Consider the following 62444-nt stretch of genomic DNA (forward strand, 5'->3'; position numbering starts at 1 on the left):
TAAAATCCAGTTGTTTCCACGCGCACGCGCAAAGCACGTGTGTGTAATAAAATTAATATTATATAATTTATTTAATTATTTAACAAAAATTATGAAAAAAATAATTTAGTAAAAAATGAAATATTTGTGTTTAAAAATGTACTATAGCATCATGATAACTCTATGGATATATTTATTCTATCAAATCAACAATAATTAAATGTTTTTTATTAAATTAATTAATTATAACTAATTAATATTTTATTATTTAATAAACAATCTTTGAGTACGAGTACAACTTAGTTAATAGGACTTGTATGACAACATTTATACCCGAAATTTCAAGAAATCAAAAAAACATTCTTAATCCAAATAGGATTCCTTATGCAGAATATTTCTTAAAATTTTACGTTATATTTAGTTATGAGAAAGTATTAAGGAAAGAAAAAAAATAATAAGAAAAATGATTTTTTTTTATTAGGTTGTATTATAAAAAATGTAAAAAAAAAATCAAATATAATTAAAATTAATTAAAATTTTATATATTTTCAAATTATTTAGTTTTTACATTTTCTTCTTAATGCATGAAGATGAAACTTCCTTTTTCTTCTTTATCAAAAAATTAGGGTACAATATTGTACTGAATTTCCCCCCTAATCCAACTTATCTAAATAAAGTCGTTCATCCAAAAACCATTCTAAATATAAGAATTATAAGGTGTTTGGTAAAACTTAATATTTATTACTTAATAACTTGTGTTGATTTTAAGTTAATTATATTTTAGTTATTAACTTAAAATTTATTATTTAAATTTTATTTTAAATATTAAAGTTATTTAATAAAATTAACATAAATTTTATTTTAAATCATCAAATTGACATATTTATCTCCATAAATATAATTAAGACAAAGGAGGTTGAGTAATAATGGAAATCGTTAAATGGCAAATGAAATCGTAGAGGTAATTAGAACAAACGAAATAAAAAAGTAAAATGAAATGTGAATTTAAGAATAAATTAATCGTTTTTACTTATTACTTAAAGTTGTTTTTAATTTTAAGTCATATCATTAACTTATTATAGCAAATATACTTAATTTATTTAATGACTTAAATTAAAATATTAATTCACTTTTTAAGTTATTAAGTTATAAAGTTGGTTTACAAAACACGCACTTAGTAAAACTTTTTCCACCTACATATGTTTTGAATCATAGACATAATTAATCTTTTGTTTGTATGAACTATTTTATGTCCTGAGTGTGAATGGGTTTACAAGATACATTCCTAATTTGCCCAAGTTTTGAAAAATGCTTTCTCTTATCATCCTATGTTATCTAATTGAATTCAACTCAATAAAGCCTTTATCTCAAATGTTCCTGAATTGCAAGGATAGTTAGACATGAGCAAAAAGACAAAGAGGGATATAAGAGAGTGTTGATATTTTGATATACATCAATAATATTAAGTTATATCTAAAAACATAAAACAATAGTAAATATGAAGATTTGTTCAATCAAGCATCTAAAGTCTTTGATATGCAAGAAGAGAGTTTAACTAACATCATATTTCTTTTCAAAATACAAGTCTAGACCCTCCATTTTGTCCTTTTAGCACATGTAATGCTAGTTACTACACTGCGTTTCCCTTTTACCTTGTGATCGTTCCTTGGTAACCCATTGATACTCATACAACTTCTTTTTCTAAGCCATCTTCGAGAACCATTTTGTAAAGGGGCTCATTAGGACCCTCACTATAAACTTGGCTACTCTTCACGCCTAGTTTAGGTCACATATACGCACCCTAACTCATTCAAACATAACTGACACTTTTGGACATACTTAAATCCACTTAGGCACACCTAAGCATCTTTTACACAAACTCACTTAGTCACACTTCAGATCATTCCAATCCACTTAGTTGCACTTTAACTTAGTCCACTTGGTTGCATTGTAGGTACACTTCAAATTAGTTAATTTAGATACATATTCATTTTAACTTGAATTTTGATAAGGTAATTTTTATTTTATTTATTATTATTATTTTGGTAAATTAATTTTTCGAAATGTTTCAATATAATTTTTTTAATGAATAATTTTTTGGTAAGTTATTATTATTATTATTATTTGTTTATTTACTTTATGTTTTTATTTTTATTTTATTTTCATTTCTTTTTTTAATGTCTATTTTATTTTATTTTATATATGTAAAAACAAATGGAGAAGCATGGGAACCGGTGGGCTGCATGGAAAAGAGGCTGGATTTTTTAAAAACGTAGGGTGAAGAAAAGGATGCTTGGAAAAAAAGGTTAGTGAGGAGTTTCAAGGAGTTTTGCATGGGAAAAGCAAAGAAGGGAAGTCTTGGAGAGGAAGGAAGAGGGGCAGAAAAAGGGGAACCGATTGGTTATTCATGGAAGAAAAAAAACATAGATGGGGCTATTTTAGAGAAGATTGAGATTAGAGTAAGGAGGAGAAAAAAATGCAGGGGGATTTCTCTAGGATACAATGGGAAGAAGACGTTAAGAAGAAAAAAAAACATAGAGCAAGAACTGCTTCTCCCGCAACATCTCAGTGATAAGAAAGAGAGACTCTTAGGGTTTGTGAAGAGGGCAGTAGAGAAGAGAATTGCATATTCCTGGGAGGATTGGGTTGGAACACTTCGGAGAGGCATCTTGAAGATGCCTTCAGTCGATACGGAAAAATTCTCGAGTCCCTGTCAGGCTTCCTGGTGGTAGTGCAGCACTTGAATCATTCTTTAATTATCTTTCCATTCCTTCTAGATGAAGGATTCAGTGTTTGCTATTAAAGTTCTATTTTGTGAGACTACACGAGATTCTGTTCAAACAAAGTAGATTTTTTTGGATTGCAATTTGAAGTGGCAGAGGATAGTTATATTTCTGTCTTGGCTGCAATGAGTATGATGATGTGCTGCAGTTTACAGGATGGTCTTATTGGAGGCCGGATTTGAATTTCAAATTTGTGAAAAGGGTTCCTGATTGCATATTTTCTTCTTATGGCCTACTATATCTGAGCCTGCTAGTTTCAACCAAGATTGAGTTCTGGCTCAGTTGTCCCTACAAAAGATGTCCGGACAGGATGTCCGGACACACCCTCCGATGGTTTTGTTAGCCATGGCTTTAGAGATTAAGCTGTCGGCCTTTTTCTGGGATCGTAAGCTTACCTTCCTCCTTGTGTGAAGGCCCTTTTATATAGTGTCAGAAGCTCTGCTTCCCTCTTTAATGGTGGGAAGACTTTTTGGCTCGTCATGATGCCCTCAAGGTGGTGGCAGGGCCATCATCACCCTACAGGCGGCTGTCAGAGATCGTGGGAGGCGACTTGCCATCGATCCTGTCCTTTCGCTCTACAGGCGGCGGAACGTGGGCTGTGGCAGGCTGTCGGGGATGACTCAGCAAGGCTTGCTCGCTACAGTCAATGATCCGGACAATATGTCCGAATAGGATATATTATCGTCCGGGCATAATGCTTGCGAGTGTCGTGTGCTCCTCCCTGGGGGACCCGGATAGAGGTATGCGCCACGTGTCCTCTTGGGGGGTACGGCCAGGGTCGATCCGGGTAGAGGTGCGCGCCACGTGTCATCGGGGGAGGAGTCCCTACAATGCCCCCCTTTTAACCTGTCGATTTTGCCCGAGCAGAATAGGCGGGTTAAAAATGATTGTTTTTGAAACTTAGGTTTACTTTTTGCACTCATTGGGCCACGTGGTGCACGGAGACGAAAAGGAAGAAGGGTATTTATGATGAGCCGCTGTCCTTGGGAATTCCCAGGCAGCGTGTCTTTTCAATAACGGCACGGCTGGGTGTTTAGAATACCGAGGGGCTATCTCTCTTTAAATAATAGACTGAGCCCCCTACACCTGCATTTTTTCCTTCTGCATTTTTGCTGGTAGTGCTTTCTCTTCGCCTTTCTACGTATTTTCTTCTGCAAGTGAAGCTCTAGGGTTTCTGCTAGCGACATTCATGTCGTGAGGGTGACTGCATTGCAGACTTCATCTTCGTTTTGCCAGTTTTCACTAGGTACGTTCTCTATTCCTGCCTTCTCCTCATTATGTTTGTTTTGTGGTTGTTTTTGGCTTGTTGGGCAAGTTATTTGTGACTGGGGGTCGGTATGGGTGTTTAGGGCTTTTTCGGGGGGTTTTGGTTTCGTTTTGGGTGCGTTAGGGTTCCTGTTGCCCCCCTGCACCTTTTGCAAATTACCGATCCTGCTTTGAGGAAGCGCCAAGGATTAGGATGAGGATGCTGGTTATGTTAGGTTTTCTAGGCGTTTTTGCTGTTAGGGTTGTGGGGCCGGGTCCTTGTTTTTTACTGTTGGCATCCCACCATGCAGGTTCCGTTTCGGCCCCACTCTTAAAAATGCCTGCGAAAAAGGACGTTACTTCGTCTAGCGCGGCCGGGCAGAGCAGCAAGGATGCGTCCGGGGTGGTCTATGCGGAAAGGTCTGTTGACAAGCTGAACGTGAAGCAGTTCTATGAACGCTTCTGCATTTCGAATGGCGTGTCCGTTTAGCTTGTGGACGGAGAGGCCGTATCCACCGAGAAATCTGCGGACAACGCTATCTACTTCACCAAGGAGCAATTCAATGCGGGGCTTCGGTTCCCTCTCCCTTCCTTGTTCAAAGAGTTTCTTTACTTCACCCAGATCCCTCCGGCCTACATCCATCCCAACATAGTCCGGGTGCTGATAGGGTGCAGCATTCTGACCATGCTGTTTAACCTGGACTTTTCGCTGCTGGAGGTCCTTTTCATCTATTCCATCAAGAAGGGGAAAACTGACCTCTTCAGCCTGGCTGCCTCTATGCCTTCCCTCCAATTGGTGACCCATCTTCTGGATTCGACAAAGGGGGGAGCCAAGGGGTATGTATTAGTCAAGGGTGTCTGGGCTGGGCTGTTGGAGCATCCGGAGAGACCGTTTTCCCTAAACCGTTCGCTGGTGCTCCCGGGTAGGGCAGCTTGTGGGGTTTGTCCGGCGTTTGCCTGTTGTTCTCTTATTTTAGGGTTATCAGATGGCTAACATCTTTGGTTGTTGATAATGCAGGTACGGACAAGAGGGGTCGCATAGTCGAGTGGGTGGAAAAAGCGCCCTTCGATCGCTTGAACAAGTTATTCGAGATCACTGTAGCTAAGAGGCATCATCAGACGCTGCTTACTGCACGAAACTTGTTGGCAGTTGTCCGAGAGCCCCAATTGTACGTCACCAACATTCTCCCTAGGCGGTTGCCAAAACAGGTAGTGCCTAGGGAGCATTTTGTACTGAAAGACTTGCCCTTTTACGAGAGGACTCGCAAGGCTGACGCAAAGGCATGCCAAGAGTGCCTTGACCAGCGAGAGGAGAAAAGGCAGGAGGGGACGCTAAGGAAAGCACCTGGTGAGAAAGGACGTTACTCTTTTCCAGCGGCTCGTCCCCCAGCCAGGAAGGAAAAGAAGAAGAAGAAGAAGATGAAGAAGACACTTTCGCAGGTGCTTCGGATTGCGGCCCCCAATCTTGAGGCTTCGTCTTCATCTTGTAGGTCCGGACCTAGCCGACCGGACCATACTATTCCAGAGTCTGAGGAGGCTAAGGAACCTGAGGTTACTTCCAGTTCCCTTCAGCTTGTAGTCTTCCACCAGGGGCCTAGCTCTCCCCAGCCTGACTCGGAGTCTGCTGGCCTGCAAGTCGCGGACAAGCCAGAGAAGATGAGGAGCCCAAGTGAGCTTAGGGAGAGGTTGATGCAAAGACATGGCAAAAGGCTGCATGTCCCCATCGACCTTGGGCCTCCCCCAGCTAAGAAAGTTCGCTTGGATCGGGGTGGGGAGGACCCGGCGTCGAAGGTTCCGGCTCTAGCTACGACCCGTCCGGATGGGGATGGTGCGAACGCAAGTACCCCGGCTCCTCCGGATGCCACAGGGTCTAGCACGACGGCTATGGTTCAGGCCGATGCTCCGGGGTGTAGCTCCCCTGCTGTGGTGAGGACCCCTATGCCAGAGGGGGTTTCGGAGGCACCGAACAGTGAGGAGGCTCCGATCGAGAGGAGCAGTTATACTGTAGCAGTTCCTCCAAGTTGGGAGGAACTGATGGATATGCTGAAGGGGGTGCCTTGCTTCACAGACGCAGAAGCGCGACATCCTCTTGATATTTCTGAGTCCGTTGTGCCTTCCGTTCAGCACCTGCAGGAATGGACGATGCTAGAGGCTGCAGAAGTGGTAAGTATTTCTTTGTTGTTTTTCTCTTGTTTCTTTAACAGTTACCACTTTTCCATGTAATTTTGTCTGTTGTTTTGTTGTTGCTTTGCCCAAGCTATATCTGGTATCCGCTACATGATGCGCTCATGCGAGCAGCTTTCCAACGAGTGGCAGAGGTCATGCATGCCTTTATCTCCCAGCATCTGGGTGGCGTCGAGGGGCTGCGCACCCAGCTGGAGAAGGTTGAAGCCGAACTGGCCTCTGCGCAGAAAGCAGTGTCGGATGGGTCAGAGCAGCTGTGCCGGATTGAGAGGGAGAGGGAGGTTATCCGAGCTGAGGTTGACAGTCTAAAGAAAGAAAAAGAAGCCTTGGAGGGCCAAGTCAATGAAGCTAGGCAGGAGAACCTATGGTTGAAAAGAGAGGCGGAAGAACTCCGGGCTAGCCTCTCCGCCCAAAAGAAGGAGTTAGAGGACTTACGGGCGAGTCTGGCGGCTCAAAAGGAGGAGACGGAGGCTAGATTCACCGCTCAGAAGAAGGAGATGGAGGAGGAATACCAGCAGCAGGCGGACGAGATGTATTTCTTTGGCTACCGCTGTTGTATGAAGAAGCACGGAATTATGCATGATACTCCTTCTTTCCCTTCTGATGAGGAGGATGAGGCACCTGGGGGTCCGTCTAGCTGAGATTTCCTTTTGTGCAGATTTTATAACTTTCCTTTGTTTTGATGCGTATAGGGCAGCTTTTTTTGTAAAGACATTTTGTTCTTGATTTTCCAAATACATTACATTTCTTTGTCTCTTTTACTTACTCTTTATTTCCTTTCATTGATAATACTGCTTAAGATTGGATACATTCCATGGGTGAAGCAGCGGGGTTCCGTCTAGCTTCTATAGATGATAGGCTCCACTTTCACTTGTCTTGGATACTATGTAAAGGCCTTCCCAATTGGCTTGAAACTTTCCTGCTCCTGTCTCAGCAGTGTTTTCGAAAACCTTCCTAAGGACCAGCGTTCCACTTTTGAAGCTTCTGGGCCTTGCCTTGCGATTATAGTGAACGGCTGCCCTTTGTTGATAGTCTGTCATCCCGATGGATGCTGTCTCTCTTACTTCGTCCGCCCAGTCCAAATTTCTTCCTAATTTCACATTTGCATCATCCTGTCATCCTGCCTCGGTTCGGATAGTGGGTAGCCCTATTTCTGTAGGAATGACTGCGTCCATACCATATGCGAGGGCGAAGGGAGTGTTTCCTGTCGGCCATCCGGGTGTGGTTCGATAAGCCCACAGGACGCCGGGTAGCTCCTCCACCCACTTCCCTTTGGCTTGCTCGAGCCTTTTCTTTAAGGCAGTTATTAGGGTCTTGTTTGTGGCCTCTGCTTGCCCGTTGCTTTGAGGATAACGCGGTGTGGAGTATAAATTCCGGATGTTCAGCTTTGAACAAAATTTTCGAAAGGTGATGCTATCAAACTGTGGGTCGTTGTCAGCTATAATGGTTTGAGGGATTCCAAAGCGGCAGATGATGTTCTTCCATACGAACTTGGTGAGATCTTTGTCCTTGATGCTAGCGTATGCTTCAGCTTCCACCCATTTACTGAAGTAATCCGTGGCGACGAGTAGGAATTTCTTCTAGGCAGCTGCGGCTGGTAGGGGTCCTCCTATGTCCATGCCCCACTGCGCGAAGGGCTAGGGGCCAGAAATTGGTTTTAACGTCTCTGACGGCACATGCAGTATAAGGGCATGCCTTTGACACTTATCACATTTTTTGACATAGGCTGCCGCATCTTTTTTTTTATCGTGGGCCAATAATACCCTTGCGAGTGGGCCCGGTGCGCTAGAGATCGTCCTCCGGAATGGTTTCCACACACCTCCTCATGTAACTCAGCCAACACATACAGGGCTTCTAAGTGGTCTAGGCACCTGAGGTAAGGGTCTGTAAAGGACCGCTTGTACAGGTCTCCCCGATCAGGGTGAAACGGGCGGCTTGTACCAGGGTCTTATGTGCCTGCTTGGGCTCTTCGGGCAAAGTGCCTGTCCGGAGATACTCTATGATGGCTTCTGTCCAGTCTTGGCCGTCTGCTTAGTTTGCCTCAATGGTATTGCAAGTGAAGGCTTCCGCGACGGAGGGGTTGGTTTGCACATGTATAGGCAATAATATGGCTTCTTTGATGGAGAGGGAAGCGGCTATGCTTGCCAGGGCGTCGACACGTCCATTTTCAGTTCGTTTAATTTTTTCGATCGTCCATTCGGTGAACCGTTGTAAGGTGTCTCTTACTTTAGTCAGATATCGCGCCATGCGCTCATCCTTAGCTTCGTATTCTTTCTGGACATGTCTTACCACGAGTTGGGAATCACTATAGACCCGGAGCCTGGAGACAGACAGAGCCAGGGCGAGGTCCAACCCGGATAGGATGGCCTCATACTCGGCTTCATTGTTAGACGCGGGGAATCTTAGTCGGATATTTTGCTCCAGCTATTCTCCTATTGGGGATTGCAGCAGGAGCCCTACTCCGGATCCTAATGACCGGGAGGCTCCATCAACCTGTAAAGTCCATCATTCTTCCCCGCGTGGTTCTCTGTGTTGGGTAGGCCTTTGGGAGTATTCCAACACAAAGTCAGCCATTACCTGCCCTTTCATGGACAACCTGGGTTGGAATTTAATTCCATACTCGCTCAACTCTATGGCCCATTGAAGCATTCTCCCGATCAGGTCCGGCTTGTGTAGGATGTTGTGAAGGGGTTGGTCGGTCAGTACGACCATCAGATGGGTTTGGAAGTAAGGGCGGAGCTTCTGGGTGGCACTTCGAAGGGCTAAGGCCGTTAGCTCCATCTTTGAATACCTTGTTTCTACGTCTGCCAATGCTCTGCTGACGTAGTAAATAGGTTTCTGCTCCTTATGCGAGGGGTAGCGTAATAGAACAACACTAATTGCCCACTTCGATACAGCCAGATACATATACAATTTTTCTCCGGGGAGGGGGCTGCTTAGAATGGGCGGTTGCATGAGGTAGTGTTTGATTTTTTCAAAAGCGCTCTGGCAACTATCCGTCCACCCGTTCGCGCCGGCCTTTCGTATTGCGAGGAAGAAGGGTCGCAATTCATCAATGAAGCGGGCTATAAAGCGTTCTAGCGCGACGAGCTTGCTTGTGAGGCGCTGTAATCCCTTTTTGCTCTTGGGGGGTGGTGTTCCCATGACTGCCTTAACCTGATCCGGGCTAACCTCTATCCCCATTTGGCTGACCATAAATCCCAGGAATTTTCCAGCACTTACGCCAAAAGCGCACTTGGACGGATTCAATTTCATGTCGTAATTCCTTAAGAGGTGGAAGACTTCTTGCAAGTGGAGGGCATGCTCCTCTCGGGTTTTGCTTTTAACCACGATATCATCGATGTATACTTCCACTGTGTGGCCGATTAGAGGTTTGAAGATTTTCGTCATCAGTCTCTGATAGGTGGCGCCAGCGTTTTTGAGTCTGAATGGCATGACTTTGTAGTAATAAAGTCCATGCGGCGTTATAAAGGCTGTCTTTTCTTCGCCGACCGGGGCCATGGGGATTTGGTGGTATCCGGAGAAGGCATCCAAGAAGGAGAGCATTCCTTGTCCGGTGGTGGAGTCTACAATTTGGTTTATCCGTGGCAGAGGGAAACCGTCTTTTGGGCATGCATTATTGAGGTTGGTGTAATCGACGCACACCCGCCACTTGCCTTCCTTTTTGGGAACCACTACCACATTTGCTAACTAGTCCGGATATTCCACCTCTCTAATGAATCCGTCCTCCAGCAACTTGTTAATCTCATCCCTGATAATCTTTTGCCTGTCTGGGTGGAAATGTCTGATCCTCTGTCGGACGGGTCTTGCTGTTGGTAAGACGTTAAGCCTATGAGAGGCGATGGAGGGGTGAATTCCCTTCATATTAGAATGCGCCCATGCAAAAACGTCATGGCTTTGTTGGAGGGCATCTTGGATGCTTTTGGCCTCTTCCGGTGTCAAGAGGGAACTAACATGCGTGAGGTAAGTACTTTCTTCCGAAATCTGGATCGTCTGCAAGGGATCCGCTGCCGGTAGATCTTTGTCCGCCGGACTCAGTAATTGCTATTGGTCAAGTGCGTGGGTGGGCTCAGGAAGGGATCTATCCTCCTGGCTGGTCCCTACTTCTCACGCTATCTGATAGCATTGGCGAGCGGCTAACTGGTTTCCGTATAGGCCGATTTGCCCGTCTTCAGTGAGAAAGCTTACCATTTGATGGTACGTAGAAGGGATGGCTTTCATGTAATGTAGCCATGTGCGCCCCAAGATAGCATTGAAGGGCGATAAATCTTGTACCACTGAAATTTGTACGTTGAGGGTGACTGGGCCCACTTGGACCGGCAGCACAATATCTCCCAAGGAGGTAGTCGTCGCTCCGTTGAAGCCGGACAAGATTCGCCCAGGGTTTTCGAGGCTGGATAGATCGCGTCCCATGTGGCTGATTACCGACGCTTGCAAAAGATCGGCTGAGCTGCCTGGGTCAATCAGGATGCGTCTCACGTCGAAGTCCCCCATCCCCAGGGATAGGATGAGGGCATCGCGGTGAGGCTGTAATATCCTTGTGGGGTCTACTAGGGGGAAAATGATTGTCCCATCTATGGGCCGGGGGCCCCCACCAGCTATCCCAGGTCGTATGGAGTTGACGTGCTCACATACCGATGTTGCCCACAACAGCCTCTGTCTCTTTCGTTTAGAGTCATACTCCTCATCCAGTGGTCCTCCGTGAATATAGTTTATTACGGCTTTGGGGGCAGCTGGGATCCTGGGGGTTCCTAAGTTGTGATTTCGGGAAGTGTCTCTAACTCTGGCGTCTGAGCGGAGATATTGCTTCAAATGTCTCGCCTTTATGAGCTTTTCCACCAAATAATGGAGGCTCCTGCACGCCTCCGTAGTGTGGTCGTGCTCCTTATGGTAAGCACACTTCTTACTATGATCCCTTTGGGCCGGGTCCGCTCTGAGGGGTCCGGGCCACCTGAAGTCGGACAGGTCTTGGATCATAGGGAGGAGCTTCTCGTAGGATATGGAGAGGGGTGTGAGGGGTGGCCGTTCCAGACGACTTTGCTCCTCCTGCCTTCGATCGGACGGCCTTGGCCGGTCCGGAGGTTTGGCACTTCTTTCCGCACCACTTCTGGATGTTTGACCGACGACTAAGATTTGTTGGGTGGCTGCTCGTACGTTGTCCTCTAGCATTGAGTATTTGCTCACGTGCCGGAACAAGTCGTCCATCGTCGTAGGAGGCTTCTTAGCAAGCGATTCGAAGAATGGGGTACTTGGACAGATGCTTTGCTTGAAGATCTGAAGGACAGCATCCATGCTGTAAGCCTCTACTTGTAACACGACCTGACCAAACCGCTTCACGAACTCTCTTAAAGATTCATTCTCCTGCATTTTTATGTTTTGGAGAGTGTTGATGTTCTGTTTATGCCTAGCGAAGCATAAGTACTGTCCCACAAAAGCTTCCGACAGGTCCCTAAAATTATCAACAGAGTTAGGGGGTAGGCGGTGAAACCATGAGAGAGTCTGCCCTTGTAGGCTGGCGGGGAATACTTTGCACAGCAACGCGTCGTTTCCTATATCGAGAGTCATGAGTTGTCGATAATGCATGATATGATCGAAGGGGTCACTGGACCCATCGTACGTGGAAAATTTAGGCACTAGAAATCCCCTTGGGGGGTCGTAATGAATAATATGCGAACAAAAAGGCGTGGAGAGCATGTCGTCTAGCCTTTTGCTGATGGAGCCAGTGGGTGGCTCGTTTGGGGGGTTTCTCCCAGCTTGTCGCACTGCTGGGTGTGGGAGGACGTTCTGCACCATGGGCGTGACCAGGGGGTCAAGGTGCGTTCCCCAGGTTGTGGCTACTGGCGACCTTGTCTTCCCGGGTCCCTGTGGGCCTAACCTCGCGTGCATCGCTTCTGACAACTGGGGTCTTTTGTCGCATTGTCTCTTTGATGAGAGACGAGTAGAGTCTGAGCTTTCCTCCTAGGGAGCTTGGTGCATGGGCGTGTGTCGTTCTTGTGGTCTAACATTGCCCGTCTCGGGGATGACTCCCGCAGTCCCAAGGTATATTGACTCGGGGTCAGGCCTTGAGTTCGCTCCCTGGCCTCTTGAGCGCTGACCACGAGGAGGCCTCGTCGATGAAGCCTGGATGCGTAACACAGCGTTCTCTTCTCTCAGTCTCGCTGTTTCCTAGAGGAGAGTTTACATCTGTCGCTCACTTTCTAACTGTCTTCTTTCGATGGCTTCACACCATTCGAAATAATCTTCATCTCCCCTAGCCGACGAGCGGCTTCTGGAAGGTGTGGACATCTTTGCCGTCGACTGAATCAGAGCATTCCTACAGATGGCGCCAATGTTGATGCCTTGCATCCCAGGGATCCACGTTGCTGCCAAGTGGACGCACGTTTTCAACCAAGATTGAGTTCTGGCTCAGTTGTCCCTACAAAAAATGTCTGGACAGGATGTCCGGACACACCCTCCGATGGTTTTGTTAGCCATGGCTCTAGAGATTAAGTTGTCGGCCTTTTTCTGGGATCGTAAGTTTACCTTCCTCCTTGTGTGAAGGCCCTTTTATATAGCGTCAGAAGCTCTGCTTCCCTCTTTAATGGTGGGAAGACTTTTTGGCTCGTCATGATGCCCTCATGGTGATGGCAGGGCTATAATCACCCTGCAGGTGGCTGTCAGAGATTGTGGGAGGCGACTTGCCATCGCTCCTGTCCTTTCGCTCTGCAGGTGACGGAACGTAGGTTGTGGCAGACTGTTGGGGATGACTCAGCAAGGCTTGCTCGCTACAGTCAATGATCCGGACAATATATCCGGATAGGATATATTATTGTCCGGGCATAATGCTTGCGAGTGTCGTGTGCTCCTCCCTGGGGGACACGGATAGAGGTGTGCGCCACATGTCCTCTTGGGGGGGTACGGCCAGGGTCGATCCGGGTAGAGGTGCGCGCCACGTGTCATTGGGGGAGGGGTCCCTACACCTTTGACTTCACAATATGTTTGGTGTTGGCGTAGGTCATGATGGAAAGAGATACTGGTCGTCCTCGCGGGTTTGGATTTATAACCTTTGCAGATCACCGAGCTATGGAAGATGCAAAAAGGGAGATGGAGGCCGAGATGGAGAGATGGACAGTCCGGAATTTAGAGAGGAAAATTGGGGTTGATGTTAGAAAAATAAAATCACCGTGTGAGAGAGGTGGAAGATTAGCGTTTTGGAGAGGAAAAGAAAAGTATCTGCATGGCGAAGCAGAGGATGTCTTCTAGTTGTTATTGAAGTTACCGCTTCAATCATTGAAATTCGGCAACAAGATCCCTTTTTCAGAGTTGACGCAAATGATGATCTTTTGCTCTCGGAAGAAATGCTGGGCAATTTATCATGGGAGGCTTTCTCAATCTCCGTCTGAAGAAATGGCTAAGAGAATTGATAACACGTAGTTTTGCTATTGTGCCTACTATGATTGTAGCCCTTGTTTTCAACAGATCTGAAGCTTCACTGGATGTTTTAAATGAATGGCTTAATGTGCTTCAGTCAATGCAGATTCCTCTTGCACTTATTCCCCTTCTTACTTTAGTGTCCAAGGAACAGGTTATGGGCGTCTTCAAGGTCGGACCACTTTTAGAGAGAGTGGCGTGGACTGTGGCTGCCCTTGTAATAGTGATCAATGGGTATCTTCTGCTGGATTTCTTCATGGCTGAAGTTGATGGAGTGCTATTTGGTTTTCTGGTCTGTGCTGGCACAGCTCTATACGTAGCTTTTATTTTTTATCTTGTATACATGGCGGCTTCTATTTGGTTCAGCTTAGTAACCTCCAAGAGGTTTGCTTTCATTGGGATTTGAGGGACTTCAAAAAATATCATAATCATTCTGTCAACTGTCTGACAAATTTCAAAGTGGGTTATTCTCCCAATGGAAGCAATTTTTCTACAAGAAGCCTCTTTCTAACTTTTGTGCATGGGTGATGTAAGCGTACAAATTTATGAAAAAGATGAATCTTTTTAAAATGCATTTCTCCGCATGCTGGAGGCACCAAGATAAAGGTATTTCTCTGCTCCAATTCTTAAAGGGAGATTGGATGAGGCATTGGAATTCTTCTTCCAATTGCTGAAGAAGGGGTTTCCACCAGATTTTGTGAAAAACATCCACATGTTTTGATGAATTTGGAGGGCAACCATACCATGCAAAGAAGATGACAACAAGCTGCCACTTTGAGGACGTCTCGGGATTTTCTATTAGAACATACAGCATATAAAGCATCAGATTGGAAGGATTAAGAGCGTTCTAACAGCAGCCCCTCTTACACAATGGAAGGTAAGTTCTCTTTTTTAAATTCTTGTTTTAGTTTAATTTAATTTGTTCTATTAGTTTAGGTCCATTTATGATTTTTCATCATTAATTTAATCGATCCTTGGTGTTATATTTCATGCTTTGATTTGGTTTGATCTCATTCTTTTAGTTTAATTATTTCTTATATTTTTGGTAAATTAGCTTCTAGGTGATGCAGTTTTTTTTTTTCATTTTAGTTAGTTTAGAATTTTTCATTATAGTGCATTGTACTTCTGATTCTGTAAATTGAAATCTGACAACTTAGAAACCCTTTAAATTTTTCTAACTATTCTATGACATTCTAGACTCCTCGAACTTGATTTTAGAATCTTTCTTGGGTCAAATATGGTTCTCCAATTAGGAGATATAAATCAATTTTTCAGAAGGTTTAGTTTTCACTCTATTTTTGACATTCAATATTGTTTTACAAAATTAAATTATTAAACGATCTCTTTAATTTCTTTGAACATTTTTATTTTAATCTAGACTTCTTAAATTTAATTTTTGATGTAAAAAATATTAATAAATAATTTATAAAATAAAAGATGTAATTTTTTATTCTTGCACCCACTGCATGAGTGCTCTCTAGAGTAGAGATATGTTTAGTTATTTTTAAATATGTTGTGGATGAGATATTTCTCTAAGATTATTTTAATATAAAATAAACACATTAAGATAGTTTTTTTGAATTTTCGTATGATTTTAGAACATTTATAAGTTAATTGTAAAAATCAATTGTTGAATACCTTTAAAAGATGCTCTGTTCTGGACCTATTATCATCATCATGAAATCTGGTACTAAATGAGGGTTGGTTAATTAATTTGGTCACTTAAATGATAAACTAGACATATAGGATATGTTCTCTAAAAAATTTCTTGGTAAAACTTAACCTCTAGGTATTTGTTTTATATTTATTTTTGTACAGTCTTCTATTCTAATCGTTTGCTGACTTTTTTTCTATGAAGTAACTCATTTGTGAATAAATTTGTTATTGATTGGAATATAATCGATTAATTTGGCCTATTGGATGTTTATCTAGAGATGTTAAAGATGTTACCTAATTTTTATTTTGGTGAGATAACCTTTCTTGAGATTCATTAAGAAATATATCCCCGTTTGATATTGACTTTGGATGCCTTGAGATTCATTTGATTTCCTTTGATAAAATGCATGTTGAGTAATATAATACTTGAACTAACTTTGGTGTTTTAGGATAGCATTTAAGTTATAGATCTAGGTATGCATATTATCCTTTCTTTATGATAGTGGTTTGAATCCTTGTTTGGCATGTTATATTTAGTAGAGTTTTTTAGATCACCTTAACTTATCTAGGTATTCATAATCAATTTATTAATTGTCATATTTCTCTCAACTAAGCTAAAAGAGACCTTGTTAGGACTTAGAGATGTGCTACCTCTTTGGAGGTACCTTCCTGATAGGTAACCTAATCCTCGAACCCAAACCCAGGTTTTTCGTAGACAGCTTTTAAAAAAAAATCAAGAGTCCTTTTAGGAGTTTTGTTCTTACTTGTTTTCCCTTTTAAAAATAAATAAAAGTAAGTGGCGACTCCAACTTTTTACAAAAAAAAAAATTAGTTTTTCACTTTAATCAAAAGCAAGTCTCGCCAATCAAGTGGGAACACATAGTTCTAAAATGCGGGTCCACAACAAGTGCCCTCATCATATGACCATTTCAACATAAGAAACAAGAACCGTCCCATCAACTTCTACCATCAATACTCTCAGTTACTTTATCATAACATTAAGAATGGGTTAAAGCCTTATTAGAGAAAGGAGGCTGCATGAGAATGTGTATTTCCAAACCATATGCAGGTAGCATACTAGACATAAATCACAGAGCAGGATAAGTACTTTCCATAATATGTCCCACAAGCTTAGATTGAACCCCATTTGTGAAACTAGAGAGAACCATGATCTTAAATGTAAACCACATCAAGACACAATTGAATTAAATTCAATTAGGTTGTTCCTGTAATTGGAACTCTGCATTGTTTAACACACAAATAGACTCATAAAGAGTATAAACCTCATTACCTCGAGTCGATTCTTGAAAACCCTAGACCAAAGCAACATAACAAATAGACACATCGTTCCAACACATTTGAAACCAAATTTTAAATTTTTGATATATTGTTTCCAGTAATACTAAAACATGATGTAATAACTTGACCAATAGGCATTTTGGTATCAAATTACGGACACTACTTATAAGATTCTCAACTCTCAGTTTACAGAACTCAATGAGTACTGTTCCATAGATGCTTTAAATTTAAGCATAAATTGCAAAATAAAGTAGGTTTCTAGCAAGGGAAGTACTCGATTAATGTGAAGAGAAGGAGAAATTGAACAAGTTGTGGGTCTGAGTTGCAGACAAACCCATAGACAAAGGAGTAAAGAAAGAAGCAATGTCGATCTGCCCATGATTCATCTTCATTATGATCCAAAATTCCTTTCCCATCTTCCACTCTCTGGTTGTACGCCTCATCATAGGAAACAAACGACTGAGACTTAGTAAATTGGGAGAGGAAGCATGCTAGTTGTAGGTGTGAGAAGTTGTGGGAGAGACATGGACAAAGATGGGGGAGAGAGAGAGAATCGGAGAGGTTAGGGTTTTTTTGGATTTGAGTTTCAAAAGGGAGCAGAACAGATGGAAAATCTTTTGTTTGGATTTCAGTGTTTAGTGGAGAAGGTGAACAAGGCAAAATGTTTCAAGTTTTTTTGGTTTTTTTTATTATTATTATTTTTAATATGTGAAGGTTGACTTGCAAGGAAAGAGAGGGCATATTAGGCATTAAATACCACCTCAACCCGAAGTGCATGAAACCCAAAATATTTTGGGTTTAACATTGTAAATTTAAAAATGGTAAAAATGGGTTATGATTTTCATAATATTTAGATATTAGCAACCCAAAACATAACTTTCCCTAATATATACCTCATAATGGAAAGTTAATTTCCATTTGGATAATTTCTTGTTTTCTATTTTTTAAAATCACAAAACAGTATAATAAAATCTTGATAAATTTATATTACATAAATTGATAACCTTAGTTAAATAATGTTTTTTGTCAATCCCAACTAGGGACTAACTTGCTAAATTAATAATTTGAAAAATTTATGCGAATACATTGTAGAACAATCTAAATAGTTTCATCATATAGGACCAGCTTGCTATGTAACTAAATCCATGTGGTCTATCTAGGAGCCCTTCCTAAAATGTGTTTAGTGTTGCTTATTTCTTTTTGAAATGGATGTCAACTTGGATCTCTTCTTTAATTTCTCGTAATGCTGAAAAAAGTTTCTGGTGTGGCATTATCCAATTACAACAAAGTTCTCGTGGGTTCTCCAATTGCAACAAAAAGTTATTGAATGTATATTTAAATAAAACAATATTAGATACATATTTTGAAAAAAATACTTTGAATAAATAAAAAAATACCTTAACAAATTAATAATTTATTAATTAGTCAATAGTTTAATAAATTATTAATTACTTCATAAATTAATATTTATTAATTTATCAATTAATTATTATTTGTTTAATTAATAGATTTTCCTTGGTCCAAAACTATTAATTTATCAAAATTGAATTGTAGTAACTTTTATATGAGATAGAATCATTCTAGGAGGCTTTACATTGATAAAGTAATGGTTTTAAAATTTATTTAAAAAAATTGAATTATTTTTTTCTCTCACATTTTTTTTCCCTTTCCCTCGTTTGCTTTGCTTGAAACTTTCCATGGTCCATAATGAAAATGAGAAATAGCATGACAAAAAAAAAAACTATGATCTTGTCAGTAAAAGGCATTTGGTAATGTTAATTATTTTAGAGGATGGGTTCATATGGCGGGACCGATGAAAGTTAAAAAGAGTACAAGATTGGGAATTCAGAGCACAGAGCCTTGCAGCTTCGGTTGGAAGCTTTGCTATTCCATGGCCGCCTGATCACAGAAGGATTGTGAAACTTGTGTTAACTTGTCAGGATTAAGGTACGTAAGGTGAAACGGGTTGTATAACCTTCTAGTTTGACAACGAACTCTGGGCCTCAACAGCAATGCAGTGCACATAGTCATCCCTACAACCAACAAAAATCCGGCCACCAATCATCACTGGTGAAGAGAATATGTCTCCCTGGAGCTTCAACCTTGCAAATTCTGTTGGTCTATGCACCCGCCCTGTGGTATCCCAGCTGATTTTAAGCAAGTGGATGCTTCCAGAGCTGGCACAAATGCAGACCAACCTGGAAAATAAAGTTGAGACGTTTAGAGAATAATTAGCTGCTTAAAGTTGAGACATATATATATATATATATTTTGAGTTTCATTACCTGTCTGAAGAAAGGGAGGAATCAGATACCAGTTTCAGGTTCTCATCAACATAAGCAGCTGCAGTAATCGGATCCCCAACACTGCATTCCCAGAGTAGATCTCCACCTTCCTGGAGTTAAAAGAGTACTTCAGTAGTGACCAAGGGGCAATGGAAATTATCAAAAGAAGATTATTTTTTAGGGATTCCTGTCCGAGGTGTTTAGTGATATATTTCAACCAGAAAATGACTCTTTGTCATTATCTTCATATCATCATCTTGTCCTCCCGCTCTCCCTCCCTTCAGAATAGAGAGAGAGAGAGAGAGAGAGAGAGAGAGAGAGAGAGAAGGTTCTTTGACCAACTCCCATCCTCTTTGCAATTTAACACACCAAAAATAATGGTTCTTTCCCCTCTTCCTCCTACTCCCCCAAGTTTTCCCATAATTATGAGAGAACACGGGGAGGATTTTTTTTTTTACTTTCTGGTAAAACTATCATCACTTTGTCAGGTGCCCCAAGCTTATAACCAGGACACAAGCCAATGGTGCAACAATATAGAACATGTTTTATGGATGAGTAGCATGCAGAGATACAATATAATGAGTTGCATACAAGAAATTCCATGGGCCAAAATCTTACCCTTAAATTTTCCTAGATCCGATTTAATTTGATTCCATTAATCCACATCAGGAGTTATACAATAAGTAAATTAACGACCTTCAAGGGAATAAGTCCTCTACTTATTTCGAGTTAATGAAATGATAATATTCAAGCCTTTATATTATGTTTATGGGAAAAGAACTTTAAAGATATACAAGAAAAGTTAGCATGTCAGACTGTTAGAATCTGTTCAGTTAAAAATTTGGGTAACCAGGCCTGCTAGGAAAGATTGCGATATGAGTGATGATATCCCTCCAACCAGATTGACTGGCTTAATGAAACTTGCAATTTTCTTTTCAAAATGCATATCTGAAACCAGATGACACAGGCATATGGTATACATGGACTTTGGTTTGGCAGGCATATAAATCAAAGTCCTAGCAGAGAGACAATCCAATAAAAGCCTATTCAGAGAGATTAAGCCCTGCACAATGGTTCTAGCAGAAATTTAGATTCTAGGAAGCTTCATTGTTAACTTGTAAAATGTATGACATTGTTTTTCTATTTTTCCCACATCATGTACTGTAAGTTTTTTTAGTACAAGGAAAAATAATAAAAAAATATGCATATATGTTCAAAATATATTGGAAGTATGAAGTATAAAATAATATATAACCAATTGCATGAAATATGGTAGCATTTAAAAAGATAAACTATATCATACCAAATGAAAATCTTGAATACTAGAGCGTTGAGAAGTTCAATTCAACAAAATATGAATTTAATGTATAGGTTCACTACAAAAACAAACTTTTCAAATTTTTAGATTTGATTTTTTTTTCCATTTTCTAACTATGCATATGTATTGCTAATGTGTTTGTGTGTCGTCTCCAAAGTTCCAATCTTTTATGTTCGTCAATATTTCTTCCCCACAGAAAAAAATTCAAAAAAAAGGGGAAAAATTAATATATTAAGTAAAAGTTTTTATTTACCAATCACCATCATTTTCAAAATTTCAAACAATTTCAATAATAATTCCCTAATATTCATTATAAGAATAAATTTACTTAATTTCCACTATGGTCTTTGACAACAAAAATGAAGCTTTTCCTATAAAGATTATTTTACCCCTCCCTCCTTTTGATGATTGATTTATAACCTCTTTATATGTTTTAAAAATTAATATAATAATTCTTATAACAAAAAATAAAAGAATGAAAAATTGAAGTAGATTTTCTTCAAAATTATGAAAAATAGTTGAAGGTGTCATGTATCTTTTTAGTATTTTTGTATTATGTATTGATACATATCATGTATTGTATATTAAATAAGATACGAATTGCAACACAAATCAATTTTTATAAAAAATAAAGTATTGTATCATGTATCATAGGTTTTTTGACAACTATACTCAGAAGTGATCCAACAAGTAAAACCAATGTGGGTTATGACTGAAATAGTAGCAAAAAGGAAGCAAAATGGATTACCTAAAGAAATTCACACATAATGAAAACTGGATCTTACCAGTTCAAATGAATAAACACTTCCATTTCTTGAACATATGAGCGCCTGCATAGGAATAAATGAAACAAAACAGTTATAATATCAGTCAATAGAGAAGTTAGTCCACAACAACAGTCTATTTCAGTTTTTTATTACATGGGCAATGAAAATTGACTGATATGCATGTGTCAAATGTATACCATGTTGAGTAATAAGCATCCATTCCTATCTTCATATAATGTATAGATACTCTATCATGTAATATAAGGTACTATTTTATATATCAAAAAAGCTGGAACAGATAAAAGAAAAATATGCAAAAAAGATACAATACATAGCAAGTACAATTCATTTACATGACAAAGCAGGTGTAAAATACTCATTACTCCACATGACATGGACATTTATGTCTTAGATAGGCTATATTTTTTATGCATTGAAGTGATTAATGAAGTGCAAGAACGATGTTATGACATCATAAAAGCCATGAATTTTGCAATTGAATTTAAAAGAACAGGTAAATAAACTTTTATGATTGCACAATTACAAATACATACTTGTATTCTACAGTTTAGATATATTAATGTTTGACGTGTTAGTAGTTCTTTTATGTTCTGAATTCACTAGTACTTCTCTACTTTCCAGATTCTGACTTCCTTTAATGGAAATTTTCCATGCCATTTTCAGTATCAAAATAAAGATGTGATAATTAAAGGTTTTTCAATATAGAGCCCAAGTAGAGGTGGAAGATTCTTTTATGATTATAAATGAAAATTAAAGAGTTTTAGCTACATTATTGTAACCTTAAAAAATACTTTTTAAACATTGATATAATAATTTTCTTAAATGAAATTAAAGTTAACTTTCCTTAAAACTACCAAGAGACATCTAAATATGCAAGCATCTTGTATATTATGTATAATAATGTTGTGAAAGGTTAATGGTAGCCTTGAGATGTTTTGCCCAAATGAGGCAAGGTATAGGCTTTGAGGCGGAATGAGATGTAAGGCCCAACTTAAATGAATAGATAATAATGTAATTCTAAAAAATTCTGAAAAATACAAATATAATAACATGAAAATTAATATTAAGAAAGCCATAAAATTCATAATAATAAAATTAATTATTTTTTATTATGAAGTTTATAGGAGTTGTACTTCTTTGATTGAAATCCATATCATTAATCAAAATATCGCTTCTTTCTAAAAATATTATTTTCTTACAATAGATATCTTCAAAACAAAGGTGGAAGTTCTTTGCCCTTTGATGCCTGCATTGAGTTTATGGGCGATAGGATTTTAGGGCTTTCAAAGGAAGAAAATGGAAGAATGAAAAGATTTTAGGGCTTGAGAAACCTCTCAAATGACACTTTGATCCTTCCATATTAAGTATGTGTAGAGCAATGATGAAAATATAGGTTTTAATAGATATATCGATAACTTGATTTTATAGATATATTGAGAAATATTGGTGGGTGGATATTTTGACACAAAATATTAGTAGAGCAAAATTTGATCAAAATTCATGAAAATATTGAACAATTTACAAAAAAAAAATATGATAAGTAATAATACATACATTTCAATTGAGATATGAAGAAATTGATATATGAATAATATAATTTATGACATTTTATAGTAATAATAGGTGATATTTGAAAATGCATTTAATATTAAAAGGATAATTTGTTGGCTTTGAAAATAACTTTAATACTAAAATGATAATTTATCTACTTTATAATATATGTTTAATTATTATATTTGTATTTAATTCATGATTTTTGTGCTTTAAATAACAAATTAAATGGACTTTGAAAATAAATAATTAAAATTAATGTCTTTATTAAAACTTTATTTTAATATTTAATTTTTTAAAGCATATATAAAATTTAAGTGTGAAAATAAAATATATAAAATGTAGGTCTAAATATCAAGTAAAGGCATGTTTGCCTAGTGGTGCAAGGGCTGGTTTTTTAACCTAGAATACTAGGTTCGAACCACCGTAGCATTTTGCTCATTTGACCCACTTTTGTAGCTTTGACCTATGCTTTAACTGACCGAAATATTGGGAAAATCTCAATAAATCGGTGAAAATCAATAGAATTGCAATAAAACCACGATAAATGGAAATAAATCCAGAAATATCGATTAACGTATATAACTTTTATGATTTGGTGTCAGGATCCACCAATAACCGAAAAATCGAGGATATTAATGAAAGTAAACATCATCCAAAAAAATGGGGAGTGTTGTTCTTTAACAATTTTAGATGCCAAGATGTTGGATTTTGAATATAATGGGGCATAGTGTGAAAAACACAAAAGATTGAGAGGCTAAGTGTATTTAACCTTATTTTTCATTATCAATAGTTTTTAATTTAGTTTATCTTTCTTTCTCTAAAAATTTAGCTCTCTCTCATAGCTTCATCATATAATCTTCAGCACTAATGTTACTATCACCAGTAAGATCATCTAAGGAATATAATCATATTAGTTATTGTGGAGAAAAACTATATTTTCATTCATATCTTAAAAGTATGCAACCCTGCAATAATATACAACAACAAAAAGAAGGAATAAGGAAAGAATTGGAAACTATCCTATTAAACATCCCTACAAATTAGGGATTATATACACAAATATACACAAATATACCCAAATATATTTTATAGCTATCATATACAGTTGTGAAAGATATACAATTGTGTATACAACCGTAATAATCTTCACATACAATTGTGTACATGGCGATAACAAGCTGTAATAACTTCAACACTCCCTCTCAAGTTGGTGAATAGATATCATCCATTCCCAACTTGATAATTGTTGAATATAATGTATTTATAGTGTATAACCTTTCCTTGTTAATATAGGACACATGTATGGTAGTTAGGACTCTTAGCCTTGTAGGACTCTTAGCCTTGTATATATATATATATTTCTCAATTGTAAGTAGATCATTACATTAATGAGAATCAAGGTCTTTCTTCTTTCTCTCTCTCTCAACGTGGTATCAGAGCCAAGGAAGAAAACCTAATTCTTTCCTGTTTCCCGTGTCATCAACTCCGGGAAACCTTTCGGTGACCGTGTTTCATTCCGGTCACCTTCCCCATCTCCCAATACTTTCCGAACATTCGGATCGTCGACAGAAACCACTCACCGCCGGCGAACTTTTCCGGCAAACTTTCCGGCGACGTATTTTTCCGACACCGACCATACCAGAAGGAGCGCCTGGAGGAGAACTCCAACTTTTGTGAAGGCACCAGCACCAAAAGAGCCTCCACGCGCCGCCCACGCGCAATTTTCCGGCCGGCGGCTGCATCTCACGCGCCGGCGCGTGAGGGCGCGTGAGGCCTTTTCCGGCGACGCGCCTCCTCCTCCAACTTCGCCTGACGCCGACCAACCTCCCTACCTCCCTGGTTCTCCCATCCGAGCCTTGCACATACCTCTTTTGGGGATTTTTGTCTCCGTCGGCCCTCCAAACAGTCTTTCCGGCGAAGCTCCGACTACTTTTTCTCCTTGGGAAGTGTTCTTCTACCTTTCTGGTGGTACCACGCCGCGATCTGAGGCCGTCTCCCTTTTTCGGTGGTGCCACGCCGCAATCTGAAGCCGTATTAGGGCTCTCTTCGATCCAAACATACTTCATTCTCCAGATAAGTAGATATGACTACTAAAAATTCCATTTTTTCCGCTGTTATATCTGGCTCTCCTATGATTACTTCGGAGAAATTGGTTGGCAGTGACAATTATCTTTCCTGGTCTGCCTCTGTTGAACTTTGGTTTATGGGTCAAGGATATGAGGATCACTTGATTACACAGGAGGCAGATATCCCTGAGGTTGACCGCGTACAGTGGAGGAAGATAGATGCACAGTTATGTAGTGTATTATGGCAATCGGTTGATCCCAAGATTCTTCTTCATCTTCGGGCCTACAAAACTTGTTTTAAATTTTGGACTCAGGCCAAAGGATTATATACGAATGATATCCAGCGTCTATATAAGGTGGCTTCTGCTATTGTCCATCTCAGCCAACAGGACTTGGATCTATCTACTTATATTGGCTAGATTGCCTCTCTTAAGGAGGAGTTCTTGACTGTGATGCCTCTTACTCCTGATGTTGGGGCTCAACAAACACAGCTTGACCAGTTCTTCATGGTTCTTACTCTTATTGGCCTCCGTCCGGATCTTGAGCCTGTCCGCGATCAGATTCTTGGTAGTTCATCAGTTCCGTCCTTGGATGATGTGTTTGCTCGCCTCCTCCGTATCTCCTCCACTCAGACTTTGCCATCTGATAGTACTTCAGATTCTTCTGTGTTAGTTTCTCAAACTAGCTCTCGAGGAGGCCGCAGTGGTACCCGAGGTAGAGGTCAACGTCCTCATTGCACCTATTGCAATAAACTTGGCCACACTCGCGATCGTTGCTATCAGTTACATGGACGACCTCCTCGCACTGCCCATGTGGCCCAGTCCTCTGATTCTCCGCTGCCTCAGCCTCCGAGCTCTTCCGCATCTCAGGCTTCTGTTGCCTCTGTTGCCCAGCCTGGTAATGCCTCTGCCTGCCTTACCCACACATCTTCTCTTGGACCCTGGATTCTAGATTCTGGAGCTTCTGATCACTTATCTGGTAATAAGGATCTTTTCTCCTCTATTACTACTACCTCTGCTTTACCTACTGTTACCTTAGCTAATGGTTCTCAAACTGTGGCTAAAGGTATTGGTTTGGCCCTTCCTCTACCTTCTCTACCTCTCACTTCTGTCCTTTATACTCCTGAATGTCCTTTTAATCTTATTTCCATCAGCAAAATCACTCGTACTCTTAATTGCTCTATTACCTTTTCTGATAAATTTGTGACCTTGCAGGACCGGAGTACGGGGAAGACGATTGGCATAGGACGTGAGTCTCAAGGCCTCTATCACCTCACCTCGGATTCATCTCCTGCAGTTTGCATTTCCACTGATGCTCCTCTCCTCATTCACAATCGTCTGGGCCACCCTAGTCTCTCCAAGTTCCAAAGATGGTCCCTCGTTTTTCCACTTTATCGTCACTTCCGTGTGAGTCATGTCAGCTTGGGAAACATACTCGTGTCTCGTTCCCAAAGCGTTTGAATAATCGGGCAAAGTCTCCTTTTGAGCTTGTCCACACTGATGTTTGGGGTCCTTGTCGGACTGCGTCTACTTTAGGATTTCAGTATTTTGTCACTTTCATTGATGACTATTCTCGATGTACTTGGTTATTTTTAATGAAAAATCGAGCTGAGTTATTCTCTATTTTCCAGAAATTTTATGCTGAAATCCAAACCCAGTTCAATATTTCTATTCGTGTGTTACGCAGTGACAATGCCAGGGAATATTTTTCAGCACCATTTACTTCGTTTATGTCCCATCATGGGATTCTTCATCAGTCTTCTTGTGCTCATACTCCTCAACAAAATGGGGTAGCTGAACGCAAGAATCGACATCTTGTTGAGACAGCTCGTACTCTCCTCCTCCACAGTAATGTTCCTTTTCGTTTTTGGGGGGACGCTGTTCTTACCGCTTGTTATTTGATTAATCGTATGCCCTCCTCTGTCTTACATGATCAGATTCCTCACTCCCTTCTCTTCCCTGACCAACCACTTTATTTCCTTCCTCCTCGTGTCTTTGGTTGTACTTGCTTTGTTCATATTCTCACTCCTGGACAGGACAAGCTTTCCGCCAAAGCCATGAAGTGTCTCTTCTTGGGATACTCCAGACTTCAGAAGGGTTATCGTTGTTATTCCCTTGAGACTCATCGATACTTTATCTTCGCTGATGTCACCTTCTTTGAGGACTCACCATTCTTTTCCACCACTTCTGAGTCTCTTCCTGTTTCTGAAGTCTTGCCTATTCCCATTGTCTCCCTACCTGATGCTATGCCTCCTCGACCACTTCAGGTTTATCATCGTCGCCCTCGTGTCGTTGCTCCTCTCCCTTTTGCTGAGGCACCTGCTGACTCACTTCCTATCCCTTCGGCTTCACCTACCTCGGCTGTGCCTTCTCCTAATGACTTACCCATTGCTGTTCGGAAAGGTACTCGCTCTACTCGTAATCCTCATCCTATTTACAATTTTTTGAGTTATCATCGATTATCTTCACCCTATTCTGCTTTTGTTTCTGCTATATCCTCTGTTTCTCTTCCAAAGAGCACCCATGAAGCTCTTTCCCATCCAGGCTGGCGACAGGCAATGGTGGATGAAATGGCTGCTCTGCACTCTAATGGCACTTGGGATCTTGTTGTTTTACCCTCGGGTAAATCTACCATTGGCTGTCGTTGGGTCTACGCAGTTAAGGTTGGTCCTGATGGTCAGGTTGATCGCCTTAAGGCCCGCTTAGTTGCTAAAGGCTATACTCAGGTTTATGGTTCTGATTATGGTGACACATTCTCTCCTGTTGCCAAGATTGCTTCTGTCCGTCTGCTTCTCTCCATGGCTGCCATGTGTTCTTGGCCTCTTTATCAATTGGATATTAAAAATGCCTTCCTTCATAGTGATCTTGCCGAGGAGGTTTATATGGAGCAACCTCCTGGTTTTGTTGCTCAGGGGAGTCTGGTTTAGTATGCAGGTTACGCCGTTCTCTATATGGCTTGAAACAATCTCCTCGAGCATGGTTTGGCCGTTTTAGTTCTGTTGTTCAAGAGTTTGGCATGCTTCGCAGTACAGCAGACCATTCAGTTTTCTATCATCATAACTCTTTGGGGCAGTGTATTTATCTGGTTGTTTATGTGGACGACATCGTCATTACAGGCAGTGATCAGGATGGTATTCAGAAACTAAAGCAACACCTTTTTACCCACTTTCAGACCAAAGACTTGGGGAAACTCAAGTATTTCTTGGGAATTGAGATAGCTCAATCCAGTTCTGCTGTGGTCCTTTCCCAAAGGAAGTATGCTTTAGACATCCTGGAAGAAACCGGTATGTTAGACTGTAAACCGGTAGACACACCTATGGATCCGAATGTCAAACTTGTACCAGGACAGGGGGAGCCTTTAGGAGACCCCGGGAGATATCGACGGCTTGTAGGTAAATTGAACTATCTCACCATTACTCGTCCAGACATTTCTTTTCCTGTGAGTGTTGTTAGTCAATTCCTACAGTCACCATGTGATAGCCATTGGGATGCTGTAATCCGCATTCTTCGATATATCAAAAGTACACCAGGCCAAGGTGTGTTGTACGAGAACAGAGGTCATACTCAGGTTGTTGGTTACACAGATGCAGATTGGGCTGGCTCACCCACAGATAGACGTTCCACTTCAGGGTACTATGTTTTTATTGGAGGTAATCTAATATCTTGGAAGAGTAAGAAACAAGATGTAGTGGCCAGATCTAGCGCTGAAGCCGAGTATCGAGCTATGGCTTTGGCAACATGTGAACTCATATGGTTGAGACATCTTCTTCGAGAGTTGAGATTTGGAAAGGATGAACAGATGAAACTCATATGTGATAACCAGGCCGCATTACATATTGCATCCAATCCAGTCTTTCATGAAAGGACCAAACATATTGAAGTTGACTGTCATTTCATTAGAGAGAAGATCGCATCAGGATGTGTTGCTACAAGTTTTGTTAATTCAAATGATCAACTAGCTGACATCTTCACTAAATCTCTCAGAGGTCCTAGGATTAAATATATTTGTAACAAGCTTGGTGCATATGACGTATATGCTCCAGCTTGAGGGGGAGTGTTGAATATAATGTATTTATAGTGTATAACCTTTCCTTGTTAATATAGGACACATGTATGGTAGTTAGGACTCTTAGCCTTGTAGGACTCTTAGCCTTGTATATATATATATATTTCTCAATTGTAAGTAGATCATTACATTAATGAGAATCAAGGTCTTTCTTCTTTCTCTCTCTCTCAACGATAATGATCTCTTGAAACCGGGCATTGGCTAATCCTTTTGTTAAGACATCAACTAATCGACTTCTAGTGCACACATATGGTGAGCAAATTAAGCCAATGTCCTACTTAAGCCACTGTTCATCTTGGCTACTAGTGTGAATGTCTCATGATAATCTACTCCATATGTTAACGAGCTTGGCTTTATATCTCTCAAGAGAACCATTTGCCTTGCATTTTACTATGAACGCCCACTTGCACCCTATTTGACTCTTCTCTCTTGGTAACTCAACCACATCCCAAGTCCCATTCTTTTCAAGTGCTTGCCCTCTTGGCTTGTTTCCACTCCTTACCATTTAGTGCATTAGACAAAGTCTTAGGTATGGAAATAATGTTTAGGCTGGTGAGAAAATTTCTATGAAATGATGGTAATATTTCGTAGGTTACAAAATGGGAAAGTGGATATAAAGGATGTTAAGTACATGTTCTTGTGCCTTTTCTAACTACAATGGGCAAATTTAGATCACTAGTATTAACAAAATTTGGAGAAATCTTAGGAGAAGATAGATTATTTACCTTTGGCAGATTTAGATCACTAGTATCAACAAAATCAGAAGAAATCTTAGGAGAAGATGGATCATTTACCTCATAGGAAGTGGTCGATTCTGACTCTTGGACCTGCACAAGTTAAGTGATGGTTGCTTTCTTCCTTGAGTAAACCAAAGTTGGCTTGTTTCTTCCCTAAAGGTGGACTTGTCGGTTCAAGAATTTGTGAGTGCTTAGACATTGACTTAGACATGGATGACTGTGATTGTGAGGGTTTAGGCATAGATGAGGTCAAATCAAGTAAGAACAAATCTTCTACATTCGTATCTTCCATGAATGATGTATCCCTTTGAAGATAAGGATGATTGGACTAGCTTTCATATTTAACAAAGGATACATCAGAAGAGACATAAAATTGTCGAGGGGGTGGATGATAACATTTGTAACCTTTTTGAGTAAATGAATACCTTACAAAAATACACTTAATTGCTCTTGGATCTAGTTTCCCTCTGTTATGAGCATGGACACGAACAAAAAGAAACACAACAAAAAACCTTTGGAACAAAACCGGTAGATGTTGTAAAGTCTGGGAAGTATTTTGAAAAAATTTCCATTGGACTTTTGAACCCCAAAGCTCTAGATGGAAATCGATTTAAGATGAACAATAATAAGTACTGCTTCCCCCAATATGATTTAGAAACATTTTTCTATAACAAAAAAACTCATGTAACAGTAAAAAAATGACAATTTTTTCTTTTAGCAACCTCATTTTGTTGGAGAGTACTAACATAAGAGGATTCATGGATAATATCTTCTTTTTGAAAATAAGAAGATAGGACTTGATTGAAGTAATCATTTGCATTATCAGGCCTAAACTTCTTGATTCCCACTCCAAATTGAGTTTTGACCATTTTATGAAAATAGGGAAATAGAGTACTCACATCCAATGTTTGTTTGAGAAGAAAGACCCAAGTTATTTGAGTACAATCATATATAAATGAAACAAACCATCTAGAGCCTGAAATATTAGAAATTGTGGCAAGACCCCAAATATCACTGTGAACTAATGCAAAAGGAATTGAAACTTTTTTGTTACTTATTGAAAAAGAAGCATGGCGATGCTTTGCAAGTACACAAACATTACAATGTAATTTTTCTACATCAATTCCTTTGAACAATAAAGGAAACATAATTTTAAGAACACCAAACAACGGATGTTCAAGACGATGATGATGAATCCAAATCTTATCTTTTGTTGTGGATGAGATTTCAGAAATGAATGATAAGGGTACCTAGTTCTCAGTCTTATTTTGACCAAACGGTAACTCAAGATAGTAAAGTCCATATTTTTCCCTAGCAAGTCCAATTGTGTTCCTCATACCCTATTCCTAAAATACACAATGAGAGGGATAAAAAAATCACATGACAATTCAATTCTTTGGTAAGTCAATGAATGGAAACAAGATTGGTGGAAAGCTTAGGTACATATAGCACATTCTTCAAAACTATGGATTTATTCAAGTGAACTTCCCCTTGACTAGCCATGGTGGCTAGAGAGCCATCAACGGTGACTATTTTCTTATTACTAGGACATGGGCTATAGGTACTAAACTTTTGTAAGGAATGGGTCATATGATCTGTAGTTCCCGAGTTGATGACCCAAGAGCCTAGGAAAGACACATCCGAGACACTAAAAGTAAGAGAAGGGGAATAATTATCTGATTGAGTGAGAGAGCAAGCACCACTAGGACTCTCAATGGTTCCTAGGAGATTCTTCGGTTTTTCAATCTCTTCCTTATTAAGCTCAGTATGTTCATTGCCACCAGAATTCACCATCATGTAAAGGGTTTTCATTGATTTGAGAGTTGGTGAAGTGTACTTAAGTTCTCTACTGTCCACCCTTGAAACCCCTATCTTTACTCAAAGTTTGAGGCTTTCCATAGGGTTTCCAACACCAGTCCCATGTGTGTCTTAGCTTCTTGCAGTAGGTACACCAAATAGTGTTTTTGTTCATTGTCCTGAACAAAACTGCCGTTGATACCATGTGGACAACAAACACTTCAAAAAATATTCAGCAATGAAGGCTAAAAAGAAAATATAAGGAGCCTAATTTGGCTTTGATACCATGTGGAGAAAAATTGTATTTCTCATTCATATCTTAAAAGTATACAACCCTACAATTATATACAAAAGCAAAAAGAAAGAATAAGGAAAGAATTGGAAACTATCCTATTAAAGATCCCTACAAATTAGGGATCGTATACACAAATATACCTAAATATATATTAAAGTGGTAATATATGGTTGTGGAAGATATACAACTGTGTATACAACTGTAATAATTTTCACATATAGTTGTGTATACAACTGTAACAAGCTATAATTATCTTCAACAATTATTTTTATATACACCCATTGTTCTTCTCTATCCATTAAATGCAACGGTTTTTTCCTTATTTATCAATAAAAAAATAAGGATTATATAAGAGTTTAGTCACTATGGCAACCAACAATTCCTCTTTTCATTCTTCTCAATCTCTCTTTTTTCTCTCTATTTAAATAGTTATTTGAAAGTCAACTAAGCCCTTATTTTGCAAAATGTTTGACCTATGCAAGGACTCTTCAAAAAAAATTTATAATCTGTACCAAAAGCCCATAAAAACATAGAACCCATTAAAGCTCATTGAATATTAAGTCTTAAACCTCCTACAAAATATATAGTCCACTAAGGCCCAAAACCTATTAAACCCTTTAAATATTTATGGCTTAACCCTCAACAACCTTAAGCATCAATTATCTTAACTAAGACTACAACCTCAAGGCTAATTTGAAGAGCCTAGCCTTGAAGTGAATCACAATGCATAAGCCACAATAGCCTTTTAAAACATTGGCATAAAGTATCACATATGAGATTTGTATTATAAGATGCATTACATATTGGTAATATGTTAGTTGACATATAAAGTGTATCATATTGTATGTATGTATGTATGTATGTATGTGTGTGTGTGTGTGTGTGTTGTCAGGGCATTATGCATTGATATTGTTTATTGGTAATTTTGTTCCGTTTCATTCTGATATAAGATCCTTTTAGATAGTGACTTGCTCCCCATTAAAGATCCAAGGTTCCAAATTATTCAATCGGAACATCATAGATAAGTTTAAATGGTTTAGGTAAAAGCAAGTTAGCTTTTTAAACGGTATGGGTTGGATTGAAAGTTTTAATTTGAGTTTAAACGGTTTAAAAGTCATTTTGAAAATTATTGGAGTGCTTAAGCATTGGCCAAAGTGCTTACGTGCTGAAGCCAATGCTCAAGTGCTTGACTAAGCGCTCAAGGCACTTAAGTGGTGGCTAAGTTCGCTTGAGTGCTCGTTTCGAGCTTGCCAAATTCTGGAAATCATTTATTTAGAAATTTTACTTTTTAATTTTTGGAAAAATTTCATTTTTGATACTCTAGGTCTTTAACCCTACATATACCCTTCCTAAACTCGTTTTAGGGTTGATGCTCTCATTTTGAAAGAACCCTAACTTGCCTTACCATTCCCAAAAGCCCTCAAGGCTTCATCGAACGAATTTTGAGTTGTTAGAAAGGTTTGCATCCCCTCAGAGGTTGAGGCGAATTCACTGGAGCACTCCAGGTGTTGCATCGTGGATGTGAATCGTGATATAGGTGTTGGAGAGTAAGTCTTAAGTAGTATTTGTCAGGTAAAATTGTGTATTATGATCTCATATAGTGAATTTTAGATTTGAAGTCTTAAACCACATGGTATTTTATCTCCACATGTTGTGTGGGGATTTTCCACGTAAAATCCTATTATTCTCTCAGAGGATTAATTAAAATTGAAATATTTAACTCTTGTATTATAATTTTTAAAATTCACTCATTCATCCCCCCTTTGGGTGTTATTCTGCTGGAACATAGGTTATATTTATATATATATATAGTGAATTCTAAACTTTGGAAACTCATATAGGAGAAAATAATCATATGAGAATCTAATCCTCTTAAAATTGGAAGTTTTCTTAAAACTCCTGACACCAATCAACTTAATGTTCTTGGGATTTGTTTAAGTGGATCCTTCTTCTATCCTAGTATTCTTAGAATATTTGAAAGAGTTGGAGAAAACCAAATCTCCTCTTCCATCTGGATATTGAACTATTTGTGCAAAATTTTCTATCCTTTGTTCTATTGTTGGAACAAATCGGTGTAATGCCATGATTATGGAAACTCAATCTCATTCCACAAGATTCTCTTTGGGCTTATAAACTAAGTCTGATTGGTAGAGAATAGTTTCTCCCTTAGACTGGTGCACAATGCTCCGGATTCTACACTTGTGGTCATGCTTTTGTAAGCAAATCTTGTTATGATGGAAACTTGATTGTTTCCTTCCTTGAACTTAAATCCATGAGTCTTAACATGGAGGACAACCGAATCAAGGATGTCGGCATCTCTTAATCTTACTGTGAAGTTAGAGAAACATTGAAAGTAAATAGAACCATCATTTAATCCTGCTTGAACTGCTCCAATAATAGAATCTCGGTAATCAAGATGTCTATCATCCCTTAGACACATGACAATTGAGGTGTTAAAACCTATCCTTGCTAAGGGCTTGGCTTGAATTATGCTGAAGTGTATGAAATTGTAGTCTTTCTTGTGTTTCTCTATGGATTTACTATCCAAGAGTCTTATCACTTGATCATCTTGCTCTAAGCTTATGGTTTGTTCAAGTGTCTTAATGGTGCAGTCTAAGAAAAACTTAAAGGTTCCTTTCTTGTAAATTACTTGATTAGATACCTTTGGTAAAGATTGCATCAGTAAGTTGTTGGCTTAAGATTCTCTAACAACAGTTTTAAGTCAAGTCTACATCGATTGCATGTTTCTTTTCAAGACATGTGATGTCGTAGTAAGATTCCAATTGAAAGCAGTACAGTAATCCGCGAAAAGCAAGATTCTACCGCGAAAGTCAAAAGTGTTATAGTAAAAGGTCATTTTTACTATTCACTATCATGAGTGGTTACTATTCATGCAATAAGTCAAAAGGTCAATAGTGAACCACTTATTGCTTTGATTGTTCAGTTGATTGGTGTCAGAAGTCACACTAACAAGATTTAAAGGAAAAGGTAATCCTTGGAGGACATGATTCCTTAAAGTACATGGTTTGCTACAAACAACTAAGAGCTAATGTGATATTCCACATCAGATAGGGGGGAAAGTTCTTGACGCTATATAAGTATGAACTTCTTTTAACCATGTTGACACATTTTAAGGCTGTGAGGGCCTTTTGGGTTTAAAGTGGACAATATTTACATGATTGAGTGTGGGTTGTTACAAATGGTATCAGAGTCGATCCCCAACCCTGACGTGGGGGTTTGTCTGTTTGGCCCCGTAATCCTGTGGAACACAATGAGGACGTTGTGTTTGCATGAAGGGTGTTTGTGACATTCCACATCGGATATAGGGGAAAATTCCTAGTGCTATATAAATATGGATTCCTTCTAACTATATAGATGCGTTTTAAAGCCGTGAGGGCCTTAACACAATCAATGCATTGGTTAACTATAATAAACATTTTTTCCTTTTGAAAAAAAGAAAAAGAAGAAAATTTTGATCATTATGAAAATTTCCAACCACTGTATGGATTATTTAAAATTATATTGTGTTAGATGCAAACATGCAAATATGTATCTCAAAAGGGGTTGAAACACTGAAAAAAAAGTTTTACCTGAGAAGGAAGTGCATGAGATATGCAAGCTCCAGCAAAGATTGGACCGCCGGTTTTACCCTAAATAAAAAAGAGAGTGGATAAGAAAAAATTGAAGTAATCTGTACGTGTAGTTAATTATGGCTATGAAAATACTAATCTACATATCTTAGTCATCTGGTGATTCCTCGTATTTATAAGAAAATTTGAGAGTTGAAATTAAGCATAACTTCACCATCTATCAAATAACTTTATTTATAGGATTATTAAGAAGAAAAACCATAACCTTATATTAGGATAACAAAGATACACATGCTATCTATATCTTCAATACTCCCTCTTGAGCTAGTTTATAAATATATCAATCAAGCCTAAATTGAACAGAGTACTTTCCAAGGTGGTTTTAGAAAGAGCTTTATTAAAGATGTCAACTAACTCAACTCACAAGTTGTCTAGGTGGGGCCAATTGCTAGTTTTCTCTTAACAAAGTAGCAAGTGACCTGATATGTATAGTTTAATTATGTTGATCCCAACTAATAGATAAAAATAAAAAACTAGGCCAAACTTAACTAATACATGAGCTTGGGTAAGTTTTTTCTAAACTTACAATTGGCCTTGGGTTAAGGGTCAAGCAAGAGCAGAATATCAGAGAGGCTAAGAAAAACAATATTGAAAAATTCCATTGTTGCTTTATAATAATATCCCTTCAAGAATTGAACTTTATCTTCTTACCTTTTGCTTACAGAAGTGACTTATGCTATACTGACATCTTATTTCAAACAAAAGTATACCCTTAGTAGACTAAAATCTTGGACAATTAAAAAAAACGCCCTTAACTTTTCATACAAAAGAAATCAACAACCAAAACAATTCCAATAAAATTAAGTTTCAGATTTTGAATTTTTATTTTTGGCAGTATAATTTTGGATTCAAGAGTTATTTTTATTGCTTTTTTTTTTTTTCTCTTAATTAAGTTATAAAGTATTTCAATTTGTTTAATTGTTTGGATATTTGGCGTATGGAATTTGTAATTTCATACATACATACATACATATATATATAATGTGACATTATTATAATGTTGGTTCCTTAATTTGATATATCACATGACTTTGCCCTTGAATTTGAAAATCTTTCTTGATAATATATGACAAACATTAGCATGTTAAATCTAGAGAATAGTATCAATATGGGTAATTTGCAATATTCTCTTTTCATAAATTTATAAATTTTAAAGATTTGTGTATCAATATGTTTAGATAGTGCTTTCACTTCACATAAAATTATCTCATGCATGCGTTGGATAACTATGAAAGTATTAAATTAAATTTTTCACTTCACATAAAATTATCTCATGCATGTGTTGGATAACTATGAAAGTATTAAATTAAATAAAGGGAAATTCAAAATAAAAAATTATAACTTTGAATTATATTATTATAAATAATTTTTATTCCCTAAAAGATAGGCAACACAAGTTTGATGAAAAAGATATTTCATCTTTTAAGTGTGTACATACCTGTTTTCTTCTTCTTTCTTCTTTTCATATTTATGCCATATTTGATTAGAGAGGAAACAGAGATGATTCTTTCCACCAATTCTTATAGATACTATATTTGTTTTATCGTGAATTTTATTTTATATTATAAATTATATTACGATACATATTTTATAGAAGTTTGGTTCATGCTTAATAGTCTAGCCCCTTAAAAACGAAAATTTCTAGATTTGTGTCATACTCAATAGGTAAATTCCATGGGCTTTAATTTTAGGCTATATGCTAGAAACAAAAAATTAATTAATTAATTAATTAATAATAGTAATAATTTTTTTTATAAATAATGGAATGTATTAATTAGCACAAATAGCACACAAAAGTACATAGGTCCCATCTCCTTAGAATGCAATTGTTGTTTTAGTTTTTAAAAGAGAAAGAAATAATTAATAGAGAAGTATGTAAATAAATAAATCAGTATTTAGGCGAATCTAGAGTCCATAAATCTTAAATCTAGAGTTATTTTGATGTAGATTTGAGAAAAAGAAATTAACCCTAGGATGAAAGTTTGGATATGGTGGAAATATCCTGTGGGTTTGCATTTTACTTTTTAAAGAGTTAAAAAAAGGGTTGCAATAGTAAGATCAAATCTCATGCCCATTGATGTCTTGTTGTTATGGGTGAATCCATGTGGAGACTATAGGACTATTGTAGTGAACATTGTGAAGAGTGCAATGTGGTTATATGCTAAATGTGGTTATGAGAATTTTTGTAGTGTGTATTGAGATTGGAAAATAATAGGATGTTTGGAAGTAGTAGGTATTGTTTTAAAGGATTGTAGGTTGCAAAGGTGTTTTTGGTGTGGTATTAAACATAGGGGAATTTGGTATGGGCATCCATGCAATTTCTGTATATAATAAGTTTTCTTTTATAAGATTGCACCTTCGTTGTATTGAAGAATTAATCATAATAAAAAGTTAAATAAATTTTAGATGGTTGGATGCTAGAAAAAAAGTAGGCTAAAATTCCTTAGGGGAGAAATTTGGACGACTCTCTAAGAAAATAAAGTCAAGTCGACCTAAGTAATGGAAATTGAATATTTCCCTAGATGAATTAATTCATCTAATTTTGACATAGGGTTAAATAATAAACAAATATATACTTCAGTATAATGATTATTAAACAAATGATTAATAGGAAAAGTCTGCAACTTTGTTTCTTTGGGATTATCCAACTTATATAAGTGAATTATGTGAAAATATATATTTTTTTGTCATAAATTATCAATTATATTTTTGTAAATTCTGAAAAATATTTAAATAAGTTTAAAATTTTGAAATTGGGAATCACTTTTTTATTTGATTGTATTTTGACTTACATGGGCATTCTGGTTATCTGTTTTCAATCAACAAGGGAAAAGATGTTGATTTTTGTTACCCTTGGTGTGGGTAATGATGATCTAAAAACCTAGTTTGTAGGGAATGGTATACTATTAGATTGGTTTTAGTTTCGCCCACTAACATATAAGGAATACTAAGCCACTTCTGTAAATCCCACTATGATGAATAATACTTCTGTTAACAATTAATTTTTTTTTAATATATGCAAATTTATTGAAATATTCAATTTGAGACTGTTTTGATAATAGCAAATGTAATACAAGTTTATTTTGTATGTTTGTACTCGTGTTACAAACAAACATTCCCTATTTCATTTTTGAAAAATAAACTTACTTGATCTCTACCCCTTAGTGGGCTTTCGAACGCACTCTTATTAAATGTTTTCAAGTAAACTTGATTCTAGGTAGGAAGAGCTCAAGAAATTCCTTTATTTCTTTAGCTATGTGTTGAAGATTGTTATAGTTGTAATATACAGCTATGTAAGTTATATAACTGTATATATATAGCGGTGTGTATATTTGTGCATATAATCCTTGATTTGAAGGGATTCTTCCTTATTCTTTCTTTTCTGTTGTTGTATATATTTTTTTTTTTATAAGTAAGCACACATATATTAGCAAAGGCAAACGCCGCAAAGTACACAGGGAGTATACGAGGCGACGACGGCCTCACAACAAAGGACCAAAAAACAAACAAAAAACCCACCAGCCCTCAACTGGAGGCTAGCCACTCCAGGAAACCTATAAGGGAGCGAGACTCCGCACCATTATACAACTTTGCCCACCCCCACAAATTACAAACAAAAGAATATTTAAATTTCTGTATAGCTAGCTCCCCCCCCCCCTAAATGCTAATCTATTGCTTTCTTTCCACACCGTCCAAAAAATAAATAACGGTATGGATCTCCAAATTCTCTTCCTCTTTTTACCTACAAAAGAGCCCTTCCAGCTGATAATCACCTCCTTTACAGTTTCTGGAAAAACCCACTGGGCTCCAAACAGGCTAAGAACCATCCCCCACAACACACTAGCCACTGTACAATGAATAAGATGATTTACATTTTCCTCATCACTACCACATAGGTAACACCGGTTTGGCATCTGCCATCCTCTCTTTTGAAGCCTATCAATAGTAAGAACCCTCCCCCAACAACAAAAGAAATATAAGTCACTTTTATCTATCCTTATTCCATGTATTATACTTTATGAGCATTCTTGTTCATATCTTTTGCATTGTACGTGACTTAGGTGCATTAGGAGTTGCACAGGAGATTTAAGTCATGGGTTTCTTGAAAATAGATGACTTGTTCACAGTCGGTTCATAGGCCTAGGCAACCCATTAGAGGGTGTAGTGCACCACCTCCTAATTGGAGGGATGACTGGTCTTGGCTATTGAGATGAGTTTCCTATGGTGAGTGCACTAGTGTGTATGGTTGCACATTGGACAAGACCTATGGTAATTTATGACTTAAGGCTATCAAGTAGTCATAATTCCACCAAGTTGCTTCATTGTGTTGTCTCTCAACCTTGAGAGAATATTAAGCTTGTGTTGAAATTAATAGTGGCTTTGACCTATGGGTGAGATCGTAAGCTGATCATATATTCCCTATGGATTAGGTTATTGTTGATGGAAGCCGGTAGCAATAGATATTCTCAATAGAGGCACCATGATATATCTTAGGATCGAGACAGTGTGTCCTCTTGGGTGTGTTCATGGAAACTATGACCATAGTAGTTCCTTTAATGGAACTTGACATAGGCTCTTTGAGAGCCAAGACATGTCAATTGAATACATAATAGGAGGATCTATAACTCAAGGATGGTAGAAGTAGTCTTGAAAGGCTGATAACTTTCACTTTGTTAAACTATGGACACCAGTTCATAGGAAGACTGAACACAAGGGATAGAAGGTCACGGACCTGACACATAGTGTCTCGTTGTTATTTACATAGGATACTAGAGTTCACTTGATTCTCTGTAGTGGCATATTGAATCAACTTTAGAATTGGATCATGAGGGAGCCAGTACTCCTGTGGGTCCTAGTGGTCCCCGCTTAAACCTCATATACCTTATTGGCATGGATTATGAAGGTCGTATTAGTTAGAGGTTCACTTTTGTGCATAAGGGCGCTTTGGTAATTACACAAGGTTGTATAGGAGTAAGTAAACAAGGTCTCTGAATTGGACTAATTGATTAATTAGTAAGCTCTATTGGGTTAATTAATCAATTATGACCCATTTTGGACTAGATTAAATGACCCAAGCTCATATGGGCTCAAGTCACTTAAGCCCAATTAGGAACCTTATAAATACCCCATAGGGATTAGGGTTTCCATAACTTTTGTTTTCCATCATCCAGAGAGAAAGAGAGTCATAGTCTTCACCCTCCTTTCCTCCCCACCGGAAGTATGCCAAGATCAAGGTTCAAGTCATCGGGCAAAAGACTTCGGTTTACAAGACTTCTACGATTTCGATCTTCATATTCACCATGTGGATTTGATTCGGGAACATTCGAATCTCAGGTATGGTTTTCGTTAACACTTTCTGAATCCTTTTAAAGTATAAAAATGCTATTTTTCCATTGTGCATAGGATTTAGAAAAAGCTTAGGATAGTTGTGCATGTTTTTAACTTGATTCGGGCTTGGAAAACGGAGAGATTCGGGTTTTTCCCATCACGAATATGTTCCGATTTTATGAAACTTATGGCAAGAGTTGAATCACTTGATCACCATTTTTTTTCTTCTTAACAACCTTCTTTACCACTATTATGGCTCTTTGTTTTATTGTCCACTATGTCAAAGATCTTATAAAATCTAACCTCAAAACACTAAGTAACCACCTTCTAGTGACTGTCAAAAGCTTCAACCCTCATTTAGACTTGATACACGAAACTATTTAATATGATCTCAACATGTACACACGTTCTTAAAGGGAAAAGGAAAGTTCAATCCCTTGATTGGACTAATGTTGAGTGAAGATGATACTAAATTTGTTACCTTGAATGAGGACTCAATGGTCACGTCTTGATTATGGAACATAATGCAACCCAAAATTAATAGAGTGTGTATGTTCTTGACCAAGGAAAAAAATGTAAGAGGTAATGAAACCGACCTATTCGAAAGTCCAAGATGTTAAATTTACGAGGTAAAGGCCAAGATTCACTCTACAAAGCAAGGCATTTTATTTGTAATTGAGTACTATAATGTAATTAAAGGATTGTGATTAGAAACTAACTATTATCAAAATCTTAGAATAAGATAGTGAGGATGTTGCTTTGTTTCTCAAGTTTATTGAAAGAGAGAATATTTGAATTCCTTGTTAGAGTTAACATGGAATACAATCAAGTGTGTATTCAAGTACTTGGGAAGGAATCATGAACATGCTTGAATGAGGTATTCTCAGTCATAAGAGTTGAAGAAGGGAGGAGTCTAATTCCAAGAACAAATTCTTATAGAGGAGAGGTATCCAAGTGGCAAAGTAACAAGGTCAACCCTTGATGAGGTAGCCCTTTACATTGAAGGGTTGTTTTGACTATGATTAGTCCAATCCCTAGAACAAATTCTTATAGAGGAGAGGTATCCAGGTGACTAAGTAACAAGAGGGGTGAGGGGAAGAACAAATATTTATATAAGCGGCAGTAAAAAAGGCACAAATCAACTACATAGCTTTGTGGTAACTAAGGTTCCCTTGTAAATCAAAGGGGAATGGATCAAAACATCATGAGTGAAGATTTCCTTTTTTCCAAGTTCAAGGGGAGCATTCGCTCTTCCTAGACCTTATATGGCTCTACCTCTTTGTAAGAATGGTCGAAACTGGAACTAACAACAATCTAAATAGCAAGGAGGCTAAGGAAATATGACATTTTTGGAGGAGAAACCCAATGGTGAGAATTCTAATCGCTCGACATTTGAGAGACTCAAAAAAGGAAGATATTCAAAGATTTCAAAGTTTCCTCACCTCTTTAGATAAGACCAACGCATCATGCTCCTTAGTCAAATTAGGTAAGTACCCCATAACTAGCTCTTTTAGTGCCTCCAAAGATTGTTGCCATGGAAATTGGGTTAGATTGAGGTGCTAGAGACCACATGACTGACAACTTTCATCATTTCTCGTCTTACAACCCATGTCCTATTAAAAAAAAAAAGTTGATTGTTGTTTAGCTAATGTGGTCGGGACAAAGGACTAGTCCTTACCACGACTCTTTCCTTAATATATGTACTATATATTCCTATACTCCCTACAAATCTCTGGTCAATCCCCTAAGTTATCAAAGATTCAAATTGTAACATTGTGTTTTGCAAAGTAGTTTCTAATAAAAAATATAAAAATTAAATAAAAAATGAAAAGTAACATTTTTCTCATCTCATTGTGTTTTCCAAGACCTTAATATAGTGATGATGATTGGTCATACTATAGAATAGGAAAGACTCAATTAACTTGATGTTTGGAGTGACAATGGCAATAGTCGCATACCTTTATCTTATCTTTCAAGTTTTCCATTAAAAAAAAAATAATAAATAAAAAAAACCAAATCTGGCTACATCATTTACATTTAGTTGCCTTTTCTTTGTTAAAAACTATATTTCCTTTGTTATTTTAAAATTTGTATCTTAACAATTTTTATTATTAAATTTGTCACTTAACCAAACATCATCATATTGCTTTTCCTTTAAACAACAATAGATCATCTTAGCCTTTTACATTAACTCATTCTAATGTTTTGAAACCCTCTCGCATTCCAAATATCAGTGAAGCTCGTTAGTTTGTTTCTTTTATTTATGATTGTTCTAGTGTCACTTGGTTATGCCTTTTAAAAAACAAATTCGATGCTAGTTCTATTTGCTCTCCTTTTCATAAGATGATTTATATCCAATTTGATGTTCAAATAAAGAACATCAAATATGACAAAGGAAAAAAATACTTTAATCAAACCCTATCCTCTTACCTAGATAGAGAAAGAATAAAACACAACTCATCATGTCAAGATACTCATCAAAATAGAGTTTCCAAAAGAAAAAATTGTTACCTTCTTGAGGTATCCCATGCCTTGTTATTTAAGCAGTTGCATTAACTACTACTTAATCAGTTGTTACTTTTGGAAGTGTTGGGAAATAAAGCCCAAACAAATACTCATCGACTTCTTTCCTGATTTTCATAGGTTTAGCAAAATCCTATCTAATGTATTTGGACATGTCTCCTTTGTCCAAATTGATGCTCAAAGTAGTGAACTTGATCCTCAAGCTCTTAAATGCGTCTTTATTGGTTATTCACCAACAAAGAAGGGGTACAAATGTTATTACCCTACTTCCATGAAATTTTTCATTTTGATGGAAGCTACTTTTATTGAAAACCGGCCTTCTTTACTAATCCTCATCTTTAGGGGGAGTCTCTATCATTAAATAGATATGAGGCTGCTAGAGTTTCCCCAATCTACCATTCGCCCCCTTCCATAGTTATCAGATGTACTCATACAAGGTCTAACACTTCTAAACCTGAGGATAAGGATGAGGATGAGAGGAAAGGTAGCATTACTATTGTGCCACTACGAGTCTACTCAAGGAGAAGATTATGGAATCTTGTTATAGTGCAAAACCAAGAGGCACTTAAGAATGTGAATTGGAGGAAAGCTATGGGAAAGGAGACGAGTGCTCTTTGAAAAAACAAGATATGGGCAACTATTGAATTACCTAAAGGGAATAAACCAATGGGATGTAAATGGGTGTTTACTGTAAAATATAAGGTAAATGGAACCTTGGAGAGATACAAAGCTAGACTTATAGTTAAAGGCTACACTCGGGCATATAAAGTGGACCATTAAGAAATCTTTGCTCTAATAGCAAAGATGAGAAGAAGATATCTTGGTTTGGAAAGAAGGTAGGAAGTGGCCTTTCAGTGTAAAGCCGTACCACAATTCTTTGAGTGTTAAATCTAGAATGGAGTTCCCAACTTAGGAAAAATGGGGTTCTCACGCTCCTTTGATATCTTGTTTCACTTGGGAAGTAGTTTAGGGGAAGATTTTAACTATTGACATGTTAATGAAGATGGGGTAGTCGACAATTAATAGATGTAGTCTTTGCAAAGAGAGAAGAATATATCTTGATTCACTGTAAGAGGACAATGGTCATAAATGTTTCTCCTAGAAATCTTTCACTCTCAAATGGGTATTTCCAGCAACTTTGAGAAACTTGCTTCCTAAGAGGAAGTTTAAGGGACTAATAAGAAGAGACATCATGTTTGGTGAGTGGCTCCCCTACATTTGGAAAGAGCGCAACTGCTAAATCTTTAATAATGAAAAGCTCACAAATAAAATGTTAAAGGTAAACCTTATTAGAGCCCTCTTGGAATGGACAAGCGCTTCGCTAGATTTGGGAATTTTTTCAATACTTGATATCCTATATAGTCTTAGCTGCAAGTAGTTGTGGTTGTTTGCTACTAGTTTTTCTTTGTTTCTTTTTTCTTTTTTTTTTAGTGCTCTTATAAGATTTACATTGTTTGCTTATAATAAATAAATAAATAAATAAATAAATCTTTGCTCTGATAGAAAAGATGAATACTATACAGGTATTATTGTCATTAATAGCTAATCTTTGCTGGTCTTTGTAACAATTTGATGTTAAGAATGTCTTCTTGCATGATGGATTAGAAGAAATGGTCTACCTGGAAACACTTCCAAGGTTTAATGATGGATCCAAGGCTAATGAAGTGTAGAGACTACAAAAGACATTACACAGCCTAAGTCCAATAAAGTATGGAGACCACAAAAGACATTATATGGCTTAAAACAATCTCATAGAGCATGGTTTGCAAGATTTACTAAATTTATAGGTAATTGCAAGTTTCAACAGAACCAAGGGGGATCATACTCTCTTTATCAAATAATCAACAACTAGTAAAATCACAACCTTAATTGTTAAGTTGTGTGGAGCCTAATTATATTATACACTCTTCCCCGTTACAATTTGGGGGGCAGGGGGGAGGTTTTATGGTAGGCTAATTTTCGCTTACCTTAATTTTTAAGGGGTATAGTTGCATATTTCCTGTTTGATTTTTCTTGATTTTAAGGTAGAGAATTTTTAGGAAGTAGTCCACTTCCTTAATGTAATTTAGTTTCTTAATTTTGTAGTATTGTACATTATAAATACAATATCATTTTGTTAGAAATGCAAGGAATAAAATCATTCTTTTCCACATATCTACACTCGACTTCTAAATTGTAATAAACTATTATTGACTATTTTTTACTTCTCCATGAAACCAAAGTTTTAAAAACTTTCACTTAGTATAAAAATGAGACAACGGATTAACTAGATTAAACATGAGCCAAAATACGAGAAATGTTCTTTAGGAGACTTCCCACAATCCTTGATGTTTAGTGGAGATTAGATAGGCTCACAAGTATATGGTTTTGTTGGATGAATTTGGTTGTAATTCCTTTATTTCTAGTTTTATTTTAAAAAAAATAGATGATTCTTCTTGTACCTTTTGTTTCCTTTGTAATACACTGAAAATTTTGTTTCTTATTCAAGAAAGATTAAAATAAAACTAGCAACAAAGTAGCATGCTAGATCCATACCTTCCAAACAATAGATCCACTAGAATCAAATGCAAGAACATGCCCATCCACCAAGCAACAAATGACTGCACAAAAAGAAAAAGAAAATAAATAAATAAATAAACCAATGAAAGGAAAAACACGCATTCGCACATGTGCGCTTTCACACACACGCACACCCCAATATGCTAACAAAAGAAATTGACTTCAAATACATAGATAACAAAGTGTGCAATACATAAGCATATGCAGTGTTTGTGTGTTTGTGAATGCACACCGAAATAGAACTAGAAATTTAGTCTAGAGGAGGCACCCTTCACAATTTTTATTTTTTATTTTTTTTTATCAGAAACAAAGAAATATATATTAATAGTAGAAAATATACAAGAAAAGGATGAGAGGTTCTTCCCTCAAAACACACAAACTGATCAAAGTAAGAATACACCCCTTTAAAGAAAACTATATACAAAGATAATCTCCAACTAACTCAAATTTTTGAATCACAAACCGCAGTCTAGTTAAGTTGTAAATCCCATAACATCCCTTCCGATCTCCCCTTATCCTTAAAAATCCTAACGTTTCTCTCTTCCCACACAATCCACAACAAAGTGAGGCAAGCGATTTGCCAAAGTGTCTTGCCTTTAATTGAATTCCCCAAACCTTTAAATGCAATAATCATCATGTCCTCAATATTCCTTGGTGGAATCCAATCCAACCCAACTAGATTGAAGAGCTTATGCCAAAGCCCAATAGTTAAAGAGCAATGAAGAAAAATGTGATCAATCGATTCTCCATTTCCTTTGTGCATAGAATGCACCCTTCACAATATTAGTAACATAAAAAAATTAAAATGAATGAAAAATATGATAATTTAAAATTAATTCATGATACTTTTATTCAATAATTGATCAGTATTGTCTATAAGATTTTATATTTAAATTGTCACATTATCAAAGTTACTAAGTATGTTTTTCTTTATATGTATATATGTATAATGAAAAATACATTTAATGATTGATTGACTTTTATTTGATTGTATCTTAATTTTAAGAAAATTAGTAATTTCATTAGGGAATATAGTATTAGATTTTATTTTTTTAATAATACTATCTAAAAGGCTAATAAAGAGGGGTAAATGTAAATAATAAGAAGAAATTTCATTTTTTTTATAAAAAAAAAAAGGAACAAAAAAGTAACTTCTTTTTTGAAAAAAAAAAAAAAACAAAAGTGTTTGAAACCTTTGAGTTGCATAGTGAAGTTTTTGTTTGATTGAAAAAGATTGATATATGGAGTTGTGAAGTTTTGTTAAACAATTTAATGCAAGAAAGGCTTTGGTAAGAGAGTTATACCTTGATGAAGCACTCATGCGAGGGGAGAGAAAAGAAAGCCTAGCTAACAAAAAGAGAGGTTAGAAGTAGGTACATGGAAAATGTTAATGATGATAATTGTGTATATGTCTATTATAACTGAGGGACCTTTCATAGTAAAGTACTTCACTCTCCATAGGGACCCAAATCTCAAGGTGTTAACTAATATCGAGTAATCAAGGTTATTCAACCAACAATAGGAATTGAACCAAAGGCTCTGCGCCTCACCACACATCCTAGTACTCACCCTAACTAATTGGACACCTTGGTAGGCCATTGATGATGATGATAACAATATGCATGCTATTTTTGTGATTACTATTACTACTAGCACTTATTATTATTACTACTACTATTACTATTATTATTATTATCATCATCATCATTATTATCAATAGCGTAGCCCAAACATTAGGAGAGAGAAGATGTCAGCTAAGGTTTCTCCGTGGTTATATTTTGATGATTACAAAACGAGGTTAATTGATCTTTTGTGTTTTTAAGCTCTTTGATTTTAGTTTTTAAAAAAATCCATCCAATAAACAGCAATATAAAGATCAATCAAAGTAATCATGAGAACATCCAGATATTGAAATCCTTTAGGATGCATTTTTATAAGGTTGATTTGTGCACTATGATTATATTGTATTGCATCTATTTTGAAGCACCTTAACAAATCTTAAAACAAACTTAAATTGATTTTATGGTTTATAAATTAAATGAAAATTATTTAAAGAGAAATCTAAGTTTAAACTAGTTAAGGATATCTTCATAAAGGTTTTTCAAAATAGTAGGGAGTTCATAAAGCCTGATTACACCCTTTATTTTGAGTCAAATTTGAAAAACTTGCAAAATTGAAAGACATGAGGGTACCGCTCGACCACTTGAGTCGATCAATCGAGTTGGTTTAAAGGTGTTTAGCAATGCTAAGTCAATACCACCAGTTGAGCTAGGAAGCTTGACCAGTCGAGGCACCAATCAACTGACCGATATCTCAACCAGCTGAGGTTGTCTCTTTCCCAACTATTACCTGCTGCATCCTATACCAACAACGACTAGTTAACCAACTGACTTGGCAATCAACTAATCAAGCTCTAAAATGTGCCTAACGACTATTTTGTTTGGAACTCAAATATAAGAACTCTAAACCCCATTTATTACCAAGAAAGCATCCTGATTTAACTGTTCATTGAATCCAAGAGCTATTTCACTCATCTTTTGAGTGCTTTGATCCAAAATTTGCATGCCCCTAGTGCACCTACTTCAATTCTAGCTTCCCATTGTAATTGTTGAGACAATTTATTGCTAGGATACTATTCATTTACTTTCTTTAATTGTAAACCATGAGATGAGGTATCTATTGAGAGTTAAAGTATTGAAGGAACAAAAAATCCAAGAGTAAAGAGAATAAAGCTTGGTTTGAAGCCTTATTGATCAAAAAAAAAAAAAAAAAAACTTGGTTTGAAGCCTTGAAGTTAGTGGAACACTCAGCTTGGATTTGAGCTTGAGGAAAGTGGAAATAGGTCGAAATTACATTGAACCACTATAAAACTTGATTGTATTTCTCTTCCATATCGTTATTTACTTTTTATTGTTCGTATTATTGCTTCAATTCTCATTTGTATTCATAATAGTTAAAATTTGTTAAAATTGACCAACATCCAATTAGAACCTAGGTTGGATTAGTTGAAGTCTTAACATAAAATGGTCTACTTAAATAGGATGATAATATTATTATTCTCATAGGCTTTATGAGGGATTTATACCTGGATTAAGCACCTAAGGTATTTTCATAGTTGGTTAGGTTTACTTTGTATTTTGGAGCTTACTACTTACCTTTTGTTTAGTTTTTCTAGAGGATTCCTCATCCATCTTGTACCTTTTGATGCCAAACATAATTTATAACATTGTGATTGTTTTAAAGTCTACATGCATCACATGAGTAGTGCTACTAATAGAATAATCAGAATGTCATTGTTGTCGTTATTGTTGTTGTTGTTGTTGTTATTATTATTACTATTTTGCACGCTGCATGTGTGGGGTGAGCATAGAACATAGTGATTGTTTTAAAGTCTACATGCATCACATAAATAGTGCTACTTAATAGTATCATTATGATCATGATTATGATTATTATTATAATTATTATGATTATCATATGATTACCATTATTATTGTTATTATTATTGTAGGCTTATTGAAGGAGCTATACTCCAACGAAGCACTCAAGAAGAAAGCCTAACAAAAGAAATAGGTTAGAGGTAGATTAGGTGCACAAAAATACAATAGTTGGTCAAGCAACCTAGGTAGGATAGAAGAAAGCCTAGCTAACAAAAGAAGTTGCCACCTATGAATGTAGGTAATATGTGCAAACACAGATATATATATATATATATATATTAAATAATAAACACTATTTGAAATAACTTCAATGAAAGTTTTTAATTTTTGTTACTTTTTAAATTGTTTAAATAGAAAATGTGTACACCACGTAAAATCTAAAATTTAGCTTATTGGACATAGTTTATTTATTTTTCTATTTTTTTCTTTTTCTTTTGTTTTTCCTTGGTGGAAATAAGTTTTTTAAGCAAAGGAGCAAGGGGCATGAGAACTTACTGGCCCCAAGGTGGCTCTAACATTTTGTTTGTGTTGTCAACACATAACATTAGGAGAAAAACTTGTTCCCCAAAAGATCATTTAGAAATATTTTAATCATTTAAATGTTTTCTAACACCTTCCAATGATTATTATGGACATATATAAAGATTAAAGGTGATATAACTAATATAATTACCATTTCCATTAGAACTAATGGAGAGAGATCCGAACACTGGAACATTCAATTCATGCAGCCACAAAGTACAAAATGGTTGAACCTGCATCGATAGAACATTGGCCAATAATTAAACACCATTGAAACAATTCAAAATTGTAAAGGTGAATCATAACATGGTTGACAAAGGTCTTTACGTTGAAATTCTACCACATGTTCTTAATAATCTTGGGAAATCTAATTCTTTATGATTTTATATCTTTCCTTATATGTATTCTATTCTAAATTGCAATGATCCTATAAATATATAAGTTGTCTAACATGCAAAATATCTTTGCATCCGCTTAAGGAGAGTGTTGAAATCCTACCATATGAAGTTCCTAATAATCTTAGGAAATCTCCATAATCTTAGGTAATCTTATTTTATATGATTTTGTATCCTTCTCTGTATGTATTCTATCCTAAATTGTTGTGATGCTATAAATATATAGGTTGTCATTGACCCTAGAATTATGTGTAGACAAAATATGTAATTTCCTATAATATACTACAAATTGTGTATATTGCCTATGTAATCTTAATTATTTAACATCAATAAAAATTAGTTTCCCAACACTTTCAAACATAGTATGTTTAGGATGGGGAAAGAAATGCTACAAGGAATATAAAAATATAATTTAGCTTTTCTTAAACAAGTCAATTAAATTCACCCTCCCCCCTCAAGAGAAAAAAAAGGAATTAAAAGTATTTTGTTAATGCATACAACAAAATTCCCTATGCAAATCTACTCCAAAAGAGATAACATGGAAGCTTAAATTTGGCATTTCAAGCTTAAGAACAATTGATAAGCATGATCAGGCTTCATTTCAAAAAAATAGGAGAGACCCTTATTTCTAGGTAAAAACCAATTAGTTATGTCCATCTTGTACTTGTAGAATGCATGCCGCTTAGAGTAGCTTTGCTGATGGCAAAGCATAATATGTTAAGATGCTTTTAACAAGAAAGAGCATCTTCTAGGTTGCATTTCAATTTTGAGATGACTAATGATGTTAGAAAGGTAGCATAAGGGTTTTCCGTGAATCTAAACAAAGTGAGTTGTCTTCTAAAGAGCAGCTGATGGTTGAATGATGGTGTCAAAAAAGCAGCTAATGAAAAACGAACAATTACAAGGCTTGGAAAAATACAAGGATGAGGAAAGTTTAGAGACATGGTTGGACAATAAGTAAAGAAAGTGCAATGAGACTAAATTAAGGCATAAGGTGATTGCCATTGCAAGTTAAACATGAAGGATATAAGGCAAGATGTATAAGAATTTTCTTGGATAAAAGAAATAAAGTAGAGAGCTAGGTAATGCTAATGAAAAACATAGAGTTTGAGCAAAAGAGGAAAAATAAAAGGGCGAAAGGGTTGTTATAAAGTTATATGTTGAAAAAGTGTAAGGCACCTAAGTCTTAAACAAAATGATTAAGAAATTATAAAATAATGGTGTAACAATGTTAAAACATATGAAGTTAATTGTGGTTAAAAAAAAAAGATGAAAATGGAAAGGCTATGTTATGCCTGATACTATCCCAATTGAGGTTTCAAACCATTTCAAGAAATAGAGGTATGTAGTGCCACTAACTTGCTTCGCAAGAGTATACAAACTAAGAAAAGTGCTAAATGTATGGAGGGAATGGATTTCAATGCCTATAAATATAAGAACAAAAGAGATATTCCAAGTTGCACATATAAACACGGAATCAAAGTTGTGAGTGATACAATGAGACCATTGTAAAGAGTAAATGAGAAAAAAGACTAAACAACCTCAAACACCTATGAGTCAAATAAAAGGGGATGACATCAATTTATTCTTCCAAAACAAGCTCTGTCTCCAAGTATTGATGTTCAACCAAGAAATATATGATCTTTAGAGAGGAAATAACAGAAGAGAAATGGAAAACAAAAACAGTGTGTAATATGTGCAAATGCTCAACCCAATACTATTCAAATATAACAATATGAGAACAACAACTTTTTTGAAAAGAATCAATATCAATATCAATTTCATAAAATAATTAGCTTCCCATTAAAATCTTTTGTAAATATATGAAAAATCATTCAAGGTTGATATAAATCTTTCGCTATCCTATCAAGGAGGTACAACTATTTAGGAGTGGAATATTTGGAAAGTTGACACCTTTCTTAAGTCCCAAATCCAAACATTATCTGAGTAAGCTATATATTTTGACAAATTTATATAAGAATTTGTAAACACATGTTAGTTTATGAAAGAAAAGCCCTTATTTTTTGAGAAGGCTCAATATTTAGTGCTCTACATTGGCCACATGGATTGAGCAATCAACATCTTTATTATTTTCAAACTCATAAAGAAAAAAAGTACATATTCCTTTGTAAACTAAGTAACTTTTTTCCTTGTTCCACATGATGCCCAAAATACTTTGCAGAAATAACTAGTTTTCAATTCATGGAATTGGTAATTTGCAAATTTTATACCTTCAAAGATATAGCAGTGACACGGCCACTGGTGGATGCAACATATAAAATGTCTCGGGCCTACACATGGAATTGATCAACAATTAAAGAAGTGATTAAAAATAAATAAAAAATCATGGCTCAATTACTTCTCCACAATGCCAACAGAAATGATGCCTCATAAAAAACCCTAGTGTCTACTACTAGAAAGTAATAGAGCAATGGAAAATCATTTGTTACATTTTCAACTTCAATGATTTAAGAAATAAATTAATGTAAAAAAGTAAACAAGATCTTCACTAAGAAAGCTAATAAGAATATTACGTCTATGGTTAAGTGCGGAGCTGAAAGGTAGGGAAAAGTGTCTCAACTATCTAATTTGTGATGATCCTTTTACTCCTTGTCCACTTTTGAACATAATGTTTACAACATCTAGTTTATTCTAAGAGTATTTTGCCAAGTTTTGGACCTTAGTGTAGAAATTGAATAGTTCTTGATTAGGCATTAACCTCTATCAAAAGCACTTGAGGAGTTCCTCATTTCTTCTTTTGGTCATCAGACTAGCTATTAGCCTTTGAAAATAGATGAAACTCCCTTTGCAAGCAACTTTTTTTTTTTCTTTCTTTTTTTTTTTTTTTTTCTTTTTTTATGTTTTCCTCAATTTTTAGGGTTTAGAAGGGTGTTACTTTCATGATACCTTCCAGATAGGTAACCTGACCTCCGGACTTAAACTCGGGTTTTCAAAGACACGTTTTTCCAAAAATAAGCAGTCATTTTTTTAGGGTTTTATTTCTTATTTTATTTTCTCTTTAAAAATAAAAATAAATGACAACTCCAATTTTAATCAGTTTCTCACTAAGAAAACAAGTCTTGTTGTTGAGTGAGGATCTACGTGAAAGATACGGGTCCACAGATTCCTTCGAGAAATCTTCCTAAACTCCAAACCCCTTCCACCTTAACACTAGATTCTAACTAATGAGATCGTCTCTCTTGTACTCCTTAGCCCCTAATTGAGAAAATCTCTTTGCATTTTCACGATCTTTAACGCCACTAAAGAAGGTATAGCTAGGGATAGGAGACAAGCATGACTAGATAAGAGTTATGCTTCCATCTAATGATAAAAATACTTTTTTTTTCCATTCATCTAATCTTTGCAAAATTCACTCAATCACCAAATCCAAAAAACATATGCCTTTAGCCTTCCCCCTTCCCCCCACACCCCAGTGGGAGACCTAGATAGAGTGTAGTGACCTGATTTTTTGAAAATGTCATAAGAAAAGGGTGTATAATGTCTTGAGAAGTAGAAGAACTATCTCTCAGTAAATTACCTAACAATGTCTTCCCTAGGCCATCACCTACCTTTTTATCTTTTTTATTGTTCATTTTTACATTGTTGGCTAGCAAGGCTGCTAGAATTCAAAGGATCTCATTTGATAGGTCTTTCTTTTAGGTTGGGGAAGGCAGTAAACATCATCTCATTCAATGAAAAGTGGTGTAGACAAGCGGGATCAAGTTTAAGCCACTAGAAGAAATTCTTGTCTAAAATCCCTTCATTAAAGGTTATAGAGATTCCTGGGAAGCAAACCACTATTTAGCATTTTATTAACTATACATTACAAATTAATGGATGGAATGCCAACTGTACAGTTATGAAATATCATTGACCATATAGCTAATTCCTTAGATTATCAGTTCATTTTTTTCTCATTACATTTACTTTTTGTAATGGATGTATCTGAGAGAATCTATGATGGAGAAATCATTCTTTAGGGACTTGACTTTACTCTCTTTTAAGATGTAGGAACTCCCCCATTTCATTTGTTATAAGTTTCACCTAACAAAAAAACTTGATGAATGTTTATATATTTATTTACTTATTGATAAGCAAGATAAAAGTAAAGCATAAAGAACCTACAAAAACAGGTTGCATACCACAATATATACAAGCCACATAATAAAAAGGAAAAAAAAAAAAAAGGAAAGAAAAGAAAGAAAAAGGAAAGGTTTTATAAACCTAATTGCCAACTAGCACAAACCCACTCTAACTATCCAACTTTCACATTATCTACATAATCAATAAAGTTTTACATTCCCTATGAATCTTGTAGAATCTAAAGAAGAATTGGAAGGTAAAAGAATAAATTTCTTCTTTAATTTCAATCTATATAGACCCACATATTTACACAAGTATTCCTAGCATAAAAATAGAAACTTACCTAACCTAACCCCTTGATTACAGGATTATCCCAATCCTCTCCTTAATTACAAAAATATACAGCTATAATCTTCCTTAATTACATTCTTCCACACTCCCCCTAAAGCTGATGAATAGATGTTTTCCATTCACAACTTAGATACACTTACTTAAAATGTTGTACTGCTTAAACCTTTGGGACATCTGCAAGTTAGGGGTTAGTAAATATATAAGTAGTACAAATCAATTCACGATTTAGTTTCTCCTTAATAAAATGTTTGTCTATCTCTATCTCTATGCACTTCATTCAATCATGTTTCTCCTTAATCATGTTCCCAATTCAATGGTGAGTGATTCTAGTTAGGGTTTGCCATAGGGTGTACATAAGAGTAAAGGTTTTGTTTTCTTATATGCTTCCTTTTTGGAGAGGACCAATCATCCTTATTTCCTCTCCTCTGTTTTCTATTAACAAAAATCAAGGTTTCCAATGAAACAAGAAACGTGATACTAATACAATACTCTAGGAAGCTCTTATGAGAAAAAAAAAAAATGAAACTCTAGGAAAAGGAGCAAACACACACTAATCATTGTATAACACCAAAATTATGCCTTGTGAAAGGAAAAAAATAATAATAATTGGGTTAGATGAGATAAAGAATTCAAACAAAACTTGCACAATGAGAGGATGTGTATAATATGATGTTTGCAATTTCAGATAAAAAGAAAATGATGTTTGCAATTTGGTAACAAGACAAAAAAATTAAAAAAAAAATGAGAAAATTAATAATGAAGTTCCAAACACACCTCATCAATTGAAGGTGACCCAAATATACTCCCACCACATGGAAGCTTATACACACAACAATGGTCTCGATAATTAAGGGCATAAAGGTAGTGGTCATGTGATCCGCACCTAGAAGCATTTGTCATAAATATTAAATCTTTTAAAATAAAAGAGAGAGAGAGAGTGAGAGAGAGTAGTTATAGTTTTTGCACATCATCTAACATGAAGATCTTTCTTATTGGTAAAATTAATTAAACATGACTCTTGGACCTACCTCTTGTTTTAGGTTATTGAAGTAAAAAAGAAACAAAAAAACATGAAATCTTGAACAAAAACCAAGATTGAATCATTTAACTTACCCAATTACTATAAATTGGTGGAGGGGAAATAGCAATTAATGAAATTGTAAGCCCATATTTTCAAGACAAAAATCCTCTTTCTAAAACATCCCCAAAGGATCAAGGAGTTGATGCTTTCTAACTTCCCACACATTTTTAAGAAACCATTACTGAAGGTCAAAGTATTGGTCGAGTGATATCCACATCGGCCCTTTCCACAATGAGTTAGATATCAAATATAATCTTAAACAAAGACTCAGGTAGGAATCAATTAAACTCGGTTGACTTGGTTAAGATTCTAAGTTGACTTGGGTGAATTGTCCATGTTACTTAAAAATTCCCAAGTTTAACTCAAAAATCAAAGTCTTCCTTCCAAATCACAACAAAAGAACACCTAACAACCAAAACTAAGAGATCTTTGAAAAATCAATGATTCTCTTTGGAAGGAAAAGTTTTTTACAACCCATGATTGACAACCTGTGATGAAGAAGATGACCCCTAATGAAATCTTTTGTTAGTCCAACCTATGATTGTCTTTAAGGTGTATAAGAAGAGGAGGTTGAGGGCATTTCATCGCTAACCTCACAAAGGATGGACTGTAACACCTTCATGCCAACGATGTTGATGGTATCATTTGTGAGAAACATCAGATCCCTAGTCATCCATTGACGATGATCCCGAATGCTAGTCTCCCATATTTGTCTACTTCACCATGGTGTAACAGTTGTGGGTGTGTGCTGCAAAGGAAGCTCTCTGCTTATGGTGTTTCCATCTCTCTTTACCAAAGTACAATTGGAACAACTATATAGGTTTATGAATTAGACACATTTTCTTCTAAACCTTCTTCCTTGTCCAACTAGCCCAAACAGGTAATCTTTAGTTGCATTCAAAATCACCTTGAGAAATATTATCCTTTCGATCATAGATTTAAGGCCAACCGATTCACATGGCTAGTGTGTCAAGTTTGTTTTCTATTTATTTCACTTGTTCAAGTTGGGAAAAAGTTAAAATTGTCAATGTATCATCTTCTTCTATTGTTGGAAAGGGTTCTATTACTGTGTCTAAACACCTAGTCCTAAATCCAGTGTTACATGTTCGTCAACTAGCTTGCAATCTTCTTTCAATTAATAAATTGACAAAAGATCTTAGTTGTGTAGTTTAATTTTTTCTTACTCATTGTGAATTTCATAACCTATGTACAGGGAAAAAGGTTGGTAATGCTAGAGAGATGGATAGACTCTATTACTTCAAGGATGGTGGCACCTTTTTGTCCTATGAGCCTCACATCTGCAATTTTTAATATTTTGAGATACTTGAAGGGCATAATTGAGAAGCGTCTTCTATTTTCCAAGAATGATCACATATGAGTAAAAGCTTACACAAATGCAAACTACATTGGATCCATTAATGGCATGAGGTCTTCGTTAGGGTATTACACTCTAATTGAAAATAATCTAGTGACTTGGAGAAGCAAAAAGCAAGTCGTTGTAGCTAGATGGAGTGCTGAAACTGAATTTAAAGCAATGAGACAAGAAATTTGTAAGTTATTGCGAAAGAGAATTCTTCTAACATAATTGAAGATGTAAAAAACGAATCTTATAAGGTTGTACTATGACAATAAGGCAAATATTAATATTGTTCATAACTCAGTTCAACACGATAGAACCAAATATATTGAAAATGATGACGTTTCACTTAGGAAAATTTAAACAGTGGTTTAATTTGTATTCTGTTTGTCACAATACAAGAGCAGTTAGCAAATGTTTTCACGAAAGGCTTGTCAAAACAAGTGTTTAAATCTCTAGTAAGCAACCTAAATATGATGGACATCTTTGTACCAGCTTATGGGGAGAGTGGAAAGTCAACCTTCAGATTTTTATTTTCTTATTGGATGTACTTCCTTGACTTTAGGCTGATTGATTGACTACATTTAGATAGGTTCCTAGTTAGCTTTTTTTGTTATTCTTTTACACAGATTTTTCTCCTTGATTTTTAATTTTAATTTAGGAATGTTATAGTTCTAAATCTTCCTTTCCTAGGTTGTTCCCATTGTATATAAGACCTATTGTACAATTTTAAGATATAAAAATTATATTCAAAATTTGCACAAAGTTTCTAAAAGATTGATGCACAACAAAAAGAAGTTTCAATGTTCATAACTAGGCATTTATGGTAAAGCAATTAAGAGTCATTATTCAATAAAAATATCTTCTAGAATATAAGGCTCCTAGATGCTCAACCCTATCAGTAGTTTTTAGAAATTTTAAGGTGGATAAATCTAAACCTTGAAGCAAGTGTGAACTTGTTGCCATATTTAGTGTACAAACAACTAGGACAAGGTGAGCTCAAGCCTACTTCCACCACCCTTCTTTTGGCTAGTAGATCCACTAATATGCCAAGGGAAGTGGTGGAAAATGTCCATATTGAACTGGACAAATTTTACTACCTGGTGGACTTCATACTCTTTGGTACTCAGTCAGTAGTAAATAGAACTAACTTTATGCTTCTAATGGTTTAATGATATTAACCATTGGAAATATTATCCTTGAGGTAAACATTTTTAATTTGATAAAACAACCATTTGAACAAGAGGATTGCAATGAGGAGGAAGTTCACAAGATTAAAACCATTGTGCAAGAGCTTGCTGATAAGATTGGCCCACTGAGTATTGGCCTCATTGATGAATTGAAACTAGCTGGACTGTTTACTTTGATGAGATGGACATGTAAAGTCTGATAGTTAAGAATTCCGAAAAAAGATCAGTTGGATCTCAAAGCTAGGGAGGAAGGAAATCCAGAGAAGAAAATACCACCGGCTGGGCTGAAATACTCTTTTCTAGGGACTATTGAGCAATACTTGGCGGTAATATCCTCATCCCTGAATTTTGAGCAAGAGAATTTGTAATTGAATGCGGTTAGAAAGCATAAGATTATTATCATATCTAATCACACTAATTTTTAATCTGCATTCCGAGAGATCATTCTTCAGGGAATTCCATTTATTTAAATCATTAATTCATTCCGATAGATTCTTTACGATCTCCTTATTTTATGATCTCACATCTACAAAAGATTTGTATGGGAATCCACAAAGAAACAAGCCAATTGATCAAGATGTACAATGGGGATCCTATCTATACAATTTTGCACTCTCGAGCAAACCATCCTTTTCCCAAAAACAACGTTTTTCTTCCTTAATAGCCTATAGTAGGCTCCCGGCTACTACATCGGTTTCAGATGGTCTTTATCTGATTTATAAAGTACCAGTCCTCTTATCTGTCTCAATTAGACACAATTTGAAGATGATGTCAAACCAATTCAGCAAAGATCACAGGAGATTAAATCCCCTTTTGAAATTGGTTTTTGGGATTGGTGCCTATAAAGTCATTCAAGAGCCATGATATCTTGGTAACAAAAAAGAATTTGTTACAAAATCAATTGCAAACATTGAATAAGATGTATCTATTTTAATATATATAAGCAATTTACTAATGTGTCTATTAGTTTGGTTTTAGTTACCATGGTGCATAACTCTTTAGTGTATATGAGAGTTCATGGTTGTTAAATTATTCCAAGCTCAAATATTGTCCGTAGTTGCAAATGGAATTGGACAATCCATTTAGTTGATTGCAGCATACAGTTGCTACCTTGGTTGTATGGCTTAAATTAGTCATAGAAGTGGTTGTCAAGCTTGCTGTTAGTATTTTGACATTTTATGTGTTACTAGCTTGTTAGTAAGCATCTCTCCATCTTGAAAGCTTTAGCATATCCAAGGCTTCTACATTATGTAGTTCATTTTGTGTGACATGAAAGTTATGCAGTAAACATAAACACTTGCATGGTTAAATATTATATTAAGAAATAATGTGTTATTTCCAGAGAACAGCATCATTTGCTTGTTTGCTTGTACAGAGGAACATTTTTGCTGACAGGTTGAATGGGAGGAATAGAGGAATATATATTCTTTCACCAACTCTGGACAATTAATCCTTTCAAGGAATTTTAAGTGTTTGTCTAACATAGTTTAAGATAAAAGAAAAGAAAATAACAACGATATTACCAGACCAAATTTCTGCGTTTGTCTATAACTGGCTGTGACTTCACCTTCAAAAATTAATAATAAATTCCCGTCAAACAAACACTTAAAATCATTGCAATATAAAACATGAAGGCAAACTACAGGTTGCAACAGTAAGCAAAAGATATGATGCAACTTCAAATGTTTTCCTATGATTAACTTTGCAATTCTACAAATCTAGCTTGTTTGTTTACATGTAACCCACAATGTATAGCAAACTGAGTCAGTTTATATCTGCATTATTGAAATAAACTCTATATCACATAGAGATGGCGAACTTAATATTTCCATTCAGTTCTTACTGTCCCAGTTCCAATTTTACATTCAGTGAGCCCAGAGTTGGAGACTCCTTTCTCATAGAAGGGGCTTTTAATGTGGCTTATTTTCCTTTTGATAGGAGCAAGAGCAGTCAATTAACATCAGGACTAGGATTTTTTTTTCTTCTGACTTCATAGAGGAATTTGATCTAGAGAACATCCCTTTGGCAGGTGCTTTCTATACCGGGTGTGAATGCCAGTATGGACATCCTTTGTGATGGTTAGATTGGTTTCCAATTGTCTATGAATTGGGAAGCAATGAATTTATAGGATTGTTGAGTTCTGTGCTGGCTAGATCTGAAGAGGGCAATCTCCAGCCCTTTTTATAGACTGTTATAGGGTAATTTGTCCTGGAATTGAGTTTGTTGTGTATAAACATTTGGAGGAAGTTGATAGTTTAAGCTTACAGTCATCTGTTAGAAAAAAGGAAGTCTCGGTGGCTCTCACTAGTCTGAATAACAGTAATGCCTCAGGAAAACGTGTTGGACTACAATTTGAGTTGATAATATGCAGTTGTTATAGGATTTCTTCTCATTTTGGTCTTTGAGAAAAGTTTGAGTGTCATTTTACTAGTATAGAAAGGGGGAGAGAGAATATAAAGGAGTTGTTGCTTATTAGTTCAGTGGGGCACATGTATAAAGTTTTGGAGAAGATTTTGGCAAATAGGCTAAAGAAGGTTATTGAAAAGGTGATATCAGAGTCCAAAAATGCTTTGGTAAAGGAGCACCAAATTTCAATACAGTTCTTATTGCTGACTAGGCCATTGATTCTAGAACCAAAAGGCATCACAATCCATTCATAAAACCCATGCTTAATTTTGATGGTTTCAACTGATCACCTTCCTAAATCCTAATTTTTTGGTGACAACCGCTTTTAAGATCAATTTTAGAAAATATCTTTGCTCCATGCAACATATCTAGTACATCATCTAACCTTGGGATTGGGTATTGATACTTTATCTTTATCCAATTTATTTATTTATTTATTTGATCCTTAAAAAAAAGAGTGTATATATAAAAAGGAAGCATTTATTGTGCATCCCAAAATATATATGAGGTATACACCAACCATCAAAAGGCATAACCAAGAAAAAGGAAGGGTTACAAAAAAGACCACTTGCCCTCAATGAGAACCCAACCAATCAATGAAAATTATTAAAGACAAAGGGATGTCATCCATAAACAACTTAGTCCACTACCACAAATTACAAACAAAAGAGTTTTTTAGCCTTTGGTTTGAAAGTTCCTCATTTTCAAAAGTCTTTCCTTTCAAACTATCCAAAATATGCATAAGGAGACTGCTCTTCAAGCCTTCATATGCTTTTTGCCTATGAAAAAACCATGCAAGCCTAGAAAGGTCTCTCTAACCAAAGACGAGAGCATCCAAGAGATGCAAAAGAGAGCAAAAAGCAACTGCCATAAAACCCTTCCCTTTACACAAAGAACAAGGATGTAATCAATGGATTCTTCTTTGTTATGGCAAAGGAAACATCTATTTGCTAAAGACCACCCCCTACTCTAAACCTGATCTAAGGTTGAAGCCTTTCCCCACATCGCCTTCCAAGCAAAGAAGCCCACCTTAGGTAGCACCCAAGAGTTCCAAGTGATGTTCCTTAGAAAAGAGACTAAACTTCCCGACTCCAAAGCAGAATGAGGGTTCTGACTGAAAAATTTTGCTCTTTGTCTCTATCCAAAGCACCTCATCTTCCCCATCCTTGTACACCCTCTTGTCTTTAAGTCTCAAAAGAAGCTGCTCAACACTTTCCACCTTCCAATTGTTAAAGGGCTTAGAGAAGCAAGGAGTCTAGCCACCCCCTTCAACTGAAGAATTCCACACATCCACCACCCACTTCACTTTTGAGATGGCTAAAGCAAATAAAGAAGGGAAGGTAATACACAACGGTTCTTCTCCACACCACTTATCCTTCCAAAACCTCATCCTTTGTCCATTACCCAAAATTCTAGTTCTCAAAATATCTCAATCCTTCCTTATGGTTTTCCATAACCTAACACCATATCCCTCAGATTTATTGCCTAACTATCAATGCACATTCTCCATGTACCATCTTTCTTTGGTGTTAATAGTGTTGGAAAGGCATATGGACTCATTGATTCCCTTATATATCCCTTCTGCAACAACTCTTCCAATTGTCTTTAGAGTTGCTAATGTTCTTTTAGAGGCATTCTATACTATGGCAAGTTTAGTTGGCTAGTTCCTGGTACTAGATAAATGTCGTGTTGGATGCTTCTTTTTGGAGGCAATCCACTTAGCAACATTGTAGGAAATACATTTGCAAAATTCTCCACCAATGCCTATGCTTCATTAGAAATATCTTGATGATCTTTTAAGACTTCGTTTACCAACAACCAAAAAGACAACTCCATTAGCTTCGAAATCATTTACAAAGCATTGAACATTGATATAAGATTATTCTTGTTCTACCTTAGAATCATCAAACTCTTCTTTTTATCTAGGCTAGTACTACCCTTAAGTCCATTTTCATAGAAAGCAGGAACATTCTTCTCTCCATGGTGAATGGTTTTATTGCCAAATTGCCCTGGTCTACCTAGTAACAAATGGTAAGCTTCTATTTCCACCACAGTGCATAAAACCTTATCTAAATACTTTTTCCAAATTGAGAAGTGA

The 62444-nt window shown here is 36.5% G+C and overlaps 2 protein-coding genes across 2 annotated transcripts; both read right to left on the reverse strand.

The window, feature by feature from the left end:
- Nucleotides 1-10298: 10298 nt before the first annotated feature.
- On the reverse strand, nucleotides 10299-11984 carry LOC117929923. The gene has a single exon (XM_034850371.1). The coding sequence runs from the start codon at nucleotides 11982-11984 to the stop codon at nucleotides 10299-10301; it is 1686 nt and encodes a 561-aa protein (XP_034706262.1).
- A 6277-nt stretch (nucleotides 11985-18261) lies between these two features.
- Nucleotides 18262-60211, reverse strand: LOC117929931 (putative acyl-activating enzyme 19). The gene is made up of 10 exons (XM_034850381.1): nucleotides 60206-60211; nucleotides 59464-59507; nucleotides 55087-55195; nucleotides 52110-52169; nucleotides 49635-49716; nucleotides 45498-45562; nucleotides 35052-35111; nucleotides 20945-20989; nucleotides 18842-18951; nucleotides 18262-18754 (listed from the first exon to the last, which is right to left on the reverse strand). The coding sequence occupies exons 1-10, from the start codon at nucleotides 60209-60211 to the stop codon at nucleotides 18535-18537; spliced, it is 801 nt and encodes a 266-aa protein (XP_034706272.1). The 3' UTR covers nucleotides 18262-18534.
- Nucleotides 60212-62444: the final 2233 nt, after the last annotated feature.

The sequence above is a fragment of the Vitis riparia genome, chromosome 2 (genome assembly GCF_004353265.1).
Source record: "Vitis riparia cultivar Riparia Gloire de Montpellier isolate 1030 chromosome 2, EGFV_Vit.rip_1.0, whole genome shotgun sequence".
Taxonomy (NCBI): domain Eukaryota; kingdom Viridiplantae; phylum Streptophyta; class Magnoliopsida; order Vitales; family Vitaceae; genus Vitis; species Vitis riparia.

Excerpts from the sequence above, each read along its gene's own strand:
- LOC117929931 (XM_034850381.1), bottom strand. Across the intron at positions 20,990-35,051 it reads CTCATGCACTTCCTTCTCAG|GCGCTCATATGTTCAAGAAA; the intron begins GTAAAACTTTTT and ends ATTCCTATGCAG. Across the intron at positions 18,755-18,841 it reads TCCTCCCTTTCTTCAGACAG|GTTGGTCTGCATTTGTGCCA; the intron begins GTAATGAAACTC and ends TTTATTTTCCAG.
- LOC117929923 (XM_034850371.1), bottom strand. The coding sequence starts at position 11,984 with ATGGTGCAGAACGTCCTCCCACACCCAGCAGTGCGACAAGCTGGGAGA.